Source organism: Malus domestica, chromosome 10 (assembly GCF_042453785.1).
Source record: "Malus domestica chromosome 10, GDT2T_hap1".
NCBI classification, from domain to species: domain Eukaryota; kingdom Viridiplantae; phylum Streptophyta; class Magnoliopsida; order Rosales; family Rosaceae; genus Malus; species Malus domestica.
The window spans coordinates 6163500-6229295 of NC_091670.1; the positions used below are offsets into that span (position 1 = coordinate 6163500).

The window sequence follows — 65796 nt, forward strand, 5'->3', positions numbered from 1 at the left end:
ATACAGGAGGTAGTAAATGCGAAGCTTAACCTTTGGTGGGAAGTGTTGGAATCTAAAGGTCTTCGCCTAAGTAGGTCAACGACAGAGTATATAGAGTGCAAGAATGGGGTTCTAAATGAAATAGGGGTGAGTATTGGAGATCAAGAAGTACCAAAGAGTGAACGCTTTTGTTAGCTTAGATTTATCTTGCAAAAGAACGGAGAATTCAATGGAGATCTCAACCGTAGAATACAAGCTAGATGGATGAAGTGGAAGAGTGCATCGGGTGTGTTGTGCGACCGTCTATGCTACTAAAGCACAAGGAAAATTTTTATAGGACGACAATAAGGCCAACAATGCTTTATGGTACAAAATGTTGGGCGGTCAAGCATCAACACGTGCAAAAAATAAGTGTAGAAGAGATGAGAATGCTTTGTTGGATGTGTAGGCACACAAGAAAGGAAAAAAATCAAGTACGAGGATGTTCGATGTCAAGTAGGAGTGGCCGCAATTGAAGATAAGATGAGAGAAAATCGATTAAGGTGGTTTAGACATGTGAAACGAAGACCTACATATGCTTTGGTTAGAAAATGTGATTACGAGACTGAGGATCAAGGCAAAAGGGGTAGAGGAAGACCTACGAAGACCTAAGAAGAAATGGAAAGAGACTTTAAGAAAAGACATGGAGTACTTGGAGCTAACGGAAGACTTGGTGCAAATCCGAGCGCAGTGGCGTTCTAGGATTCATACAGCCGACCCCATTTCGTGGGATAAGGCTTTGATGTTGTTGTATAGTATGGGGAGTAGATGAAAAGTCACTTCCATATTATACCAGTATACTGAAATTATGCAGTTACTCAGCTGCAAAAAGAATTAACTGTTCTGTCTGCACTCAGTAGCACTTCTATGATTTGAAATAAGAACTAACTGTTTTGTCTGTACTAAGGAGTACTTCTCTGATTTTCATAGAGATTCTAATTTACAATCAATAGCATGCAAAGTGCAAATGAATTTTAGATTCAGAAGAAGAAGCCAAGATGCATTTCACTAGTGCAAGCTGAATCCAATATCAATAAATGAAAGATAAATGTAATTAAACATGGTTCACACACACCAATCTACAAGAACAAACAGATAATTTACCAGAATATTTGCGGCGCTTAGCTTTCTTTTTCGTACCGGACCGCGACTTTCTTGAAGATTGACCAGAAATTACACTCACATGCCTGGATTTTGTGTTAACTTCATCCAGGTTTCCAGAGTGCTGAGCAGAGTCATTTTCAAATGAATTGGCGGAGACTTTATCAACCTTCTCGGGAACATTTTGATCATTAATTCTAACATCAGGAACATCTCTACCATCATCATGTGATTTTTCTTCACCAAAATGGTCATCATTCTGATGTCTTGTATCATTATATTCATCCATGTGAGTTTCATGAAAATCAATCCCGTCATCATATTCGTCATCAACATCAATTACATCCTTTTGCTTAACCAAATCTTCATCCTTTTGCTTATCCAAATCTTCATCCTTTTGCTTATCCAAATCTTCATCCTTATACTGTTGAATGTTCTTCAGAGAGGCCTCATACTCTGCTTCATAAACTTTCAACTCATTGCGCCCAGCTTCGTTGTACAATCCCCCTTTCCTATTGTAACTTTTACTTAAGTAGTCATTTGAGGACTTCTTGTCACTGCTTTTAACACTCACAGGAACATCACCCTTATATGTGGATTTATCCCTAACACCTGCACTACTATGCTCCACCTCATCCTCGTTATAATCTTCATCCCTTCTCCTATCATCTTTATCCCAATACCTAGAATCTCGGCCATGAACTACCGAACCCTTTCCAAACCTAAGGACCTTAGAAGTCTCTGTACGTGTCACGTTTGCGAGAAAGTCAGGATCATTCTTCAAGTCGTCTTCCTCAGCATGACTATTTATTTCTGCACCAACACGAGAAAGCAATCACTTGAGCTAGAATCCATATACTTCCATAACCACATACTGTTGAGTTAATCATAACAAAAATGTAAAGGCGTATTTTGTAACATTTCTTCAACAACCATGGAAAGGAAATTAAACAATTAATTGGGTTGATCCTTTTCCTGTATATTATCGACAATCAAACCAGCACATTAAATACTCAGAATGCAAGTGAAACATAGTGACAAGCTCTTTTTCTCCGAATGTTTCGCTCTTTCTGCTTAACAAAACATGATCATATGCTTAGCTAAAATGAACTGTAACACAGATCTTTCATTGCAGAAACACTTGGTTCTCTCCGAAACCGAAATGCGAAATCAACTAAGAAACTAAACTAGAATGATCACTGTTTCTATATTTTCTCAGCAACCAAACAAAGGCAGTCGCCACCAAACATTCAAAGTGCATAAGATTGACAACTAACTAACTCTCCTTTCCTTTCCTACATTTTCCCTGAAACCAAACAGAAAGTTATTGTAGAAAATTGACAAGCAAAAGCAAAACATACATACCTCCGCTGCTGCGGGAGAGGTAATAGTAGGCGAGAAGAGTGGCAAGGAGGACTAGAGAGAGGACGAGGACGACGGCGCCAACGGAGATTCTAAGTGGGCCCTTGTCGGATCGACCCGATCGGCGGGTCCGAACGGGCTTGTGGGGAGCGGAGCGGATCCCTACGACGAGGTGATCTGGTCGTCCTCCGCCGTTGGAATGGTGGGGATCGTGGCCGCGTAATCCCAACCGCTCCAGCCCTGACTGCCTCTGCTGAGCCATTATTGCATCGTTAATTTCAGTCCCCTCTCTCTACGCTGTGGAGTCCTCCCACAAATTACGTATGATTTGACTACTCTCCGCTTTTTTATTTTTTATTTATTTTTTTTTCCGTTTGCGAAGAGTCTGAAGGAAGAGCGTGAATACTAAAAAAAGACGTAAGATATTGCGTTGTTTGTAACAGCGGTAAACTGTTAAATTGTGAGCGGATGAAATTGAAATAAGCCCACCCTCCACCCTATACAACACGATAAGACGAAGACCTGGTTTGGGAGTTAGGTGCTTAAAAAAAACACCCATAAAAAAAAATTGTGAGGGTTTTAAGTATTTGGTAAACTGAAAAAAAAGGCTGATTTTGGAAGCTGCTGTGAGAATAAGCTGAAATCAAAAGAAAAAGCTGAAGATGCTATTTGCAGCTTTGGAAAACTGGCTTTTTTTTCAAAGCACACGCGGAAGTACAGTGCTCCTTTAATGAAAAGACCCACAATCAGACTGTTTTTTTTTTTCCAAAAGCACTTTTACAAAAAAGTTTACCAAACAGTCTGCTGATTTATTTCACAACCGCTTATTCTCACAGCATAACCGTTTATTCTCGCAGCAATTTTTTTTCAAAGCACAGCAATACCAAACCAGCATGAAAACTAATGATTGTCAAAATAATGTGTGATATAAAAATATATCTAATAATTGTCAAAATCAAAATAAACCTGTGAGGACCCAGCAGGAGCAACAGCAGAGTCCTTCAAATTCCTTATCATCATTCGTCTAATAATCCATTTCAGTTTCTTTTCCCTCCACCTCTCTCCCGCACACCAAAATCCCCAAAACACTGAGATGGCCATGGCCATGGCCTTGTCATCAACACCTCGCATTCTCTCTCCTTATTGCCCAACGCACCACTCATTTCTCTCTCACACTTCTCTCTCTTCCTTACCCAGGACTGCCACCACCCTCTCCGCCTTCCCAACTTCTCCAGCGCTTCCGAAATCTCCATCGAATAGCAGAAGAATCAAGTGCGTCGATAAGGCCTCTTCGGCTTCGAGCGCCGATCCAACGTCTGGAATTGCAGTCTACAAGCCCAAGTCCTATGAAGTTCTTGTTACTGATGCTGCAAGATCGCTTGCTTATGCTCTCGAAGACGGGAAGACCCGCTTGGAGATTGATTTCCCGTAAGTCCTCTTGCTCTTTTGTACGTTTATTTCGATTAGAATTTTTGAGTTTTGAGAGAAATTGCAGTACAAGTTATGGAAGATTTTGAAGTTTCTAACTTTTGTTTGTTTCATGGGAAATTGGTAATTTTCAGAGTGGTTTCTTGGTGCCCATTTGGTTAATCTAGCTTGGAATGGTTTTAGTAAAACCCAGCTTAGAATGTTCATTTGTGAGCATGCTATTTCAGTGCATTTGGACTGATTCGGTTTATCTTTTGTTATAAATTTCTTGTTTTAGATTGTAAAATCTCCATATACGTACATCATTCCTGAAAGTAGCCTTTGGGATTAGATATCGCTGCTGAAATTTACCTTCCATGGTGTTGAATTCATATATGTTCGGTCAGCGTACCAGCTAGTTCTTTGTCTAGTTGTATTTCTCTATTGAATGTTCAAAGAGATCCTAAGTTCGAATCCCACCTCGCCCATTGATCAGAGAAATATATGTTAACTAAGTGAAGCTCAGGCATGATCAATTAGGGATTAATGTTATTTATGACGATGTTGAGCACACTGTAATTTTGGGAATCTTGACATGTTTGGTACTATAAATAACTTTCCATTTAGGAAAAAGATGGAATTTATCTTACAAAGGCTGAGAAGCTTATGGGGCAACAAAGAAGTAGAACAAGGCTTCGGGAAGCTTACTTGACGAAATAAAAACTTGGTTAAGACAGTGCATGATAAAGGGCACATTACCTTGGAAATGCTAATAATAATGTAAAATATTTATGGAAGTTTGTTAAAAGAATGTTATGCAGTTTAGAGACTACTAGATAATGTGAGTTCATTCTTTTCTTTGGGATTCCAAACTATCTTTCCACTTGGATGAGCATTTTGGTATGTTTCTTATTGTTTAGACGCTTGGTTGGATATAATATTTTTGCCCTTCTAATACTTATTCTTTTTCATGTACCTTATATTTTCGAGCTTGTGCCTCCAGTCCCCTGCCTAGCGACATATCTTCTTATAAGGTATCTCTTTTTGCTACCAAGTTATTAGATTACTGGATGACCCATAATGGTCACACGCTATTGTTTATTAAAGGTTCTGTTCACTTTCCACTAGTTCCTTATAAGATGCATCCTGTTTCCACTCTATGTAGTCATCAGTGTTACTTGTTTTTTGTGTTCTGTTTTTCTTGGCGCTACTTAAACTTTAAAGTTATGCTACACTTACGCCCCAACCCCAAAGAAAAAAATGCTATACTTTAGCCCCAAATCATTGTTCTTTGATTTCATCTTATCAATTACAGTGATATAGCTTCTTGATGACACATAGCAATCTGAATACATGAGACATAATTTTCTCAACTTCCTAAACATGTAAAAGGGGTCTTCAGATGAATTCATTGATGCGAATGTACAACTTGTCTTGGCTGTTGTAAGGAAGCTCAAAGAAATACGGGAAACAAGAGCTTGCATTGTAAGAAGAATCTTTGTTTCACATAGACATTTTATTTTGTCAATTTAAAGAGTATGCTAAAAAATTTCTATCTTCAGGTGTTTCCTGATAAGCCAGAAAAGCGCAGGGCCTCTGAGCAGTTCAAAACGGCTATCGACTCAGTAAAAACATAACTCAGAATTTTACTATTCTCTAATTTCTTTGTGTAATTTAAATGCACCAGATCTCCTCACCCCACAAATTCAGAATTGATTTAGTGATTGAGAATAACTTTGCGATCAGAAAAGGTGAAATATTGCCAAAAGGGCTCTTGAGTAAGTAGATTACCGTTCAACATTAAGCTCTCTAAATCGTTTTTTTCATTTTGATTATTTTCTTTCAGCTCGATGATATAACAATAGGTTCCCTGGATGATGTCCCCAGTGGTCCAGTCACCAAGTTCTTCCAATCTATAAGGGACACACTTGATTTTGACTTTGAAGATGAAAATGAAGGTTGATTATGAATTTATAATATAGGACTCAAATGCTTGCTTGTTTATTTCGTCAAATGAATGCTTGTGTTCCTCTTCTTAATTTCATCTCAACTGAAGATTTTCATGCTAATTTGATTGCTTTCTTTTTGTTCAACGTATGATCCATTTTATCCGTGGAGTACTAGTTTTCATCACTATGTTATATCTTACAATTGCAGGTCGCTGGGCATCCAGTCAGCCTCCCTCTCTTTATATTTTCATAAATTGTAGCACTCGTGAGCTTGCTCCAATAGAGAAGTATGTGGTATGGTCTCCTCTTTTTTAGTTCTCTCAACCATTTTGAATGTTTGACTTGCAGTCATGATTTTAATATCATTTGATAGATGAATGCTCGTTCCTACCATTAAATTTTGTTATATATATATATATATATATATGAGTTTTATGTTTGATGATTGTATACTTCTATAAGTATTAACTATGGTTTTGGACTTGAAAACTTTTAAGGGTTTCTTATGGTGTCATAACTTTCGCATGCTAGTTATATTAATTGATATTTCCCAATCAATATATTTCTGTAAGATTAGTTTGATACCAGTAATCTTTCTAGTGCTGCAGATTTATCTTTTGGAATCTAAAAAAAAACAGTCGTTTAATCTAGAAGATCTAGAAACTGACGCACAAAACTCTGCTAAGCCATTTCAAGATTATGAACTTGAAAATTACAGAGGTCAAGAAATTAAATGTGCTAGCATTGGTTATTTAGTGATCTATCAAATGTGTACTCCCTCTATTACTGGATCCGAGGCCTGTGGTTTTAGGAACATGTAGTCTTATGCATATTTTCAGGTTCAACTCACAAGTGCACTTGTTTTACGTATTTACTAAATTCCATGTACAATTGAATTGATAATTTGATTTATTGGGCATCTTAAAATGTTAAGGTGTAGTATATATGCCATTTCCCGGCTACATAATCTTATTCCAATTCTGTAGCTAAGTATAGCATCGAGTCTAAAGGTGTCATCGTCTTGTTATAAGTTTGAAGTGTCTGCGTTCTGAAGTTGACTGTTTCACATTTTAAATCATGAGAATTGTGTGGCTGGTGTTATTGAATCTGTCAATTATTGTGTGAAGTATTATTGCTGCTGCTGCTGCCTCTTTTCCAACTGTAACTCTTTGGGATTTGCAGGAAACATTTGCCATGTCAACCCCAACACTTCTATTTAATCTTGAACTAGACACATTGCGGTAATCCTTATTGACCATCCATTGGAATCTGATTTTGCTATCTCTGAATATACTTTTCATCTTACATTAGAAATATACTTTTCATCTTACATTAGAATCTGTTAATTATGCAGTGCCGACTTGGGCCTTTTTGGCTTTCCAACCAAAGATTTGCACTATCGCTTTCTTTCTCAATTTACACCAGTGTTCTATATCCGAATAAGAGATTACTCAAAGGTATACAATTAATTTGCATTTCATAATTTTTTTTCTTAATATAAATTTTTGGTAACCATGTATTTGTTAACTCTCAAGACAGTAGCAGTAGCGCCTTATATAGTGAATTACAGTGGAGCACTATTTCGCCAATACCCTGGTATGTAATATGTTTTCTTTTTAACAAATTTTACCACCTGATTGTTGTCTATTCCTCGTCCTATCCTTGATAACCTTCATTAAGGTTTATAATCTAACTTCTCACATAAATTGGAGCACATTACTTGGATTTTAGATTAGACAATAAGTTCTCGGAGGAATGATTAAAGAATAGTCAGAAGTTATTTTAAGTTATGCTAAATTATGCAAGGCCTATTATCCATGTGACAAGGGTTTCTCAACATTAATGCCTGTTTGGATTTGACGAAGAATGCATTGTTCATGTTTGCAAATCGTGGTCACAAAAGTAACCCATTATAAGCACGTCAATAAATATTTATTCTTGTTTGTTTCCAACAGTCTAGAATTTGATTATTTTGGGACCATTTGTACTACTTGCAGAATCTGTGTGCATCTTTGTTCTAACACTGACTGTTATTCTTTTTGGTATGGAGTAGCCTTGATTTTATTGTAATTAACGTTTGTACTTGGAGGTGTTATTATTACGGTGGCGAGGGACATATATTCATCTTACTAGGAACATTTTATTTATCAATATAATCGTTGTTCTCTGATATCCTTTTTTGTACGTTTTAGAAGTTAGTATATACGACACTTCCATTTTTCTGTTTTATACTTTATGAAAAACAAGACGAAATCAGCTATGTGCTATGTGATTCTCACTGGAGGTTTATAAAATCTTATTCTGTGACGCCTTAAGGTGTCTGGTTGTCCCTTTGTAATTTCTTTACAACTACAACAACAACAACAACAACAACAAAGCCTTTTCCCACTAAGTGGGGTCGGCTATATGAATCCTAGAACGCCATTGCGCTCGGTTTTGTGTCATGTCCTCCGTTAGATCCAAGTACTCTAAATCTTTTCTTAGAGTCTCTTCCAAAGTTTTCCTAGGTCTTCCTCTACCCCTTCGGCCCTGAACCTCTGTCCCGTAGTCACATCTTCGAACCAGAGCGTCAGTCGGCCTTCTTTGCACATGTCCAAATCACCGGAGCCGATTTTCTCTCATCTTTCCTACAATTTCGGCTACTCCTACTTTACCTCGGATATCCTCATTCCCAATCTTATCCTTTCTCGTGTGCCCACACATCCCACGAAGCATCCTCATCTCCGCTACACCCATTTTGTGTACGTGTTGATGCTTCACCGCCCAACATTCTGTGCCATAAAACATCGCTGGCCTTATTGCCGTCCTATAAAATTTTCTCTTGAGCTTCAGTGGCCTACGACGGTCACACAACACGCCGGATGCACTCTTACACTTCATCCATCCAGCTCGTATTCTATGGTTGAGATCTCCATCTAATTCTCCGTTCTCTTGCAAGATAGATCCTAGGTAGCGAAAACGGTCGCTTTTTGTGATCTTCGCTAGATTGCTCCGGTCATTAGTGTGGATAAGTATATAAATGGATAGAGATAGGAAAGCAAACACAAGATGTACGTGGTTCACCCAGATTGGCTACGTCTACGGAATAGAAGAGTTCTCATTAATTGTGAAGGGTTTACACAAGTACATAGGTTCAAGCTCTCATTTAGTGAGTACAAGTGAATGATTTAGTACAAATGACATTAGGAAATATTGTGGGAGAATGATCTCGTAATCACGAAACTTCTAAGTATCGGAGTGTGGTGTCGTCTTGACTTGCCTTATCTGTCTCATAGGTAGATGTGGCATCTTCTCTGGAAGTACTCTTCCTCCATCCAGGGGTGGTATCTTTAACTGGTGGAGATGCACAAGGTAATGTATCAATTTCACTTGAAGCTTACTTGTAGTTTCAGGCTTGGTCAAGCGCGATACAAACCATGTAGTAGGAGTCCCCCAAGTCGCCGAGCTAGGGGGTCTGCTGAAAGAGGTGACAGACAAGGTAAGCAATCAGAGCTCCGACTGATTGTTCACCTTCTCCCCATCTTGCAGCAGCATGAAGGATAAAGAGAAGAAAAATGAGAAGAGATGATATGAGATACTTTTGCTTTTGAAGAAGTAACTTTCCACAGGCTTATTCTTGAACTGAGCTGGAGGGTTTTCTGGTTTCCTCCAGAGTATAAGGCCGACTGAAGAATTTGAGGGTCAAAACAAGTCCATCAAATCTAGAGTACGTTCCACCCTGCTGATATGGGATACTTTTGCTTTTGACAGAGTAATGGATGTATCGGCACGTGTGCTGTTACGCTTGTCTCCACATGCTTCCTTGTATCCTTCGCACTTGCCCTATCTGTTCCTCAAGCAGATGCGTAATCTTCCCTGGAAACATAACATGTTGAAGATGAGTACTCGAGAGCAATGCCAGGTAAGTAATCAGGTAAGGAGTTCCAGGCAGTCAGTTCCTGGCTGGAAGCTTGATTCCAAGTGCTGACTGATTGCTCTCTTTCTCCTTGTCTTGCAGGTAAAAACAAGGCCAAAGGAAAAGACAGGGAAAAAACATGATATGGGATACTCTTGCTTTTAACCCTGATGATATGAGATATTCTTGCTCTAGTATAGCTTGTTTGCAGAGGTATTATCGGGGGGAAAGAAAGCTGAATATTTCGAAAGGCTTCGTTGGGAGTGCCCTCTTAGATATGATGAAGGGTTGAGCATTTTTGCAGGTCTGCCTGTCCGTTGGGGATGGAGGTCGACATATATAGGAGTCTCCCTAACAACAAGTAGTAATGCTATTCCTTTACCCTGCTTGGTCATAGCACGGTAGTGGGAGCTGCCAGTTTCACATGTTTTAACTCTGTCAGAGCACTTTGAAAAAGTGGTCTGTGGTATCTGGCTCTCGAGATTCGGAAAACGATGCCTCTTCGATTTTTGAGAAAGCAATCATGCTGGGGGTCTGGCTCTCGAAATTCGGAGAGCAGTGTCTCTTCGATTTTTGAGGAAGTAATCATGTTGGGAGTCTGGCTCTTGAGATTCGGAGGGCGGTGCCTCTTCGATTTTGGAGCAAGCAATCCTGTTGGGAGTGTTGTCTCGAATGTGAGTAAAGGTTGGGCATGTTTGCTAGTCTACCTTGCCACGAAGCACAAAGGTTGACACACAGGGACTTTCCAATTATCCAGCAATGGTACTGTTCCTTTACCCTCTCTTCGCTTTTGAGAAAGTAGTCATGTTGGGAGTCTGGCTCTCGAGATTCGGAGGACGGTGCCTCTTCGATTTTGGAGCAAGCAATCTTATTGGGAGTGTTTTCTCGAATGTGAGTAAAGGTTGGGCATGTTTGCTAGTCTACCATGCCACGAAGCACAGAGGTTGACACACAGAGACTTTCCAATTATCCAGCAGTGGTACTGTTCCTTTACCCTTATGGGTAATAATATGGTAGCTAGACCTTCAAAATTTATGTGTCTAAACTTTGTTAGTGCTGTTTCTTTGCTATTCTTTTACCTTTCTTGGTCAGAGCGATGTAGTGGGAGCTGCAAGCTTCACGTGCTCAACTTTGGCAGAGAACTTTGGCAAAGTTATCTGTGGTACCCATGAGCTATTGTTGCGTGTGACAGGTGCTGACAAGGCTAGAAAAGTAGGTGCCTCTTCGATTTCTGAGATCGGCCCTCGTGGTCTCTGAGCAGCCCAGCTTTTGAGAAAGCGAGCGCCTCTTCGATTGATTCGGAGAACGATGCCTCATCGATTTTTGAGAAAGCAATCATGCTGGGGGTCTGGCTCTCGAAGATTCGGGAAGCAGTGTCTCTTCGATTTTTGAGAAAGTAATCATGTTGGGAGTCTGGCTCTCGAGATTCGGAGGGCGGTGCCTCTTCGATTTTGGAGCAAGCAATCTTGTTGGGAGTGTTTTCTCGAATGTGAGTAAAGGTTGGGCATGTTTGCTAGTCTACCTTGCCACGAAGCACAGAGGTTGACACACAGGGACTTTCCAATTATCCAGCAATGGTACTGTTCCTTTACCCTCTCTTCGATTTTTAAGAAAGTAGTCATGTTGGGAGTCTGGCTCTCGAGATTTGGAGGACGGTGCCTCTTCGATTTTGGAGCAAGCAATCTTATTGGGAGTGTTTTCTCGAATGTGAGTAAAGGTTGGGCATGTTTGCTAGTCTACCTTGCCACGAAGCACAGAGGTTGACACACAGGGACTTTCCAATTATCCAGCAGTGGTACTGTTCCTTTACCCTTGTGGGTAATAATATGGTAGCTAGACCTTCAAAATTTATGGGTCTAAACTTTGTTAGTGTTGTTTCTTTGCTATTCTTTTACCCTTCTTGGTCAGAGCGATGTAGTGGGAGCTGCAAGCTTCACGTGCTCAACTTTGGCAGAGAACTTTGGCAAAGTTATCTGTGGTACCCGTGAGCTATTGTTGCGTGTGGGAAGTGGGTGATTGAACAGTAAGATTCATGTGTTTTCTACTTCCCCAGAAGTCTTCGACAGAATGCCCATAATTTCCGCAAAGCTGAGTGTGCGTGTGACAGGTGCTGACAAGGCTGGAAAAGTAGGTGCCTCTTCGATTTCTGAGATCGGCCCTCGTGGTCTCTGGGGAGCCCAGCTTTTGAGAAAGCGAGCGCCTCTTCGATTTCTGAGATCGGCCTTCGTGGTCTTTGAGCAGCCCAACTTTTGAGAAAGCAAACGCCTCTTCGATTTCTGAGATCAACCCTCGTGATCTCTAAGCAGCCCAACTTTTGAGAAAGCAAACGCCTCTTCGATTTCTGAGCAGGCGCCTCTTCGATTTCTGAAGCTCCGTCGAGTGCAGATTTTTATAGGGGCTGGCATTAAGTTCCAAAGCACACTTGAATCTCCACCAGTAGAAGCTTCATTCTTGCACTTCTAAGATCTTGATTTGTCCGACCTCTTCTCTCTTCAACACCTTTGAAAATGTCTGGCCCCTCTGACCGTCGTTTTGACTTGAACCTTGTTGAAGAGGCAGCCCCGCCTTCTCCAGACAACATATGGCGCCCATCCTTCGTCTCCCTTACTGGTCCTCTTACCGTTGGGGATTCCGTGATGAAGAATGATATGACCGCTGCGGTGGTGGCCAGGAACCTTCTCACTCCCAAAGATAACAGACTACTTTCCAAACGGTCTGATGAGTTAGCTGTTAAGGATTCGCTGGCTCTCAGTGTTCAGTGTGCAGGTTCTGTGTCTAATATGGCCCAACGCCTATTTGCTCGAACCCGCCAAGTTGAGTCATTGGCGGCTGAAGTGATGAGTCTCAAACAGGAGATTAGGGGGCTCAAGCATGAGAATAAACAGTTGCACCGGCTCGCACATGACTATGCTACAAACATGAAGAGGAAGCTTGACCAGATGAAGGAAACTGATGGTCAGGTTTTACTTGATCATCAGAGATTTGTGGGTTTGTTCCAAAGGCATTTATTGCCTTCGTCTTCTGGGGCTGTACCGCATAATGAAGCTCCGAATGATCAACCTCTGATGCCTCCTCCTTCTAGGGTTCTGTCCAGTACTGAGGCTCCAAATGATCCCCCTCCGGTGCCTTCTCTTTCTGGGGCTCTACCGACTGCTGAGACTTCTCCTAAGCAACCTTTGTGAAGGCTCCCTCTTGTGTGTTTATTTTGACTCATGCATATGTACATATTTGTAGCTTATCGGGGATATCAATAAATAAGCTTTCCTTCATTTCAACGTATTGTGTTAAATACACCAAAGCCTTCTTCGCTAAGTTCTTTGAATTTTCTTTTGTTGAAGCTTGTATGTTGAAGCTTTCTGAGTGGAGCATGTAGGTTGGGGTAGTGTTCCCTTAATTTCCCGAGTGAGGAAAACTTCTCGGTTGGAGACTTGGAAAATCCAAGTCACTGAGTGGGATCGGCTATATGAATCTTAGAACGCCATTGTGCTCGATCCTGTGTAATTTCTTTACAACTGTTATTAAAATTATCTCCTCATCAGTTGGTATGGGTAAGAACTTAGTTTTATATTGATTTTATGTTTTTCAATATCAATGCGCTTGTAATCCCGACGTTTCTTTATCCAGGAAGGTTCTGCTATACAATCAGCTTGTTTGTGTTGTTAACCATGATTTTGTTGGCACTTTTTCTCTGAAAATCCTCTGGTTTTCTCCATGGGTATTTGTCTCATTTTTTTCTTCATTTTTTGCAGGGCCTTGGCAGGTAATGCTAAAACAAGCCGATGGTTCTTATGCTTGCGTAGCAGAGAGTGCAACACGCTTTACTCTGGGCGAAGTATATTTCTGTCTAAACCTCCAATCATCAGTCACTTTCTGTTAGTTGCTAGACATAATTTGTTATGCTTTAAGGCTGATTATTTGTGTACTGTTTAGACAAAAGAAGAACTTTTGAGGGTCCTGGGACTGCAAGAGGAACAAGGAAGCTCGCTGCAATTTCTTCGTAGAGGCTACAGGGTTAGCTCTCGTTATCATAATCGTTTTCTTTTCTCCCTCAAATTGTTTAGAAACGCGAATCCAAAAACAGATTTTTAAGGAATAATGACTTTGAATTCTAATTGAATGAGATGTGATCTAATATACAGAGTGCTACTTGGTGGGAAGAAGATGTGGAGTTGGAAGAATCTTCTGCTTGGCGTAATTGAGCAGCTCAGGGAAATGAATGCCGGTGTACCAACGGATCGCGGACACGCAGTTGAGCCGGATCATTCTCAGATGTAATCAAGGCATGGGCATGTGTAATCCATTGTAATCTATCATTTTTGGCTGAATTGATTCACCCACATAGGTAATCTAGTTCTGGTCTGTAAAAAATGTAACTAGTAAAATTAATTCTTTATCCCAAATGTTATTTGTAATTTTTGAATTGGATTCATCCTCCAACTGCAAGCTTGAGGCAATAGAGGTTGGTTGTTTTGTTTTTATCCCAGCAGTGATCTACACTAAATTAATCTGAACTAGGAGCGAGTTTCAAACTTGGCGGCGAACTGTACTGGTAGTGACGCAGTGAGTCCGGGACACAGTGAGTTGAACATGAAAGCCCTAACTATCGAAGCAAACCACCACTTATAAGAAAATAGCAAATTGTACTGGTAGTTATCTATTACGAGCTCAATGTATCAGCATGATACCGGCCAAAGAATCTTCAATGGTCAAGTTAATTAACAATATTAAGATTCAAGCAGTGAGCAATGTTCAAAATATAAAGTATAAGTTTATTATCTAATCCAATGTTGAGGTGGTAAATGTAATTTTCCCAACTCGTTGAGTCAAACATAATGGGATTTGTATAATTGTCCCTGGAGAACAAAATGGAACTAAGACCATCTCTAGTCCTTGGGTTAAAACCTAAAACTTTTAATTTCGAAAATTTAGGTTTTAACTCAATTTTTTTTCTCTAATCATTTTGGGTTAAGTTTTTAGCTCGAGAGTATTAAAAAATGAATTTAGGATAATTTTTTTCTTAAAGTAACTTTTTTAGAAAAAAGTTACGTAGACAATCATAATTTAATTTTATTAATATTTTAATCTAAAAATATTTAGATTCCGATAAATGTTGAAAAATCTTTAAACCGACATCATGAAACCCCGTTGAACACTACAAAAGAATATAAAACACATAAAATAATTTTTTTCAATTACCTTAATTGTTGGATTTAAATTTGGACCGTTAAATCTCACATATATAATGAGCCAATTCTACTAATCCAGAAAGAATTATGAGTTAAATTTGTCTCAAAAATAAGTTTTGGTTTAAAACTCATACTCTTTAAAGAGTTGGGGGAAGTTGGAGTAGGAAGCACTGGCATCCGAATTGACCACCTGAACCTCATCGCTCCCCCAAAATTTGTGGCGTGCGTAGTTGCGGTCTGGGGGTCCGCTTTATTATCGTAAGTCGTTTGTGGAGCATGTGATTGTACTTCCCACGGTTCCATGTTACTTAGCGCAGATTAAATTAAAATTGTACTGGGGAATACTTTGGTCTCGATGATTTGGTTTTGCACGCATGGTTTTAAAAGCTTCATCTCTTCATTGTCATCGTAAGCGCTTTTGGTCCGTTCAAAAGTATTCAGTGTCCATTTTCGCTGGGTAGTATAATGTAATTCCATGATGTTTAGTAGTATGACATACAACAACAACAAAACCTTTTCCTATTAAGTTGGGTCGGCTATATGAATCCTAAAACGTCATTGCGTTTGGTTATGTGTCATGTTCTCCGTTAGATTCAAGTACTCTAAGTCTTTTTTTAGAATCTCTTTCAAAGTTTTCCTAGGTCTTTCTCTACCCCTTCGACCCTGGACCTCTGTCCCGTAGTCACTTTCGTAGTATGACATAATGTTGTGATAATCGTTGCTGCAGCGTGATGTTATTAATACCGCACCAAATATCAGACTGCTCAATTTTTTGCCAAATCGAAACAGAGGAGCTTGTTCATCAGGTTTGTCTACCAAGAAATGGGTATTACATTCAACTGCAGAGAGGGACTGAAATTTCGACTTTGAAAGATGAAGGCAGGAAGGCATGGGAAACATGCCGGGAAGCTCTATCTGCATTCGGTATCAGCATTGAAGAGGGAGAGAAGATGCTTGGAAAGGCATTTGGCCTGGTTCATTCACCTTACTGGGGTGAAAACCGGAAGACGGAAGTACCAAAGTTTGAGATTGTATTCTGAGTTTAAACCTTTCCGACGATGACCTATGCAAGTTGCTAAAAAAATGTTTCCAGAGGCTCTTGGATGTGACCTTGAACGGGAGTTGAAAACCAATGTGCAGATCTTGGAAAAGGAATGGGGACTAAAAGGGAAATCTCTTCGAAACCTTCTTCTTCGAAATCCAAGAGTATTGGTTTCAATGTTGATTGCAAGGGAGATTGTATGGCAAAATGTGCTGGGTTCAGTTTTAGAAATACGAATCACAATTTGATATGTATGCATATCGATCTTTGTTTTTATGATGTTAATGGGAAGTTGTTGTTGGAACTTCAAAAAGGTTATCTTGCACTCCTCATGCGGAAATAGGAATGAGAAATCGCATTTGGTGGAGTGCGGGATTGCTATTTTGGATTGCCGATACCTCTTCCTCTTCTGTAAGTTATTTTTATACGTGTGTATGCGTGAAGAACAAGTGCATTTGTGCTGACAAATGAGTGTATTCCTTGGGATGTATCATCTATGAAACTTGAGCAACTCTCTTTCCAGAAATTATCTGAGTGACATAAATGTCTTACTCTTCACTATATTTTAACAATCGGAATAGTCTATATTGTTTTTAATCTATTCCGGCTAAAAGTAGATCAAAATAAGAAAGTGCCTCGTTAAAGAATAACCTTGTGAAAGAATAATGTCGCATAATCTAATTTGAACCATCCGATTCCGATGTATATCTTGCTAGGGTTAAGGGTTAAGATTGAAACTGTTGTAGGGTAAATGTTAAGATTGAAATTGTTGCATGTCCAGCAAAACTAGGAGTACACAGAGCCCTACTTTCGAGCGTTCAATAAGACACCGTCGCTGCTGAAATTCCCCTGCTTTATTGCCTTCAAACATTTACCATGTAACCAAAATAGATTGAAAATTAAATTTCAAAATTAAACGTCATTAAACACCCATTAACTAATTATAAAAGTTTAGAGGGTAAACGCCAAATCGGCAGTGCTTGGATTTCTGAGGCAGTGGCATAATGGTAATTTCAAATGCTTATAAAACCCGTCATATTTTAAACCAGGACCGGCGAACTGGCAGAGGGAAGACGGAAACAAATTGAGGCTGCGCTGGGTTCGGCGGCAGCAGCAGCAGCTCGGTCGACAATATCGACAGATTAACAAAACAGTAGTAATTATGCTTATTTCACTCAGAAATCTAGCCAAATCCAAGGCCAATACCAACTGCTCCCTTTGCTCCTCCTTCGCCGCCATCCTCGATGCCAATTCTCTTCTCTCCACCGCCGCCGCCGCCGCTGCTACCACCAGCAGCAGCGTCAGCGGTGGTTGTTATTGCTTTTGTTGTTCCTTGAGCCCCAACGCTTCCCCTGCCGCCGCTGCTTTCTCAACCATGGCCCGCATGACTGCGGCGAGGGACGTGGTCCTCTCTTTCAAAGAATGGTTCCAGACCCGCAACGACGCCTTATTGGACCGCATCTTCCTCATCCTCAAATCCTCTACCGACGGCGACCCCGCCGCCACCACCGACCGCCGCCTCAACGGCGACAGCGACATCCCCTTGCGCTATAATATCCCTTACTCCTCCGCCGACTTGGCCCTCTCCCGTCTCAGTCTCCGCCTCACGGAGGCCTTCGTCCTCGAGGTCCTCCGCTACGGCAGCAACGACCATGATGTCCTCTCCTGCCTCAAGTTCTTCGATTGGGCAGGCCGCCAGCCCAGCTTCCACCACACCCGCGCCACCTTTAACGCCATCTTCAAGATCCTTTCCAAGGCCAAGCTCATGTCTCTCATGCTCGACTTCCTCTCCACCTACCGCAAGCAGAGGTACGCCCACACCGTCCGATTTCACGACACTCTGGTCATGGGCTACGCCGTCGCCGGCAAGCCCTACATTGCCCTCCAACTGTTTGGTAAAATGCGCTTCCAGGGTCTCGACCTCGATTCCTTTGGCTACCATGTCCTTCTGAATGCTCTAGTGGAGGAGAGTTGCTTTGATGCTGTTCAGGTCATTGCCAAGCAGATTTCTTTGAGGGGTTTCGAGAACGAAATTACCCATTCCATCATGCTCAAGTGGTTCTGTAAGCAGAACTTGCTCGATCAAGCTGAAGCCTATTTGCGTCAATTGGTGTCTGACGGCAAGCCGGTCACTGGCCATGCCGTCAGTGTCCTTGTGGACGCCCTTTGTAAGCAGAAGAAGTTCCAGCATGCTGGCCAATTAGTCGAGGAGTTTCAGGACCTTGGGGTGGCTTTCATGGAGAGTGCTTATAGTGTGTGGATGCGTGATCTTGTTCAGGCTGGGAGGTTGGATGGAGCATTGGAGTTTTTGCAGAACAAGAAGTCGTTGGAAGGGTATGTACCTGATGCTTTTAGGTACAATACTTTGATATGTAGGCTTTTGAAGGAGGATCGCCTCGAGGAGGTTTGTGATTTGTTGATGGAGATGAAGGAGGGTAAGATTTCCCCTGATAAGATCACCATGAATGCTGCCTTGTGCTTCTTCTGCAAAGCTGGGATGGTGGATGTCGCACTTGAGTTGTATAATTCGAGATCTGAGTTTGGGCTCACTCCTAATAGTATGGTTTACAACTATTTGATCAATATTTTCTGTGGGGATGGTAGCATTGACGAAGCCTATCGAGTGTTGAAGCATTCTATGGAACAAGGGTATTTTACAGGTAGGAAAACATTTTCTATTCTGGCTGACTCATTGTGTCGAGAGGGCAAGCTTGAGAAGATGAAAGAGTTGGTTATTTTCGCCTTAGAGCGAAACTTTATGCCAAGTGACTATACATTTGATAAGTTCATTACAACTCTTTGCAGTACTGAGAGGGTAGAAGACGGTTATTTGGTACATGCGGAACTCAACAGAATTAATAAGGTTTCTAAAAAGAAGACATACTTTAGCTTGATAAATGGTTTTAACAGGTCGAGCAAGGGGGATATTGCTGCCAGGCTTCTGATTGAAATGCAAGAAAAGGGTCACTTACCAATTCGTAAACTGTTCAAAGATGTAATTTGCTGTCTCTGTGATATGGAAAATCCAGATAAGCAATTTTTTACTTTGTTGGAGATGCAGTTGTCTTGTAGGGAACCCAGCCGTGATATATACAACTTTTTCATCTACGGAGCTGGGCATGCCAAAAGGCCCGATCTGGCTAGACAAGTATTTGAGATGATGCAGCGGAGTGGGATTGATCCCAATGTGAGATCGGATGTTCTTATGTTGCAGAGTTATTTGAAGAGTGAACGAATTTCGGATGCATTGAACTTCTTCAATGATCTGCACCAGAGAAGAAAGGTGATGGGGAGAAAGCTATACAGTGCCCTGATCATTGGTCTATGCAAAGCCAAAAAGGTGGAAATTGCAGTTAACTTCTTGATGGAAATGAAAGAGAAGGGAGTGGTTCCAAGCGATGACTGTTACGAGTTTCTGATACAGTTGCTGTGCCAGAATAAAGAGTTTGATATGGCAGTAAATCTCATAAATGACTTGGAGAAAGTTGGCCGCCATATTACATCCTTTACCGGTAACATACTTCTGTTGCAATCTCTGAAAACTGCAGAGCTCTACAAGTCTTGGGTACGGCTGAGAGAGGAGCGGAATGAGATGTCTGATCGTTCAATGCTTGGTCTGCTCATTGGTGCGTTTTCTGGTCAGATTAAGGTGAGCCGAGATATTGGGAATCTGGAAGAAGCAATTGAAATGTGCTTTCCGCTAGACGTGTTCACACACAATTTGTTGATTAGAAGACTAAGCCAAAGCAACATGGAGCACGCTTGTGCTTTGTTCGAAAAGATGTGCCAGAAAGGTTATGAGCCTAATCGATGGACTTACGACGCCTTAGTAGAAGGTTTTCTTAGACATGGGAGGACATCTGAGGCAAAGAAATGGGTAGAAGTGATGTACCGGAAAGGGTTTTATCCAACAGGGCGCACAAATCTACTCATTTAATTGGATTTCATTCGATAGACATTACCCTGTTGCGAAGCTTGTACAAGCTTTTGCTGCCGTGGTAAGATTGTCTTGTTGATATTTTCGATTGTGTTTTCGACCATGTTGGAGTGCTAGTCACCAAACAGAGTTATTCAATAGGATGAGTCTTCGACAATATGCTACACTGAATATCGGACTGTGCTCTTTTTCTTTCGACCAGGTTTTTATCATACTGGAGTTTTCATGGCAAGGTTTTAGCGAGGCAGCATTACGAGCATCAAACATATCAAAGTTTCCTAAGTAATGATCAATTTTTCTCTTTTGTTTTGTTTTTATCCCATTGGGTTTTCATGCAAAGTTTTATTGGGCAACTATTATTGACTCGTGAACATTCGAGGAGAAGTATTGTAAATAACATTCATCATATGACAGCTCACTTCAGGGTTAATATGCAATATGTAGTCAGCTAGGACATTTTCTATATAAATTATAAGCCTATAAATAGACACTCTAATTTATCCTCTCAATCTCTCTTGTCACACACATGCCCATTTAGTTTTGTTATTATTTTTGTTTGATTTATTTAAGGACAATTAACTAGTAAAAATATTTTGAAATTTTGCTATAGAAATTATCAATGTTTATTATATGATCAATATATTATCATTGTGTGGTCGATATATACTCAATATCTGTAGTCATAGAAATTGATCAGTTTTACAAACTAAATGCTAAAATATGTTTATTGTAATTATTTTTTTATTTAATTAGATAAAAGAAAATATAAAGTTGATATGCAAAAAGCTAAATAGTGTGCCAAAAGTATAAGACCCATCTACTTTTGGGTCAAATATAACCCGGAACCATAAATGAAGAGCTGTTGCGTCCAGCAGGAGTAGCGGTTGATTTGAGTGAAGTTTCCAGAAGAAAGAAAAGCAAAGCTTATTCACAGAGAGTCCGCCAAATTTTGAGAAGGAAAGCAAATCACAAATTGAAACTGAAACCCTAGCTTAGCAAAGTGAAGAGCAATGGAGAAATCATGGTCATCGTCGGCACCGTTGAGCTCCGATGGCTCCCGAGAGCTTCAGTGCATCGGCAAGTTAGAAATTGAAAGGCCGAACCCCGTCGGCTTCCTCTGCGGCTCCATCCCTGTTCCCACCGACAAAGCCTTCCACTCTTGCGATTCCGCTCTCATTCCCTCCCGCCAAACGTCCGTACGCCTTCCTCTCTCTCTCTCTCTCTCTCTCTCTCTCTCTCTCTAGAGTTGTTTCGGTTTTCATTGATTTTGTTTGTGATTTTTTCAGAGTGAGTGCTCCGCGGTATCGAATGCTTCCGACGGAGACGGACCTGAAGAGCCCGCCGTCGCCGGACAATGTTCTTCCCATTGCTGCTGTGCACCCCAAGGCCGCCGGAGGTATGCTCACTTCTCTTTCAATTTTAGTCTAATAATATTTTCCGTTTTCAGTTTTTGATGCTATAATTTTATAGAGTATGTGGATGGTAGTAATATTGAAATAATTCGAGGGTTTTTTTAGAATTATTTTTGGCTTCTGATTCTGAAGCTGTAACAAGCATGGTATGGATATGGTATTATTTGTGTTGGCAGATATAGCTTGGGATAGTGGTACTGTTTCATCAAATCTCACTAGAAAATGTGAGGCCCTTGCGGTGTCTGGATTGGTTGATTATGGGGATGAGATCGACGTCATTGCTCCAGCTGACATTCTGAAGCAGATCTTCAAAATGCCGTATTCCAAGGCTCGATTATCAATTGCAGTTCAGCGTGTTGGACAGACGCTTGTTCTCAATACTGGGTGTGTATTAGCCTGCTAATGTGCTATTCTATTTTGTCCACTATTTTATAAAATTTAGAAAGAAAATAAAAACTTATCTGATCCTTTTCTCAAGTGTAGGCCTGACATCGAAGAGGGGGAAAAGTTAATAAGGAGACGTAAAAATCAATCAAAATGTGGAGATCAGTCTTTATTTTTGAATTTTGCTATGCATTCTGTTCGGATGGAAGCTTGTGATTGCCCGCCAACTCATCATGTTCCATCACAAGAGCAATCAAAATCCTCTGTTCTTCCTGGGGCAAATACTCAGTTTGTGGGACAGCATGATGATGTTGCTCCAGGTGGAAAATCAAATAGTCCAGAGTACACACAGGTTAAAAGGGATGATTTCTTTTTGGCAAATAAGAAGGATAAGAAAAATAAGGGGCGCAATCCTGTCAAAAAGACTTCACAAGTTGGCGAGAAGTCCAGGAGCTCAATACAAGAGTCTGAAAAACATAGAAGAGTTGGTAACGACGGGTTTCTAAGGGTTTTGTTTTGGCAATTTCACAATTTCCGCATGCTCATAGGGAGTGACTTGCTTCTGTTTAGTAATGAAAAATATGTTGCTGTTAGCTTGCATCTCTGGGATGTGTCACGACAGGTTGAAGTGGTGTACTAAAATTTTTGTCCTCTTCTTTTCCCTCCATTTCTATTTTTACGTATTAACTGTTTTCCTCTTTTTGTTTCTTTGTCTGTTTTTTTCCTTTTTATTAATCTTACTGGCAGGTTACACCATTAACTTGGCTTGAGGCCTGGCTTGACAATGTCATGGCAAGTGTGCCTGAGATGGCCATTTGTTATCATGAAAACGGTGTTGTGCAGGGATACGAGCTTTTGAAAACAGATGATATATTTCTACTAAAAGGGATCTCTGAGGATGGCACTCCTGCTTTTCATCCTCATGTGGTGCAACAAAACGGCCTTTCTGTTTTGAGGTTCCTTCAAGAAAACTGCAAGCAAGATCCTGGAGCTTATTGGGTACTGATGTGATTTGATTTTATTTGAAACTGATTTTTCATTTGCCTTTTCCTTTTGCAGTTTGATTTTTTGCAATTCCCATAATAATATTCATTATATCTTAAAAATTTCAGCTGTATAAAAATGCTGGGGAAGATGTCATTCAACTCTTCGATCTTTCTGTGATTCCCAAGAACTGTTCTTCTGATGATTGTGATGATAGCTCAAGCTCCCTTCCTTCTCTATTGCATCGAGGAAGAAGTGATTCTCTGTATTCATTGGGGACTCTCTTGTATCGAATTGCTCACAGGCTTTCACTTTCAGTGGTATGGAAGAAATTTGACTATTTTACTCGCTAGCTTCCTTTCCTTCTTTTAGTGATTACTAATTTATTTGGAATTCCTGCAGGCTCCAAATAATATGGCAAGGTGTGCTAGGTTTTTCAAAAAATGTTTGGAATTCCTAGATGCGCCAGATCATCTGGTACTATATAATGAACTGACGCTTTTACCTTTTTATATTTGTTTGGTTACTAATTCAGCATTTTTGTCAAATTAGATAAGTCACAGAAATAAAATGATGACTGTAATTGATGTACTGCTTAACAGGTTGTGCGGGCATCTGCACATGAACAATTTGCAAGGCTTATTTTGAACCACGATGAAGAGCTGGAATTAGAGCCTGATGATCTGCCTGTAGAATGTGAACTTACAGTCACTGATGCTGAAGAAGATTCTTTGGACTTTTTAAGTAGCAATTCTGAATCGATGGTACATGAAGAACCTCAACTGGTGGGACAGGAAAAATCATATGACGATGATCAAAATGTTGAAGATTTAGTAACTGAAGCTTCTGTAAAGATGACTTTAGAAGCAAATGCATACTCTCCCAGAAATTTGATAGCAGAAGGTAGCACAGACTACGGAGATTTGACAGAAGCTGCACCAAATTCCTCTGGTATTGAAAGCTCTGCAGTTTGCAAATTGCCTGCAACAACCGGACATGTAGTTCAAACTGTTGCTGAACCAATCTCTTCTAAGCTAGCTGCAATACATCATGTTTCTCAAGCTATTAAATCTCTCAGATGGATGCGCCAACTGCAAACTACTGAATCAAAGTTGATGGACCAGGAGAGTGAAACCCATGATAGGCCACCTTCATCTGTTAATCTTTCTGTTTGTGCATGTGGTGATGCTGACTGTATCGAAGTTTGTGACATTAGAGAATGGCTTCCAACATCAACATTGGATCACAAGTTGTGGAAACTTGTTCTTTTGCTTGGAGAGTCATATTTGGCACTTGGACAAGCTTACAAGGAGGATGGTCAGTTGCATCAAGCTTTGAAGGTTGTAGAATTGGCCTGTTCTGTATATGGATCAATGCCTCAACATCTTGAAGACACAAAATTCATTTCTTCCATGAATAGTTGTTTTCCATCACCAACAAAATTCAGTTATACAAATAAAAAGATTACATCATCTAATAGTGATCGGGAAGATCTGAGCTCCAGCTCCACTCATGGTTGTCTTTCTTTCGAGCAGTTCTCATCCATCTACCTCTTCTGGGCCAAGGCATGGACACTGGTTGGAGATGTTTATGTTGAATTCCATTTGGCTAAGGATAGTATCACCTCTCCACCAGCAGAGGGAAAATATTCTATTAGAGAGTTGAAAGTTTCATCCGAGGTTGTCAAAGAAGTTAAAAGGCTAAAGAAGAAGTTGGGGCACAATACACAAAACTGCAGTTCATGTTCTCTAGTAAATTGCAGCTGCCAGAGTGATAGGGCAAGCAGTGGTAGCAGTGCAAGTAGTAGTAGTGGCAATATGCGCTTGGTAAATTCTGGCAGGAAATACAGTAAAAGACCATATGCTAAGAGCAATGCCTTCTCGCTTGCAAGAGAGACTGAAGATGATAATCCTTGTTTGAAAACTGAGAGTGGCAAGGTGTCTGATTGTGGATATCTACACCAAAAGAGAAACGGTGAAACCATAGAACAATCTTCAAATATGGATAAGCTTACAGTGAAACATGTGTCATCTGATAATTCTGACAATTTAGAGGGCACTTTAGGAGTGCATGACATGGGACCGATACTGGCCTCTCAATCTAATGCTTCTTTGAGAGAAACAACGAAAGTGAAAAATGGTGGGATATTCAAGTTCCTTGGAGGTCCTGCAGTTGGAGATGCTGAAAACAATCTTTCGGAAGCCTGTTGCTGTTACGAAGCTGCTACAAAGGCATTAGGTGGTCTTCCTTCCGGTTCTGCTGAACTACAATCTATAATGAAAAAGAAAGGGTGGGTATGCAATGAACTGGGTCGAAACAGACTTGAAAGGAAAGAACTAAAAAAAGCTGAATTTGCTTTTGTAGATGCTATAAAAGCATTCAGAGAAGTCTCTGATCATACCAACATCATATTGATAAACTGTAACTTGGGGCATGGAAGACGGGCATTGGCAGAAGAGATGGTATCAAAGATTGACGGTCTCAAGGGGCATCCGATCTTTCATAACGCATACAACCATGCATTGGAGACCACAAAGTTAGAATATAGTGAATCCCTTAAGTATTATGGGGCAGCAAAAGCTGAACTCAATGCTTTTGTTGCAGAGGCTGGCTCTGAACTAAACAATTTGAGGACTGAGGTATATACACAGTTTGCTCATACGTATCTGAGGCTCGGAATGTTCTTGGCAAGAGAAGATACAACTGTTGATGTCTATGAAACTGGAGTCGTGCATGTCAGTTCCACTAGTCCTAGTGGCAGAAAATCAAGAAAACAATTTCGTAAGCATGAGATTTCAGCCAACGATGCCATTAGAGAGGCACTGTCTGTTTATGAATCATTAGGTGAATTGCGGAAACAGGAGGCTGCATATTCCTATTTTCAGTTGGCTTGCTACCAAAGGGATTGTTGTATGAAATTCTTAGAGCTAGATCATAAGAAAAACAACTTACCCAAAGGCGAAAACACAATTCTCCAACGAGTCAAGCAGTATGCATCCTTGGCAGAGAGGAACATGCAAAAGGCCATGGATTTCTACAGCCCAAAAACGCATCCTACCATGTACCTAACTATTCTTATAGAGAGATCAGCTCTTTCATTGAGCCTTTCAAGCCCCTTACACTCAAATGCAGTAAGTTCTTGAACTTGCTTCATACATAATGCATTGAATTTCGCTTGCAAATGTCTATCCACCTTTTTTCAAATTCAGAGACTTGAAAGTATATGTTATACACATTTGCATGCACAAATGGCACCACGTTTAGCTGTACGTGAAATCAAATTATAATATGTATTTAAAATGAGAAGATTATTTCTACTATTTATTTGATGAAGTGATAATGCTCCCTTCTTTTTTTTTTTAAATTTGAGTTGTTGTACTATTTTAGGAATTATAAAGGGGAATTGAATCCTAAAGAGAGATTTTATTCATCTTGATGACTCTCTAACTTGTCCCGTTTATCACCATGTAACATAACACTAAGTTGGTTAGGATTGTATTTGATTAGGAAGTTGATCCTATCACCATGTAACATAACACTAAGTTGGTTAGGATTGTATTTGATTAGGAAGTTGATCAAGGGGTTTAATCTTGATTTACAGACTGGCCCTATAAAAAGGGAGTTTTAACGAAAAGCCTGCGGTACTATTCACTTTAACGAAAAATCACATTTTTACACTAAAAAGTCAAACCTGGTACTATTCACTTTACCCTTTATTTTGTCCTTATCATTAAACTCAAAGTTTTCAAGCCCTTTTCATTAGTTTTCCTAAAAAATGGAGTGGGGATATGATATGTATTCATACTATTGGAAGTTGATCAAACTCCTTGTGGTCTCCTCTCTTTCATTTCTTGGCTATCTGTTCTGCTGCATCAGTCTTCCGTAGTGTTTACATCAGGCGGTAACAATGTAGAGGCCATTTATACATTTCGTTAGTTATACTGCAATTAATTAACATAGATAAGTACACTTAGCATGTATTGAACGTTATGCTATTCTTTATTTGAAGAGTTCATCGTAACTAGGATTATGACTTCATATAATTTTGTGATGTAGTTCCAGACACAGTTTATATAATCTTGTCTCACTGTTATTGTTTCTGTTACAAATAAAATACTCAAAGAATCTAAAACATTGCTTGTGTTCCAGATGTTGGAATCAGCTCTGTCTTGCATGCTTGAAGGACGGTATGTGTCAGAAACAGACTCGGACTCTTGGAAAACCGATCACCCCGAGGTACACGCCAAGTTTTGGAATCAGTTGCAGATGATTTTGAAGAAGATGCTGGGTGTGGCACTTTCTTCACGCACAAGCAAATCTTCTGTTTCCCAGCCAGCTTCAGTATCCAGCAGGTGTGGGGATACTGAAAAATTGAGGGGGCTTTACAAACTCTCTCTCAAATCCACAAACTTAAATCAATTGGATGCTATTCACTCCTTGTGGACATCATAATCTTAATCTGGAAGTTGTTTCTGCGCAACAAACCCTATCGTAATTATACGTCGATAACAGATTGGAGAGAGAGAAAGCTTGGGTTCTGCACTGCATATCATAATACCAAAGCATTGCTTCAGGAATTGAAGGGTGAGAGTATGATTTGTTGAATCTCTGATATTCTGTTACTTGTATTGTATGTATGTGTGTATGTATGGATTTATGCAAGTAATATGTATGCAAGTATGCTTTGCTGGTTTTGAGTTAACTTACGCTCCCGTCGCAGAATCCGGAAGAAAACTGAAAAAGTTTGTCATTAGTGCAAATTTCCAATGAAATATTTCTCCATTCAATGATTTCAGAGATTTTTCAAAATACTTGAGAGTTTTAAACTGTCAGGTCTTTAAACGAAAGATACAATGACCAATGACCAAAATTTAACGATTTAACGATTAAAATTTCAGGAACATAGAGAGCAACATAGAATTTTTGATGAATTTGATTCCATGCAATTTTTGTGGATGTTGAGTGGCTTTGGAGATTTACATGCTTTGGGTAACATGAGTTTTGACATGTGAAATGAAGGTCTGTAGACGATCCGGTTAGAAAATATGATTAATGAGACTAGAGGGTAGAAGAAGACCTAGAAAGATTTGAAAATAGACTTTAAGAAGACATGGAGTATCTAGAGCTAACAAAAGACTTGGTGCAAAAAAGGGATTTATGTTTCTAAATTTGTTATAATATAAGAGGACTCTTGGAAAACCGATCACCCCGAGAAACACGCCAAATTTTGGAATCAGTAGCAGATAATTTTGAAGAAGATGCTGGGTGTGGCACTTTCTCCACGCGCAAGCAAATCTTCGGTTTCTCAGCCAGCTTCAGCCTCCAACAGTCGTGGGGATTCCATGCAAACTTTGTGGATGTTCAGTATGAGTAGAATTCAATGTTTAGTGGCCTTGGAAATTTAAATGCTTTGGATAACATGAGTTTTCACATGCTAAACGAGACCTATGGATGTTGAGGTTAGAAAATACGGTTTAAGAAGAGCCTCAGAGCAAAAGAGAATGAAGACCTAGAAATACTTGGAAAGAGACTTTAAAAATATACATATAATACTTGGAGCTAACTGAAAACTTAGCGCAAAATCAAAAGCAATGACGTTATTTAGTGGGATAACTCCTTGTTGTCGTTGGATAACATGAGTTTAAACTTGGCATTAGGTGCTTTCTTCCATGCAAAAAAATGGACTTAGCAAAAGAGAATGAAAACCTAGAAGGACTTGGCTTTCTAAATTTGTTACAATATAAGAGGATTCACTTCGCAGCCTAGATGATAAAACTCATTTTCCATTAGGCCCTTTGCAATAGGACGTAAGGTACAACAATTCCAACTGCGACACTAGTCAATCACTCTTCAACATTGCCAAATATTTTCCTTCAAGGGAGCTCACCCAAGCGAAAATTCGACATGAAAATAGGAAGAAAATAGCTCAAGATCCATTGAAATTCAAATTATAAGTAACACTATTTTTCTCATTGCACGCTGCCCCGATTATTGTGGTAATGGTGGGACAAGAGGCATGTTCTTAAGCCAATGGGCATTTTTTCTCGAATTCCTCTTGCTCTTTGCGACATAACTCGAATTCATTTGTATTGTAATACATGCATCCAACATAAGCATCCATCTCTTTCGTGCACTTCTGATGAAGATCTTTCAGCCTGCAAGGACAAATGTCATATTTAGAAATGGAACGAGGCTTGCCTCTCCTTGCTCCACGAAAAATAAAAGAAGCATGTGCTAACATGTTCATCAGTCTGTTAGATGGGAGAACTAAAACATTTTATGCAAATTTCTTGATGAATTCTGGGAACTCGTTGATAAATTGTTTCCAATACCGTCGTACCTCAAGTTTTCATAGACATCACGCAACTAACTGGATGATCAAATCACCGGAAAAAAAAGTCCAAATCTCAAATAGTAAAAATACAAGAATGTGATGCAGAATTCAAAACATTTCAAGAGGAGAGAGAAAAAGGAATGATGATCCTTGAAAATTCGTCCAATTCAAAAGCTGTTCGCGAGTATCCAGGGACCAGTGGGATTTTTCTTTTTCATGTTTGGGCAAACACTCCTCTGAACTTAAAGTCAATGGAACCTAATTAATTGGTTACTCGCTTTCTCTAGTGGTTTTAGGCCATTGTATAATTTGTGTAAGTTGGTAAACAATGGCAACTTCAGGATGTCGAACAGGATACACCCAAACCCGAGCCCAAGCCCCTATCCAATAGGATACACCCCTTGTGGTGTTCTCTCAAACCCATGAAGATCACTCTCTCACCCTAGAGCAATACCTTCTCTAGTAACCCAAAAGCCAACCCACACTTGTAGCTTTCGCAAAAGAGACATACCATCTCTTGTACCGGATGCACTTAGATAAACTCCATCTAAGCCATGCTTCAAATGACCAAGGCCTCTAGAAATCACTAGCCACTTCCTTGCACCAATGCACCGACTTGCATTAATACATGAAATTTAACCTAGTTGTCCCACTAATGGAATTCTCTAAAGCTACCCATAGTTATCCGCCCATACACCAATTCATCAGCCAAATAACCATTGTATTAATTACAATACAATGCCAAGAACCAGGGAAATACAATGCATGTCTTCCATTATCAATATATGTAAATTATGTAATACAACATGCATTTACCATGTGTAAATTCATGGGAATTCCAAAAGCCATGCAACTCCACTAAGGAGGGACCGTTCCCAATACCATGAGCCGAATTGAGCTCATTTGAGCAATCGAAGTGTCAAACTGTCTATAACCCATAAGCCACATTGATCTCATTTCAGTAATCCTAATGGAGCTCATTTGAACAATTGAAGTGTCAAACTGTCTATAACCCATGAGCCACATTGATCTCATCTCAGTAATCCTAATGGAGCTCATTTGAGCAATCAAGGTGTCAAACTGTTTATAACCCATGAGCCACATTGATCTCACTTTCAGTAATCCTAATGGAGCTCACTTGAGCAATCGAATTGTCTATAACCCATGAGCCACATTGATTTCATTTCAGTAATCCTAATGGAGCTCATTTGAGTAATACAAGTCTCAAATTCTACATAACCCATGAGCCACATTGAGCTCGTGTGAGCAATCCAAGTATCAAATTGTCTATAACGTATGAGCCCAATTGAGCAACCTGAGTGAAGTCTCTAATCAATAAATCACAGACCACTCAAACTTTCCAATTCCAAAGGGAAATGAAAAGGGGGAGAAAATTAGAAATGGCTTACAGGGAAAGAACGCATCGAGTGACTTGGCGACCTTTGTCGAGACACTTCTCCGGGTTTGGGTCCTTCTTCTTGCACTTGAGAAAAGCCACGTTCTCCGCTTGGCAGTTGTACTGAATGTGCTTCGCTGCCGCCGTCAGAACTGCCGATGTTGGGATCGGATCTCCTGCTGGGTCCACTGCGCTCGCCATTTCCCACTTCCTCCGATCGATTCTGGTAAATAAAAAATTAAAATTAATACATAAAAAATGTAAATTTTCAGAAATTGAATTGGAAAAGAGAGCGTGGAATTGGTAAAGTCCGCACCTTTACTTGTCGTTTCTGTTGGGTTCTACGGTGGAATGAGTTTTTCTCAGCTGAAACTGAGTGTTAGGTTATGGTGGAGGAACAAAACATAGACCTCCAAGGCCAAATTTCATTTTTCATTTTTGACCCTTACAGTTTCTATAGTTTCAATTGAGTCCGGATCCTTTTTGTGAGGATCGGGGATCCGTGAATCGTGTATGTTCATTGTACATCGTACGGTCAGAAATCATTTTAAATATTTTTATTTAAAATAAACATAAACAGTACTTAACAAAAACTGACCGCATAATGTACAATGAACGGACACGATTTATGGATCCCTAAAATCCTCACCAAAAGGATCCGAAGAGGATCGTGTTGGGTTTCAATTGTGCCAATTAGTTTTTCTATATTGTTGCAATTCAATCATTTATCACAATTTATAATTGATGAATTTTTTTGGCGGATATAGGTTATTATTTTTTTTGAACAACTATATTTTGAGCTCAAACACCTCCATCTCTTGATTTAGGGATATATTCAATTAGAATTCTGATGAATTTTAATAGTATATTTTAAGAAAAACAGTATAATAAAGATAATAAATAAGATTTCAATTTATGTCTATTTTCAAGGAAGCAACATAGGACTCTCATATAGAGGGATATTTTAGTCATTTAATATTCTCAAAAAAACCAAATCATCTCACAAGTAAAAACTAAAAATTGTAATCTGTGAGTAAGAATTGTTATATGTTTAAATCAATTACAACATAATGGTCTTCCTTACACAAATCTCAAAGTAAATCTCTAATAGAGGTAGAGATATAGATCAAACAGCCATGACGACTCAAGAATATTTATTTCACCCCAAAGGTAAATAATTTTGAATCCTTTTTAACTTTTTGTCATAATTTTTCAATACCATGTAAAAATTGGCACAATCCAAAATGCAAGCACGAAGAACAAACCTCAACCAAACTATGGGGATTAAAAAGTGAAATTTAGGGGTCTTCTTTTATCTACCAAATAAACAAAAAGAAAGAAATTAAGGGCATCTCAGTCCTTTTCAACAAATATGATGTCACTTACAACGCGAGCGTTATGGCATCGTGTTATTAGGGCTCCATCTTCAAGCCTTCAACTGTGTACGGAATCCGTCTCTTCGGCTTCCTCCTCGTCGTCCTCTCTCTTACAAATTAAATTTTACAACATTAAGTGCAAAACTCCTTCAACCAATTTCTACCCCTATCTTTTTCTTTATGCGTTTTTGTTGTTGTAGTAGTGCTGCTGTACTGCTTGTTTGTTTTAAATCTTTTGGATTGGGAATGGTCGCAGATTCACAGGCTTGTTTTTCCAATAGGTAATAGGGTGGTTTTGTATCAGTTTATGTTCTTCCTTGTCACTGACGCTACGATTTAGTAGGATTACTCTCACCCATAAGTAGGTAGTCTTACGTTCGACTAACATAGACAGAGAGTATGGTTATGGTTCTCCCACTGTGTGACTCTACTAACATAGAGAGAGTATGGTTCTCCCATTGTATGACTTAAGGATGTATTCAATTTGGATTTCCGAGGATTTTAATGGATTTTTCTTTAGGTGACAGATTTTAAAGGATTTTAATGGACTCTACAATTCCATATAGATTCTTTTAAAATTTTAATTGAATACACCTAGATTCTAAAATCCATTAAAATCGTACATACGAAAAAACAGAAGCTTTTGTTCTTGAAAGAGCCTTTGCCTTTGGTTCTGTGGTTTTTGTCTCCACGTGGTTCAGAGGTTTCATGTTTGACGCACATTGATTGTCGTAATGGCGAAATATATTTGTGATGAGTTTTATGCCTCGTTTTTGATCAAGTGTCATTGTTGTGGCGTAGCCTTGTTGTGTTGCTATAGGTGCATTGCATAACACTTTATAAATGTAATATCATTTGTTCACAGATTTATTGTTCTAAATGTGTTAAATGTAGAGGGCAAACCATTTGATTTGATCACGTATGTATATGTTTTCTTTGCATGTGGTCTGTTCCTGAGTGTAGAGTTGGTAGTAGTGCATATGACTTGTTTGTTTAGAGGTAGATATCGTCAATTGGAGAAGTACAACCTTAATATTTTGTGGGTTTGAAATTATGGACCACTATCATTTTAAATTTTTGGTGCAAAGAGCTTTCTTGATTTCATTCTTAATTGAGTTTTACCCTAGTTTGGTGTCAAAGATTGAACTGGATTGCGTAACTCATGAGAAACATTGTCCGTTGAAGGAAGAAATGTATTTCATTCACGACTAGTCCATCTTCTACCTTCAAATTAGACCAAATATGAAGGTTGACATCAATTCTTCTTTCAACGTACATTGAATCTAGTGAGTTATGTAATCCAATCCTAATCATAGACACCAACCAGGCCTAAGTGCTTCCTTTTGGGCCACAATGTACAACAACATGTATGCAGTTTTTCCTTTTTGTTTGGGGGGTGGGATATTGATAGCCAATACGTATGCTGTAACATGTGTTTTATGTTTTCTGTGGCTGATGATTTGCTCTCTGTCTGTGTTGTTTGAAGTAGTTAAAGGATGGCTGGTGAGAAGAAAAAGAAGACTACGATGGTCATTCGACTTGTCTCATCTGCTGGCACTGGATTTTTCTACACCAAGAAGAAGCCTTTTAAGGTGAGGGAAAAGCTTGAAATCCGAAAATTCGACCCTGTTGTAAATCGTCATGTTCTGTTTACAGAGACAAAAGTGAAAGTTTGAGTCTTTTTTTTTCTCTTTGTTCCCTGTAGGCCTTTTGTTTTAGTTAGACCTAACTCCTCCTAAAAGCTTGCCCTGATGAAAGTTGTTGCTCTCTCTTGCTTAAGTATATATAATAAGTTCAAATTTTGATTGTTTAATTATTTCGATGAAGGGTTATATTTGTTAAATTCTCAACTACACCAAATAGAACTTTTGGGTATAAAACGAGGACGGGCTGCTCTAACCAACAAAACTAATTGTAATAGGGATGTGAAAGATATGGTTACTTGTGACTATTTTTCATATGATTTGGGGGAAATGGTCTAGTTGGGTTTGAATCTCATCTTTCTCTTGTTGCCTAGGCAACTTAAACCCTCAACATAGTGAGGTATGGAGTGAAAGGCCTAACTCTACGACTATCAAGTACACTCTGCCTTTAAAGATGTCTTGATCATTAGACACTCTTTAAAGACGCCTATTGACTTTAGACACCAAACGGCACACTACTAAAATATTCGACAGAGTTTCATGTAAAATATATAATGGTAACGATATATCAAAGCAGCCAAACTCTTCATCAGCAATTTTTTTTCACAAGGCATTGAACATATACGAATACGAGCTCCTACCCTAGTTATATTTCGAATCGACATGTTAAGCACCTATGCCTAATGCACTTATATTTTGAACAATGCTTTGCTACTGAAGAATGATAAGAAACTCTTATCCAAAATTCTTCATGTTCAAATAACAGAGTTTTGTGCTTATGGTTAGAACCGTTCATATTATGAATTATTACCTAAATATCACCTTTGCCAAAAAATGAATTAAAACAAAGGTTGTTTAGATAATCTAATGTAGCAAATGCATAGACAAGTCGTAATACTTTTATCTATTCCTGTTCATTTGTTTTTACACAGTTCAATAACTAAATGACCTTAATTTTAATTGATTTTTTTGCAGAAACTTATAAAGTGATTTACAATATGAATGATTTTAATTATAAACACGAAATTCTATGAATCAATAACAAACAATTTGGAGTAAGAATTTTCTACTAATCTTTTTTGAGTAGCCAAAGATTATTCTTACATTTTGCGGACAGTTAAACATTGGTACTATCAAAGAAAAAAATAGAATAAAATAAAATAGAAAACTTAAGCAAAGGAAAATAATTATTTAATACTACGATCTGGTGATATTTTTCTTTGCTTAGAAGTGTGAGTTTTTAGTTCGAATCTCATGAATGACGAATTCGATACCAAATTAACCTGCCCATTGTGTAGTTTAGCCAAACACCTGTTTTTCTAGTGTAAAAATATCGAATCTCATGAATGACGAAGTCGATATCAAATTAACCTGCCCATTATGTAGTTTAACCAAACACCTGTTTTTCTAATGTAAAAATATCGATTTAGTAAAAAAGCAAAGGAAAATAAAATAAAGGAAAGAAAGGACAAGGAAGAAGGTTCCATTTCCAAGGTGCAGGCCAAAGAGAAAAAAGTAAAGGCAAAGGCGTAAGAGTGAAGAGAGAGAAGGAGTTACCAAACAAACACAAATTGAAATTGTGATTGAATTGTATAAAAAGGAATGGTAAGCATCACCAAGACTTTACTGTCTTCAATTTTGCTTTTGAATCTCATCATCTTCTCTGTGTTCGCCATGGCCGACCAATCTGCTCCGGAATCCGCCGCCGCTTCCTCCGAAACGGCGGTCCACATCGTTTACACCGAGCGCCCTCTCGAAAATGAAGAGCCCGAGTCCTATCACATCCGAACCCTAGCCTCCGTCCTCGGCAGGTCTCTCTCTTTTGTTTGTTTCCTGGGAAAACGAAAGAAAAATGAATTTGTGAATTTGTGAATTTTGAGAATTTGTGATATGCATACATACATATATACGTACAGTGAGGAGGCTGCGAAGGAGGCGCTGGTGTACAGTTACAAGACGGCTGCCAGTGGATTCTCTGCTAAGCTCACTCCTCAGCAGGTCGAACAAATTTCAAGTTAGTCCTCTCTCTCTCTCGTTTTTTTTTAGTGTTGATGATGATTATTCTTCTGGTTCTTAGCAAATGTTATTTATTTATCCGATCCCTTGTACTCCTCTTTGACATGGTTAATATCACTGTTTCAAGCTTCATGAGGCGATTGTAATGTTGATGTATGTCAATGTTTCAAGCTTCATGAGGCGATTGTAATTGTAAAGTTGATCTTTAAATTTCCGGTAGCGTATTGATTCTTTCTATTGGGGAATTAGGTGTGTACTGATTGATATAGATTGGCCTCTGTGGGCTTGTCTTATCTTTGTTTTGGACCCCAGATCCCATCTGTTTCAACAATTGTGGCTATTCTTTGCTTGTTCATTGTTATCACTTTCTGGCATGTTCAGAATGCGTCGGACTAATTTGGTATAGGGGATTGGAACGGAAACCCTCTAAATTCAAGGCATAATGAAGGTAGAGGAGAATGATTTTCATTTTGAGGGGATTAGATATCAAGGAAACTTCTCCCTTCTAGGTTCTAATCCTACCATTTGAGGAGGATTGTAATGGATAAGTTTTCTTCTTGAGAATAGTATCTTATCCACTCGAATTTCAATTGTCTACACCAAACGAGGCCTTAGAGTTTCAGTTTTGCCCCCACTACCAGGTCCTATTCGATGTGAACTTTATCCCTATGTTGGATCAAGGTCCCAAGGAGCATTGACTCATTTGTTAAAAATGAACTACGAGAATATTACTTGTGAATAACTCAAACACTACAAAGCAACTACTCGAACACTACAAACGTGCTAAAGGGACATTTAACACGGGGCTTTGAAAACGACACCTTTCAAGGAGTCATTTGAGCAATCTCTCAAATGTATTGTCCTTTAGTCATCTTTAAGGCCCTCCTCTTATTTTTGTTGTGCATTTCCTAACAAATTTAGCCTGAGCTCCATGAAACTTCAAAGTCCCTATGCACTCTCAAGTTTCATGCCCTTGAAATTCATAATATGCTACTTTTGGCATACCCAAATGTGGGAAAAACAAAAATAAATAAAATAGCAAATGATGTTTTTACTATTTATCATTGGTTGCATAATCTCTGTAATTCTCTTATCCTGTTGTTGATTCAGAGTCTTTGCAGTTCTAACTTCTAAACAAATCAAAGTTACCTGATGTAATTATTTTAAAAAGAAAACTTTTATGCTACTATTGTTGCTCCAATGAGTATCCCAGTGGTAGAACATCTACTGTTTCCTTGTTGATTCACATTATAATAGATTACTTTTGTTTAACTTAGGCTATACAATTGCTCATGCTTAATACCGATGGCTGACAGCCTGACACTGTATTCCTTCTTTTTTTGTCGTTGTTTTTCTTGTTGTTGTGTATGACTACTATTAAGCACATGGCAAATGTTGCTTAATCTTTCATATAGTAAAGTAATTACCAGTATCATGGCATTTGTTTGTGTCTCTAGGCTGGCATTGATATGAAGTACTGGTGCTATATGATAATTACGTCCATGATTGATTGCTCAAGTCTTTCGCTTTTCTCATTTTGGGTCAATTTCAGCATTTCATCTATTTGCTATGACAGATGAAGAACGTATATGAGTAATTCATTTTTTTATGCTAGGAAAACTTTAAGGCATGGGCATTGTGAAAGTGAGTTTAATCGTTTCTCCTTCCAAATATAAACGCCAAACAAAAGAGAAAAATCCATTTTATACGAAGTTTCTCAATGATGCACACTTTTACGGATTGTTGAATTACAGCTATACTTCTTTTATGCAAGTTATGAACCCGGTAAACTAGCCAGTTTGAGATTGTAGAAATAATTACTCATTGTTTTGTTGTGTACTCAATATTGGCAGAGCTACCTGGGGTTCTTCAGGTTGTACCAAGCAGGACACTCCAGCTGCATTCAGGACCTGGAAAGCTGCAGTAGAGGAACTGAATTCCATAGTAAGAAACATGTTTACTTAAGTATCCACCGTGGTGCATAAAACAATAAACTTGTTTACTCTTGGCATGCTGTCTACTTTTTCCATAATAAGGTTGATAATATATGTTTTACGAGTGCCGCTCGTACTTATGTAACTTTGATATGTTGTATATATAGTTTTCGTAGATTACTTAATTCCTAGTTAAGTTGCAGAGGTAGTAATTTGAGCATACGTCTGGTTCCTTAGGAAATATAAGATGGATGACAATGCTTATGTTCCAAAGATGACTTGTAAGGGTGCATTGCGGATGACAAACATCGGGCCCAGGCTATAGGTTTTTAGTTTAATTTGGGAAGGCTTTGGGTCAATCAACGTGGTGGGAAGGGTAGGATTCAGATGAGGTGATGGAAAAATTAAGAGTAAACGAAAAGCACCTCATGGTGAGAGGATGGACCATTGGATTCGGGAGATGGAGTTAGATGGACCGGGTACACCGCCACGCTGGGGTCTTGGTCTTTAATAACACAATGTCATGTGGAGTGAGAGTAACACATAATATTGTTTGGACTGCGACGCCATGGGTAGCCAGTCCATCTAAGTTGCTCTACGTATTAGGAGGAGGTTTAGCCTAGGTGATGGCGTCATCATTCAACACGAAGACTTGCTAATGTGTCATTATTCAACGGAAACAAGCTCATAGAGAGAGAATCATGTCGGGGGTTAGAGGGGTTTGAGCTACACAATAAGCTATTTGTAGTTTGGTGTTGAAATCATTGAGAGCTCAACTAAAGATATTTCACTTATAAGCGGAGAAGAATATCACTTGCGTAAATTGTAATATCAATGACCAAAAGAGAATTCTAGACAGTAGAAAATGTATTGGGAGTGGTAGGTTGGCTTGAACCACATAATAGACAAGTAAGAAATTGATTTTGAACTTGCGATGCATGAGAGTCAAAATTGAAAAGCTCGTTAAAAAGTGAACATGTGATTGGCATGCAAAATTGTTTAATAAGAAATAGAATGAATGTAAAAATTGGTAGATTGGCAAATTAGTTGAGAAGTAAATTCATAATTTTGTGATAGTTGAGAGGCTAAACTGCATTTACTCCTTTTTTTTAAGGGAACTTTAACGAAAAGCACCCGGTACTGTTCACTTTAACGAAAAACCACATTTTTACACTAAAAAGTCAATCCTGGTACTATTCACTTTACCCTTTATTTTGTCCTTAGCATTAAAACTCAAAGTTTTCAAGCCCTTTTCATTAGTTTTCCTTTTTTTTAATCTACTAAAAAACGAAGAGAGTAATTTTTACTACTATCACAGGCTAAACTGTATGTACTTCTTTCTTTTAATCTACTTAAAAAGAAGAGAGTAATTTTTACTAGTATTACGATCTATTGACGTTTCTCCTTAATATATAAATGAGAGATTCAACTTAAAACATGTGTACTTAATATAAATGGGTTAAAGAATGAATCAGATGGGTTAAAGAATGAGTCAGAGAACTTAAAATAGGGGAAGTAATGTCTACTTGTGATCTGCTACTACAGAGTTTGGCAAATGATTTGGGCCTTGGTGCTTGATAATTATTTGGGCCTTGCTGCTTGATAAGTGAGCTTTCGCCATTCTTAAGTCGGCTAGATTGGTTGACCCATTAAGCTAAAATTGTGGTTTGCTCGCACCTCACTACTATTTTATTTTAATATAATACATCCGTTACATTTTCTATCCATTTGTCCGTTAAGAGCTGACGTGGCTGCCACATTTGTGCTGACGTGATTGTCAAATTTGTGCCACGTGGCAAAAAAAATAATTTCTTGTACATTTAAAATATTATAATAATTTACCCTCTTAAAAAAAAAAAACCATCTTCTTCCCCGAGCCCTTCCCCTTCCCTGCAACCCAAACACCCCATCCTACCCCACCCCCACCTCCCCCGCTGGCGTTTCCTCTCTCCCGTCCAAGGCCCCCGCCGCTCTTCCTCCTTCGTCCCATCGTCATCACCTTCATCTCGGAACCCATCACATCATCTACATTCTCGAAACCCATTTCAAAAATCCGTCTCGAAACCCATCTTGAACCTTCACAAACCCATCTCGTAAGTCTCTTCCCTTACAATTTAGATTCGACGAGATGCCATTAATGCCCAACTCCTGCAACCTCAGATTCAATCCAAAACCCAAAATCCTTCGTCTCTCGGCATCTCCGCCATGGTGACCAACTGAGCTGTACATCCTTCAAACCGCACCACCGTTGTTCTTTCAAACCACATTGCTAACGAGTTTTCAGGGGGGGGGGGTGAGAGTGAGAAATTGGGTGTGTGGAATTTGTTAAGAAATGGAAATTTCATGGTGCTAAATGCTAGAGAAATTGGGTGTGTCGACTATCATGCATAAATTTCCGGAGGTCTCTTTACTGAGCTTTAAGCATCTTCCCAAGTTTAGTCCTCGTTTTTCTCCAAGAAATCAAAACCTCCACATCCTTTTCGGTTCTTTGATTAAGTGTAATATTGGGCTTCTCAAGTATCTTACAACTAAGCAACAAAAATGTGCTTCCTAGTTTCACATTGCCATTGTTTAACAAAGAACCCTAAAATATTTTCAAAGAAATGCTTGAACCGAACAATGTAACATACGGTAACTGGTCTGATAGAACCCTTACAATTATAACCCAGTACTTCTCACACCAAACATAAAAATAGCAACATCAAAGAATTCTAAAAGTAAATATATACGGAATACATGGGTTATATAGAAAACCAAGAAAGATACAATCTTGATGCAAAGAAAGCAAAGTTAAAATACCAAGAGCAAGATTATGCTATTAAATAAAAGAAAAGTGAGAGCCATTGGAATATCTACAAATCTAATCCAATAATGGAAACCAAAACCCTAACTTTCTTAGAGAAATTTGGACAGAAAAATCGTGGAAAGAAAGCAAGAGGAGAGATATACCCTAAACCCTATATCTAGCTCTGGCTGTAATTGCTGGTGATGAATGCTTGGGAGAGAAAAGCTTTTACCTTTCACTCGCTTTTGATTCCTGTAGCCACAACAAACATTCAGACTCCCTACAAAAACCATTCTATTTCAAATAATCACATAATATCTTTGGCCTTGTCTTCTTAACTCGAAATCATAATCTTACAGGAAAAAAGAAACCCATGTTTGTTCCGGTCAGAATTTGCATTATTACTTGAGATAATCAAAGGAAAATCAAAATCTGTCTCCAACAAATTTTTCAATAAGCAATGAAATCAACTGGGTAATCTATGAGAACGCAATTAAATTGACAAAAAGAAATCAAGCATTAAACTGGTAAAATTAGTAGATGTGAAATGATAAACTAAAGAATAATAATTAAATTCTGTTTACCAATTAGAGGCTAATCTGCGTAGATATTAAGGGTACATGTAGATAAATAAGGAGGGATGAAAAAAGTGAGAGAGGGAGATATCAAACCTTGTTAAAAAAAGGGGCTCTGTCCCCTCCTACGATTTGCTCTCTGGGATTTGATGTGGGTTAACAAACTATCAAATAAATACTCAACTACACACCGTATGAAAAACATTATTTACAACAAAATAATATTATTCAAGTTAGAGAATTATAATGACCATAAATCAAATGCAACAGACAAAATTACGATGAATAATCTAGAAAGTGTTATACCTGTTGAAAAGACACCTTGCACGCAAAGCACAAAACCCAGAACACCAACAACCAAAAAGGGAAAATTTGTGATATTATTCAAGGTATTTGGCACTCATGTTAAAAACTCATGTATTAAAAAGCACAATTGAATATGTACTCAAATTGAAAATATGAATACTAACCTGATGGATTATTTGATTTTCGGAGAAGAATTTTCTCCGAAATATCAGATCTTCACCGATCTTTATCGTTGATTTTGTCAACTCTTATAAATTGAAACCACACACTAAACTCAAAGAAGACGAAAAGTGATTCCCTTCCGATCATCCAACTGTATACTGATGATATGTGGGTAGTTACTGTTGAACTTCCCACTAAAATCACACATCAGATCGTGGGAATTATTTAGAGAAAACTGCTAACAGGTTGGAGCCGTTTTCTCCATCTTGTTTGAGGGTTCATCATCTACACGTTCTCTTTTTTTTCCTTTTAACTTTTAAAACATTTTTTTTAATTTTAATTTTCTTTTCCAACTATTCCGTTTGCACTACTTTTTTTTTTCTTGTTGTTTTTTGTTATTTGTTTCTCTCACTATGTAAATGTTTTTATTTTTTTATTTTTCAATACATTTTTTTTATTCATTTATTTTTTTTTACTAGTTTGTCCTTATTATTATTTTTTTTTTTGGATTTCAATTGTGAACAAAATAAAGGAACTTTCTTGACATTTCCGAATACTTCACCAAACTGGTATTTTCCCTTATTTATAGATGTCTCCACATTACTACACACGTGAGAAAGTAAAGAGGAATAATTTAGGTTGCTTGTCGTCTTTGTCGTAGTTATGAATTTGCTAACGTGGAGGGAATGTTTGTGGGTAGAGATGAGAAGAGAGAGACGGAGAGCGCGCGCGAGCTCAACAAAGCACAAGCTGGAGAGATTTTTTAGTGTCCGACACACAAGATTTATGTGTTAAAAAATTAATGATTTAAAAAAATAAAATTTTTCACCATTTACATAAAAACAAGCCGGGTACCATTTGTGTTTCTGTCACAATGAAAAGTTTATCCAAAGCTGAATACAGTTACAGAACCCCATCTCCACGTGTCACACCATAAACAGACAAACCCACATCCTCTCTCCCTCCCTCCAATCTCACTTTCGCCCAAAATAAAAAAAATAATAATAAAAAAATACTAGATAATAATTGAGGCAGAGTCAGGGGGTATGATAGTGACCAACCAAAATCCACAAAGGTAGAGAGAAAGAGGATAGAAACAGAAATAACAGTTCTTCCAGAGAGCGAAGGAGGAGGATGGAAAGGATCGAATCACAAATCACGCGTAAAAAGTAAAAAAATCAGAAGAAATTCATCGTCATCGAAGAATCGAATCGAATCGAACCGAAAGAATGAAGAAAGGATTGCATTCCCAAGCGGGGAAGCTCCACACAGTACTGCCGTACGAAACGCCACGACTCAGAGACCATTACCTCATGGGCAAGAAATTGGGCCAAGGCCAATTCGGCACCACCTACCTCTGCACCCACAAGCCCACCGGCGCCCAGTTCGCCTGCAAGTCCATCCCCAAGCGCAAGCTCCTCTGCCAGGAGGACTACGACGACGTCTGGAGGGAGATTCAGATCATGCACCACCTCTCCGAGCACCCCACCGTCGTCCAGATCAAGGGAACCTACGAGGACTCCGTCTTCGTGCACCTCGTCATGGAGCTCTGCGCCGGCGGGGAGCTCTTTGATAGGATCGTCCGCAAGGGGCATTACAGCGAGAGGGAGGCGGCCAAGCTCATCAAGACCATCGTCGGGGTGGTGGAGGGCTGCCACTCCCTCGGCGTCATGCACCGCGATCTCAAGCCCGAGAATTTCTTGTTCGACACGCCTTCCGATGACGCCACGCTCAAAGCCACCGATTTCGGCTTGTCCGTCTTCTACAAGCCAGGTTCAGCTTCCTTTCCTATCCGATCCACTTTTACTTGGTTCTTTCTTTCTCTTTATTGAACTAGGAAAGGGAAATGTTGGTCTGCTATAGCTTTTGAAAATATTTCTGATTATTTCTTCAACTATTTAATTTTGCTCAATTGAATTTCTTGTGCCTTGTTGTGTACTCAATCTTTAGGGTTTGCTTGATTTATACGTACATAGGTTTCTCTACTTAGTCTTGGATATGATGAACAAACATAAACTCCGCGGTTCCACCTACGAGGGAGGACAGAGGAGCTATTTCCCGGATATTGTTTTTTTTTCCTCTATGCCATGTTTGGAAGTTGCCAGATTTATTTAGAAATTCTTCTATATTGCATCACTAGATTCGACAATATTAACGTCCTTTTGGTTGGGGATGGATGGCTCATCTGTCATGGTATTGATATCATAACAAGGAATCTACGTTTTATTCAGTATGCCAATACATTCGGTCATTCCCGTGAGCGAAATTACTCATCAATCTCTATGTCCAAGACAGTCCGTCTGCATAAACATAATTCCAAATGTATTGCTTTGCCAGAACAATGCTTTTTCTCTTTTTGGTTTCCAAGCCAGTGTACAATTGACGCCATCACTATCCTGTATCAAATGCGGCTCTCCCTTGTGTTTTTCTCTTCCTCCCCATTGAAGCGTGAATGGTGTTTTTGTCATGCATAAAGATGGTTGGTTATGTGCTCAGCTATACCTTTTCTTGTTCCAGGACAAGTTTTCCAGGACGTCGTTGGGAGTCCCTATTATGTTGCACCTGAGGTGTTGAACAAGATTTATGGACCTGAAGCGGATGTATGGAGTGCTGGTGTGATACTTTACATCCTCTTAAGCGGGGTTCCTCCTTTTTGGGCAGGTAGCGATCCTCAACAGTTACTAACCCTTATCAGTGAGGCTTGACCTTTATTAACATGTTTGGTTCTTTTGTTGTATCGTGAGTTGTTTAATGTTTCAATATGTATCTACAGAAACTGAAGCAGGGATATTCAGACAGATTTTACATGGCAAAATCGATTTTGAATCTGAGCCTTGGCCTAATATTTCCAAAAGTGCGAAGGATCTCATGTGTAAGATGCTTGAGAGGAACCCAAAGAAAAGAATATCTGCCCATGAAGTCCTATGTGAGTGGTTTAATACCTAGTACTATGCTGATAAATTTTTATGAGATTGTTGCATAGATAAGGTTCTATCCAAATGGTAGCTGTGTTGAAATCTAAAATGGATCTTTTCAGGTCACCCCTGGATTGTGGACGACAGAGTTGCCCCTGATAAACCACTAGATTCTGCGGTTTTGTCCCGCCTCAAGCAGTTCTCAGCAATGAATAAGCTTAAGAAGATGGCTCTTCGAGTATGTCTTATTAATGTCTTACCAATTATCATCTTTTTATATATCTATCATTCTAATACATTTTCCACAGTAACCTTGCAGTCAATTGTTAAATTCATTTATCATCCAATGTGAGAGTTACAATTCAATCTCTGTCAAGGCATCATAAGTTTAAGATAACAACTAATATCATAACTTCTGTAACAAGTATTTTTAAAATGGTAGTAACATGATATGGGATGGACTTGGGATTTCATTTCACCTGCAAAACATCGGGTTACTGTAACGTAGACACTGTTTTTATAGTTTCTAGATCAAACCTCCATTTATACACTGCATTCAACTTCAACTGGAGTTGTAGAAACATCTGTAGGATACCCAATTTTTCCACTGAAGAAATCTTATGCAACCAATACAGTTTTTGTTTGACAATGATAAAGAAAGTGTTCTTTGTAGTGCACATTGTATTATATAAAGGTCGGTCTGAGCAGAAATATCATTTTTGACTAATTAAAAAACTTATCACTTTCCTTATAATACACGTGTTATCATATATTGTTCGTATCAACTTCACAAGATGGGTGTATGTTTTGATAGTGTTTGTGGTTGTAATAATGGTTAAAGCGATGTGAGACTGGGGGAAGACCTCTCTTTTTCTGTTTAATTCTCTCACTGATAAATATGTAAGGCCATAGTGAAGTAGGCAGACAACACTGATTGTTATATATATGATTAGTTATGGTTAAGTAAAGTTCTAATCGGAATATCTGAGTTTTCACTCAATCAGCAGTGAGAAGCCATATGTATGTTATTGTTTAGTATTGGACCAACTACCTCTGTTATTCTTTATGTCAGCAATTTGTTTCTACTTCTACTGTGACCAATTTTTTGTTTTGGTGAGGTGTAATGTAGATCACTGCGGTGTTCTTGTTTTCTTTGCCCAGGTTATAGCAGAAAGACTGTCAGAAGAAGAGATTGGTGGATTAAAAGAGTTGTTCAAAATGATCGACACAGATAATAGCGGGACAATAACATTTGAGGAACTTAAAGAGGGATTGAAAAAAGTGGGCTCGGAGCTAATGGAGTCTGAAATCAAGTCCCTTATGGAAGCAGTTAATAGATTGATCCCCATAAACTGGCTGCCTGTTACAAAGTTTTCAATATTCTTCCGTTTATGATCTTAATAGATCTCCAACGTTATTAACATGAATGACCCTCACAAAATCTTTTTGCTTCGGCAATATTGACAGGCTGATATCGACAACAGCGGAACAATAGACTACGGTGAATTTCTTGCTGCTACCTTGCACTTAAACAAGATGGAAAGGGAGGAGAATTTGATTGCAGCCTTTTCCTTTTTTGACAAAGATGGTAGTGGATATATTACCGTCGATGAGCTTCAACAGGCTTGCAAGGAGTTTGGTCTAGGTGACGTTCATCTGGATGAAATTGTCAAAGAGATTGATGAAGACAATGTAAGCGTTTCTTTTCATTATTATTTCGATTAGAAATAATATTAATGAAGTTTCGGAAGCCTAATTACATAAGTTTTGCAGGATGGGCGTATCGATTATGGGGAGTTTGCTGCAATGATGAGGAAGGGGGGTGATGGAGGAATTGGGAGGAGCAGAACCATGAGAAACAATTTGAACTTTAACTTGGCTGACGCTTTCGGAATAAAAGATCAGTCTACTTCTACCGGACAATGAGATAGTAACAAAGAAACTGCAATTTCTTGTAAACATGTAATTTGTAAAAGGAAGGAACTGAAGACAGAAAACTTGGCATGAAGAGTAGCCATTTGATTTTCACCATGATCATCTTAATCTCGGTTTGTAACAAACGACATATTTTCGTTATCTAATGGTAGTCATACCGTATTTCCATATAACATTTGAATACCACATGATTTAAGTGAATGTTTGTCCTAAAGTTATAAAAACGAAAATGTTATTTAATCTTAAAGTGCTGTTATTTGAACCACATTCATTGACGACCATTCCAACATAGGTGACTTGGGGTAGGAGGATAACAATGTCCGACAGTAAATGTGGTACATATAGCATTGTTGTTTTACCCTATTCTTTGATCCGACATAATTAAACAACGGTCCAAAGAAATCCTGGCAAATACGTTTGCCGTATACAAAAATTTCTCCAATCCCATTTCAAACCTCATTGCAATCAGTTACAACTTAAAACTCAAAACACTTTATCAAACTTCCGCTGGCCCTGAACCGGTTAACCATGTAGCCAAGTAACAAAAACGAAAGGGCAACCGCCATCGGAAAAACAATATAGCTCCACAACTTTCTGAATACTTTGTTATTTTACAAGGACTATCAATGTTACATGAGCCCAAAGCAATGATAAATTCATAAATAATATTGCACAGCAGCTTCCGGAACTTCATTTGAACTCCGTAATAATGCATTACCTAGTAAAGAATGCTTTGAGGAGCCTATATTGATAAACAGACACTCCCCTTTGGTACTGGAAAACTTTGTAACATTTGCACTACTTAGCGTTGAGACTACATACGCCCCCCTTTTTGACAGAAGCATGGAATGGGGGTTCCTCACCACCAGAACTTTCATTCGTAGATTCGCTTCCTCTTCAAAACGGTTGGAAATATAATCAAAGAGCCAATGAGGAATAGCACAAACAAAGTTTTAAAGTCATAGAGATCCTTGACTGAATTGAGATCTCCCAGAGCAAGGCCAGCCTAGCAAAACAAAATCAGCAGGTATTAACGACTACGATGAAAATATTTCAAGAAAAGAAACTGTCATATGTAAACTTGAAAAACAGACTTCGGACGGTCTAAGATATTCGGATGTAAGCAAACAGTTAAAGAATGGCCCCTGCAATAAAGTGAGATGAATTCTGGGAATAAAAGGTCTTCAGAGAAAACTAATTAAAGATGTCAACTATACTTTAAACCAATGGGATCAGATGTTCCGTTTATGTGTATCTTGATTATTTTGGTCGCAATTGTGATGCCTTCTCTATGTGCAATGGAGCTCTATTTTATATTATTATTATTATTATTAAGTGCAGCAAATAAAGTGGCCATACAACACGGTACGCAAGTTAACATGATGAAAATCAATTTAATCTGTCGTATTTTTATTTGGACAGGGACAACGTGTAAAATGCATGTAAGAAAGCAATTCTTAGTAGATATATACTTGATGTTTATCCAAAAGCTATCTTCATACATATTGACAATATTGTCAGTACGGTTATTAAATTCTATACCTGCAATCTAACTAAGAAAGCTTTAATTATCATGTCCCATCTCACATGGACAAATCAATCATCAAACATACACCTAATTACACAGCACGGGAAGCTTGACAATGACAGCCTTACTGAGACCCCTTAATTCATCCTCAAAATATATATTTTTTCTATTAACTTTATATTTGCTGTAATAATAATCAATTTGATTTCTTTATGATTTATTGCATTGTAAAAAGACAAATTTGACACTACGAGGTATAGAACTATTTCAACCAAAAACTAACATTAACAAATTTGCAAATTTCATGAGACTTTGTTCTAGATTTAGGTATTCATAGAAGAGCTTGAAGGCCTCAACCGAATTTGATTATAATATTGAATTATGCCAAGAACATGCTAATACTAGAGTTTACCAAAGTCTAAGTACTCTGACCAAAATTAGTTCACTCTTGGACCCTAGGAGTATGGGACTCCAAGTAAATGGGATCTTGACTAGACACACTGTCAAAAGAGAAGAACAAAACCAGAAGGTTTTCTGGATGGAAGGCCAACCAACATAGTTGGTCGACTTCTTTGGCTCAATCGCCTGACCTCCCAGCAGGCTACCTTTGCCAGCAGTTGGCTGAAGACCCTTACAATTTAAATATCTCATGTGACCGCCAATCACACTTCAGATTGAAGATAAGACAACAAAACACATATCCACTATGTTTCTGCAATCCACCGGTGTTACCTTGTGTTTTCCAACTCTACATATCTGAGAAATGGAATTTTATTAAAGAGCTAAAATTGAGATGAAAAACTTAGTGAACCAGATGTCCACCCACTATACGATACAACCCTAGAACAAAATCCAAAAATACACCTCTAACATCGCAATACAACTCTAATAACTATCCTACAGCAGCTCCCCAATCTAATAAAATTACAGAAAATGCAAAATCTCTAAAGGTTGGAGAAAACAAGAAACCATAGTACACACACTACAAGGAAGTTAAGCTCATGTCATTACCCAAGAAAGCAACAATACCTAGCACATACCTGCCACAGCCAAACTCCACTCAAGTTCTTCTATTTCTGACCAACCAAATTACCCAAGACATGCTTTTGACAAAAAAAAAAAAAGTTTGAAAACGTGACTAACAAATAATAACCAATTGAACCATGCTTCTCTGACCAACCCCCACCACAGCATCAATGCTTATGGATTACTACCTCTAAATACGGCGTACTTCAAGGCCTTAAAGTCCAAAACCTTCAAAAGCATAACAAAACAATGAAGTAAAATGCTGCCCAGAGCTAATCTAAGCAGTGTGAACTGTTTAACAAATTTGTTATTAAAAAGTATAGCGAGCACCATATACAAACACCAAAACAGGAATATATAGAAGACAATAACTAACCAGAAAATAGTAGGATGAGAAAGTTCCATCTATTTTACAGAAAATAAAGTTGGCATTTAATTAGTAGAAAGAACTTACTCTGACTGTGATATAAGATGCTGGAATAAGTCCAATAAAAGTCGCCAGAAAGAAAATATGAAACGGTATATCAACAATTGGAGATGCCAAGTTGATGAATAGGTTCGGCAAGGTTGGAGTTATCCTAAGAAAAAGCATGTAATTTAGCAGCTTTTCCCTACGCTTTGCAATCTGGATGCACAAAAGTTAAGGTTAAAGTAGCAGAAGATGGTAGCAGAATGATCAATTTTAACGGAGTAATAAGAAGTACCTCTGCCTGAAAAAATCTCAACTTTTCTGGCCAAAACCAACTAACAAAAGGCCTTCCAATTAACTTAGACAAAAAGAAGCAGGATGACGCTCCAGCTGTTGCGTTGCAGACAACCAAGATAAGGCCCCTGATTACACCAAAAAGAGCTCCAGCTAGCAATGACATAAAAATTGTCCCAGGAATCATAAAAGTCTGCATGAAGATGTAAGTAGAGCAGTAACCCAGAATAAATTGTGCTGGATAATCATTGGCATATGTTGCCAGATTGTCTCTGCAGAAGATTATAAAAAATATTAAAAACCAGAACAAGCATTCAGGGGAAATGACTAATGTTAAATGGGACCATAAAGGCCACAGTACTGGATAAAATAGACAGCCAAAAGTGAAAACATGACATGACTCCAAGGCATAGACCAAAACTGCAACTGTCGCTCTCAGTGGTGTGTAACGTGCAAAAGGGACGTGAAATGTAGGTATCCTTTTACAGGTGCATCCCCTAGTGACTTCTCGGATTTGAAAGTGACTGTTTGAAATGAATGAGTTACCTTCAGTTTTCCTCCAATTGTTGGAAACTTAAGTCATGAGGTATTGTCTTGGTAACTGGGACGAACATTTTGGAGATGTGTTCTCATGGTCATAAATAGGTTCTCTATGAATGGAAAGAAAGGCGATTTTGTTCTAGTATTTACTTTGCGATTCTTCTCAGGCTTCCATATCGCAAAAGATTGAAGACCAGATTTTCCCTTTTTTCACATGCCGAGAGAGGGGAGAGAGTGGTGGGGGTGGATGCCTATTTGTTACCATCTGAAAGCTGGCTACAGATATATTCTTTCTACCAGGTCTCATATGCAAATGCAGTCTAAACACAAGTTCCTTCTACATTCTCATTCTACCGAAGTCTTCAAACATGCCTACGAAACAATATGCAATACCTTGCAGAGGTGAATTCGATGGTGTGTAGTGACTAAAAAGAAGCCCTATCGACGTAGGATTTCTACTTGTTTCATAATTTTTATTCGAATTTCAAATCAACCCAACATTTGTGACAATATCTTTGGAGAAACCGCAAATTAAACGCCATTTTTGATCAAATATCGGACTTCTTATGCAAATCAGAGAAAGAGAAAGAAAAAAAAGCAACTCAGATAATAAAATTTTCCGCCATCATCAAATTAGTGTAAACAAAATCTCAATAACCCTTCAAAAACACAACTACAATATCACATATTCGAAAAATTTGAACAACAAATCCAAATTAGAAATTGATTGAATCGCGAAAGGGACGTACTTGAGAAGGCGAAGATCGACAATGGTGCGGGGCAGCTTGAGTTTACCGTACTCGGCGGCGGGCATGGTCAAGTAGACACAGGAGAGGCCGGTAGAGAAGACCAAGACAACGGCGAGAGCCGCCGCGAGCTCCCACCGCGAAAGCGGAAACCTTTCGGACTTGAGCTTCTTGCCGGTTGACCAATCGTCCTCCTTGGCATTCTCCTCGTCCCTCGGCAGCCTCCCCGCGTCCCCCGCCAGATTTCTCGGAGCCGCCATGTACGGATTGCACCAGCACCGATACGAAGATGATGAGGGCCCACGTCAATAGTAACACTCATTCATCGACAAATTTGCGTCCTTGGTTTGCTGTCAAGGTCGAAGTTTCAAAGTGTGGTTTTTAGAATGCGACCCACATCGATCAAAGATTCAAAATCTGAGACAGACACATGTTGTGGATCAAATTCTTGGATACAAATTTGGGAATTGAATTTGGTTTCGGTTTTGGGTGTTAAAATTGAGATTCAATTCCTCTTTGTCGGTGGGTAACAATCAGACTCAATTTATGTGGTTAGGAACAAGAAAGATGGAAAGCGAATGCAAAAAGAGATATGAAACGACTATGGACCGAAAATATATACAAAAACGAGGTTGTGTAATATAAGGGATGATATCCACACATCCTATTTTACTTTTTACACATTTTTTTAATTTTCGACTGTCGGATCAGATGAATTGAAGAAAATCAACGGATATAAATTATTATGGGGTGTGTGAGAAGTAAAATAAGATGTGTGGATAGCACACCCCTATATTAAAGACTGTTTTTCCTAATTATTACCGTTCATAAATTTAAATTTGGGTAAATATCAGTTTACTATTATCAAATTTTGTGAATTTTAATATTTAGTACATGAAATTTTTTTCGTCCCAGAGTCATAGCTAAAGTGTTAATTTTGGGTGCGTTTGGTACGCAGACGGGACGGGACGGGACAGAACGGGACTGGACGGGACGGGACGGGACGGGACGGGACGGAACGAAGGTGTAATTTTTGAAAAAGACATGGGGTATATTTGTCTTAAAATGGTAAAACATTGTGTTCCACATACGTGGAACAAACCCGTTCCAGGGGTAGGAGGTGGAACGCAAAAACACCCAAAATCTGTCCCGTGGAACAGCCCGTTCCACCCATTTTTGGCGCACCAAACGCGGGACGGAACGCCTCGTCCCGTTCCGTCCCGTCCCGTCCCGCGTACCAAACGCACCTTAGGACAGTGTCATATATTAACTGATGACGTTATACCCAAAGTTTCGTGATTTTTAAATCTGACTAGTTAAGTAGATTTTCGTGAATAACAAGTTAAATGATGATAGAGACCGTAGTGATTTATTTATTTATTTTAAAAAATAGAGGAGTACAAGAAGAAAAAAACAACCTTTGTTGCTTTCAATAAGAAGTCATGGTCGTTTAACGAAAATCATATGTTGTCGACCCCTACCTTAAGACCTTTGGACCAGCGTCAATCTTTCTTGGTAGTCTTTCTAAACATCCATATTTAAAATAAACGTGATAGGATTGAAACACAATTTCAATCCTTGTATTTTTCTCCTTGTATTCTTCTTGTATTTTTCTCCTCGTATTCTTCTTGTATTTTTCTCCTTGTAGCACGCCATTCTTCCTTTGCTCTTTTTTAGATGATCACAACACACACAACAGATCCTCCTCACGAGCAAAGAAATTGCACACAGCTTCTTGACAGATGATTTGTTTATGAAAGAATATGATTGGTGCTTGTAGTGACAAAGTCACATAAGATCAAGGAGGGCGCCCCTCCGGTCGTTGGAAAACCCTATGAAGAGTACGAAATCGCCCCTATGAACCTGCACGAAAGGTGTTCAACAAAATGCCTGCACGAAAGGTGTTCAACAAAATGCTTGAATGAAACTCAAGTATGCTGTCATTGTTGTCACTACTGCGCCGCACCTTGCACGCGGGGCCAATTTTTTTTTGTTTTTTATAAACCCAGGCCATAACGAGTTATTGGCATTACAAAAGAAACACCAACATATTGTGGATGCAATAGCGTTAGTGGAAGTATCCAAGCAAACATTACAATTCTTGGTAGATGGTAACTTTGAGGATTTGTTTTATGATGTACAAAAGTTGTGTCAACAAAATGATATTGATGTTCCTAACATGAAAGATTTGCATTTTGTATCTGGAATATCAAAGTGTACAACTTAAAGACTCGTAAACTTTCATTATTATCGTGTGGACCTCTATTTTCAAATCCTTGATATGCAAATAAATAATTGAATGCTCGCTTCAATGAATATTGTGAAAACATCATTGTCAAAATTAAAGGCCAATAGTTTAGCGATATCATGGTTATTTACAATAAAAAAAAATAATTTTACTTTTAATGATAATGGACATATAATGCGATGTTGTTATGACATAAAACTTCACTGGCAACAAGTATTTAAACTAAAAAAACTCCTTTTTATTGGATGATATTATATTGATATCGAAAATATTCATAAAATAAGTTGTCATTTAAAAAGTTAGTTTCTTGGCATCAGAGCCTCTCAGCCCAACATCCGTAACCAGGCTACTGAGCATGGGCGTAACCAAATTATATGGACTGGACTATTATTTCTTTTTCTTTTCTTTTTTAAGAGCCATAAGCATAACAAGAATAAATCATTGAAACCATATATATGGATCTTCTGCTGTCACAAGTCTCGGAAGCATCCAAGAAGATGATTGTTCTGAGTTTCTTGCTCATAATTTTGAGGTGCCGACGACAAACTTGGATGAGAAAAGGATGCCCGATCAGTCAATTGCACTTCGAGTAAGTTGTCCAAATTTCTCCAATCTATGTGTTGATTGCTGCTATTATTGTTGCTCCTTTCCGCCTCATAGTCGTCAGTGCTTATATTGTTGCTACGCAATACATGTTCTTTGGTGACAAAGCTTGTTGAAATGGTTGGGCTTTCTAGTTGAGGAAGTTCCATGAGTTGGTTACCCAAGAAAATGTTGTTCGAAACGAAATGATCTTCCTCTGAACCAAAAGATTGATGAAAACCTTGATTGGGGTTGATCAGCATAGGAATTTCGCTCGAGAAGTTTGAAGATGAAGGATGATCTCTGACATAGGCATGCTTCCATGCTTCAAAACCTTGCCTGTGACTGGGACTTGGCTTCTTGAATGCCCGGCATACAACCCATCCTTCTTCCTGCATGATCACCCCCAGGCCGAATTAATGGCTTGTTTACAGAATTATCAATTCTATGTGTGCGTAGAAAATATATGTTCACTTAATATTAAATTCCAACTACGTACAAATGCATGTTATTTACTGGTTTAGGGTTTAATGACGGCATTTCTCTTTAACAATAAAGTTTTCAGAGAATTATTAATGAGTATTAATATTGTCAAATGCTGGGATCAATTGAAGAAAATTAAATAACAAGTTAATGGATAGACGATGTTGAAGAACTTGCCTGAGGGGGTGCATGTTCAGAAGTTTGGAGTCGATATTCATGCATGATCCAGTCGGTTTTGTTGCCGTTAGGTGCCCGTCCCTTGTAGAACACCAGGGTCTTCCTCATTCCTATAATGTTGTCCTTTGAAAGCACTGCCTTGTCTCTTCCTGTTGCCTTCCAGAATCCAGCAACTGTGGCTCTATTTGTTCGCGTTCCGGTCGGGTACTTCTTGTCTTTGTGACTGAAGAAGTACCACTCGTTCTGTTCACTGTAACCTAACCTGCATCTCGCTGTACCACACAATACATAGACATAGTTATCAGAATGCTTGAATATGCTCATAATCTTATGAGATGTCAATAACAACTCTTTTGTTTAGCCATTGATGAGTGATGACAGAGAGTAGCATTTGTGTTTATGTTGTTTCTATCTGTTTTGTTTTGTTTTTGCAACCAACAAGCATCGGCGCATTTTTCCAATGTTGTTTTCTTTCTACACGTTGCCATATGCAAAAATTTTAAATATATATATAGTATGAACACAAAAACGCCCTTAGGACCATATCTATTTATGCCATTTCGAAGTCAAGCTGCAAATGTTAAAATTAAGTTGGTTCTAAGTACCTTGTATGTCCCATGGTTCGATTTTGTATAGGTCAATGTCAACGATGACATCTAGATCAATATGTAGTGAGTTGATCTTTCTTTTCAGGTAGTAACCCACAAGTTCTTCTTCTGTCGGGTGAAATCTGAAGCCTGGTGGAACACAAGATTCCATCTCCATTACTAATGATCTTCTAGACGCAGCTGCACATCAGGCAAGGAAGTATGAGGAAGAGTAATTATTATACTTTTGACTAGCTATATATGTGCATGAGTGTTTATAGAGAGAGTACTACCAATCTTGCTATAGTAATAACAACGTAATTCTGTGTTATTAACTAAAGCCTTATCATAATTATTATACAATATATATGAGATATTATATTTGAACGTGATTGCATTACACTACTAACATTCAAAATGGTACAACCCTCTTTTTATTAAAGGGTGCCATAGAATTTTCCTATGTACATCCATCACGTGAAATAAAAAGAGTCATGTGATCCATTTTTTTCTCACATACGTATTGCCTATGTAACAGTCATGGTTGTCATTCCTAATCTTCTATATCTAACATTTTTTTAGTCCATTTCTTTATACCTTAGTCTCAATTTCTTAGGACTTAAAAATTCCTTACTCAAACATATAGCCGCAAGGTTCTTGTAATTGGCGTAGGTCTAACATCAAAGAGAAGACAACCAAACAATTGACTTTTAATTTGGAGAGATACTGAAGAAGGAATTCTGAAAGTTTTATAGAACCTATACTATAGTAGCTAATTTGCTAGCTAGAAATGATGGCGATTTCACTTTGTGGGAGCTGTGAGTAGTCCTGCATGTGTTTTTAGCTAAATGACACTGCGGAAAAAGAAATCATGACAGACTAGTAGTGGATTGGAACCCACCACACAGTAACATTAAAACATAGGATCTTATAATTAAGCTCAAGTAATTTGTTTTCATTAGTTGCATGGAGTAATTAGGCAAAAGTATATCGAACACAAAAGTTGGCCGAAAAGCTTGACTTTGCTGGCACAAGCATGTTATATTTCTTTGAGTGCAGTACACTCCCTGCTTCCTACCTCCTGCTCGATCGATCTCTACTAATAGTAACAGTGGTGCGAATTAAATTCCTTTAAACATTTCACTTCATACCCACGACATAGCTACACAATCAAAACTAATCAATTAAGACCAATCTAAGATTTTCATTAATTACCGTGAGATTGTCAATTTGATCTATATAGTACAAACAAATCATCGATCGATTGATCATCCATAAAATGTTAATTTTAATTAACTGTAAATGTAGATGGATGACACAAATGCTAGTAAGTTCATCAGTAAAATGCACTAAGAAATTTAAAATAAAATTGCAATATATATGTTGTATAATGTATAGTTCTGCATGCTGCATTGTGATTGAGTACATATACATGATCGGAATAATATATAATGCACACAGGAAAATACTCACAGGAAATCTATAAAATGTGTTGCTTCAGCTGCCTTCTTTGCTCTAGGAAGAGAACTTGTAAGAGATCAGGAAAGGAAATACTCAAGGATGATAAATGCAGACGTACGTAAAAAAAGGAGGAAATATTGAAGATGTATGTATTAGTTGGATCCGGGGAACCCTAGCTTCTGTGTGTGTAAGAGAGAGAGAGAGAGAGAGAGAGAGAGAGAGAGAGAGAGAGAGAGAGAGAGCTTCTGCAGTTCTGTGAAGTGAATATTAATTTGTTGATGAAGAGAAAGAGAGGCTAATAAATGTATTTATATACATGGGCCAGCTGCTCGATGGTGATCATGATGAACATTTAGATGAAGAAAATAGCTAGTTATAATTAGTTTAAAAACAAGAGATATGGTATGGAATTAAGAGAGAGGAGAGGAGAGGAGAGGAGAGGGTAGATAAGAATGGTAATGGTATTGATTGCGCATTGGCATCGCGCGTGGGGTGGCAGCTGAGACAATGAGATGCAAAAGCTTTGTGTTTGGACGGCGTGAGTGTGACACCATGTTTACACGCCACCCCCGCCCACCGCTATTTTGTGTTCTAAGATTATATATGTATGTATGTATGTATGTATAACTAAACTAGGTTTTAAGCTTTAAGTTTTAACAACATTCACTCCCACACTATCTCTTGAATTTATCATCTCATTTTTTGTTGTTTATATAAATAGTTTTTCAAATCCCCCTTGAGAAAAAGAGTTATCAGTTTTCAAAATACATCACTATGTAATCTCTCCAACATACCAACATATATATATATATATATATATCACATCATCACATTCTCTCCTTTCACTATCCATCTACTCCTCCCTGTCGATTCTGTTTGGTGTGCCGGCCTCTGCCATTTGGTACCATTCATCTGCTGCCACATATACAGCCGTGGCAGACTCCCAACCTGCCCGTATCAAATAGCTCATTTTCTACTGAGTTTTATCGTATTCATTTTTATTTAATTTGTATCTGCCAGATGAGTCTCGCCAAAGTCATCCATCACTTTTCGATCACTAAATTAAGGTTGGGATAATATAATGGGCTAAGCTTTCTTATTTGTTAATTAATACACTCGGGAACAAGAACAACCTTTCTTATTCATTCCATTCAGTCCTTATCAGCGGGTTAAATATATATAGATACAACTAGAAAAATATTTTTCTCTGATTTAGATAAAACCCTGTCGTCCCCTTTACAGCTATTTTTTATCTTGTTAATGTGTGGTTATAAACTAACATTGTTTTAGTTCTGTTGGAAAAGGTTTCCTTGGATTTTACTACTAAATTTCCCGGATTTATATAAGGGCCAGTAACCCTATATACCTGCAACATGGAAAGGTTGTCAGGCAGTATGTGGGGAGCTACACTTTCTTGTGCTCTTGGTGCAGATCACGATCACATTGCGGAAAGATCATAGTTAAAAACAGGAGAGCTTCAGTTGAGTTAAATGTTTTTCATTCTATACTTTAAAAGATTATTACTACAAAAAAAAAAAAAAACCTATATCCATCTCATTTCGAGCTTTTCTCAAAATACTGTGTATATCGTATTTATTTACTTTTTTTGCTTAAGCTCGATATCTTAGCCATCTCAGATTCATCTTTTTTTTTTTCAAGGATGATCTATAAATAAAGACTTGAAAACATACAGTTTTTGAAACAAAAACACTCTTGTGCTAACATGATCGTTAGTTAATACGGTGTTAACTATTTATTTGAGACCACTCAACATATATCTCCCATAATCCAAAATGTTTATTTTGTTAAGTGGTCATTCAGAGATCATCATTGCATAAAATTAGCCATTTCAAAAATTGTTTTATACCATTCAATTGTTATCATAAAAAATTTGTTTATTTATATGAAATGTTGTGTTTCTCTTTGTTCGATTATAGTTGGGTGACTATGTCGGAGAAATTTTATAATACATGTGGGTTATGAAGGGAAAACTTTGTTCAATTAAGATTATTTGAGCAACACATACAATAAAATTAACATTAAAGGCGGAACTAAGGAAAACATGACCTCAAAATTCAATCTTTAACCCATGAAAAATTCAAAAGCCTAGTGAAAGGTGAACTAAGACTCACCACAAATTGAAAAGAGAAAGGATTGAACTTCATACCCTTAAAGCACATCCTTGTTTACACAAGGTTATTACCCAAGTGAAAGGCCTTCAATCTCTACCCTTGATTTTATGTTTGCTCCTTGTAGATGTGTTGAATGGAAACTCCGAGTTTTAAAAGGATGGAACCTCTAAGTCTCCACACCAAAGATCTTTGCTCCTTGTAGACAAGAAGTTATCCATGTCTATTATCCAATGTGATTATTATCCATGAGTCCATATGATTCCTGTGAATTGATTTGGAACATTCTTCTTAAATCGTATTCACGTGCTTTGCCAAAGAATCCTGAATCATACCACAAAGTGTTCTCCTTCCAAGATTGAAGGTTAGAGATCCCTTGTTGTACACTCGCATGTCTCTATAAATAAATCAATGATCCCAACAATGCTAGGAACATACCCAAGACTGAGCATGGTCTTTGTTACATTGTTATATGATCAAAGACGTATTCATAAGGCAACCGTGGTGTCTTAGAAAAAGGACTACTTTACATTATTGCCACATGAGGAATCTTTGTTGATCATAGTTCAGTGAACTCCATAACCTTTTGAGCACCTATATGTTTGTCATAGCTAGTGTCTCACACTAATAACTTGACACAAGTCATACTCCTAATTCACATATCACATACTAACCTTTGTAGATTATTAATGCCCAATTGACAATCTTATGGCTAGAAATGTTTTAGGAATGAATATAAGAGAAAGGTCTCATTGATTTAACTATCTTAGATCACTTGTCCCTTAGGTTAATTACATTCCTTGGATTCTATTATTGATTATATACATAATATGTAAGAACACTATAACAAACATTGCCCTTCCATTAAACTAAACTAGCATTGCCTACACACTTTGTATGTGTGAATATTTTTTATTTTCATTTTTAAAATAGGAAGGAGAGAGGGAGAGTGAGAATGTGGGAGTGGGAGTGAGAAGAGAGACTTCTGTTTTTTGTTTTTTATTTTTTAATATTAGATATATGCTAAATTCACCTGCAAGTGAAACTTCAATAAAAAACGACAAAATTATTTGGTTTTATGAAATTACATTATTTCATATCATTTTTTTTCTGTGATAAAAGACTAAATAGTCTTTTCACTCTCTTTTCGTTGACAAAGAGGTTTTTATTAATAAGTAGTTTAGATAAGAGTTTAACAACATAAGTATTCCTAAAACTGTTACATTAAATGAGTGGCTTTCAGGGTATACTTCAAACATATTATGGTTATTGTAAGGGATGAAAGACTATTTTAAGGCATGTAGTAACAAAATTATGTGTTTGTCAAAGTTTTGCACACTCCTAATACCCTTAACCCTAATATTCAAAGAATGTTTACAAGGTGACTCAAGATTCCTAAGAGATAACATGCGCACTTTGTTAGATCCTAGAAGCATGTATATGTGTGTTTTCATACATCTTACTCATGTTAAAATCTGCAGAGATTTGCCCCTATATATAAGTAATGTGTATCTTCAAATAATGTGTAACTCTCCAGTTACACCCATTGAATTAGACACATTGCTTCACCAAAAGTTCCCTATAGGAAGCTATTCTGCGCCTTGCAATGTGACAAAAAGTCACTAATCCCTTGGCTTTACAATTCTGCAGAAATTATTTTTCCGAAGAGGGGGAAAAAAAAACTACTTCATTTAAAGATTATCCTTGTAAATTTTCACAAATCCAAATCATTTTGCCATTTGATCATTGCTTTGAACATTTCGACGTCTATATATATAAAGTGTCCAATTCCGTTGAGTAATCCCTTAAATAAGCTTCTTTGTAGAGCTCACTCCACATCATATTTCAACATACTAACCCATTCATCTTTTAGGTTCACCCCTCAAGGACCATCTTTAAAAAAAATCACCCAAATTCAAACCATTTTACTATTAGATTAAATGGTAGTCATATTATGTTTCTTTGAAAAACTGTATTTATATATTTTCTTTACTATAGTTGATTGTCTTAATGGGTTTGAATCTGTCTAATTTTTTTGCAAAGATAATTTATGAATGATATACTAAAAAGTAGAAAGTTTGGATTGTTGAAGAAAATTACGAAAATGAGCAACATAGTAAAAAAAAGTTCTTTCCTTTTCGTGAATGAATGGAAAATTATAGACAAGTTTAGGCTTGTTTGCTTATAAGTGCTTATGCACGAAATGTTTTGATTATAAACAAGTTATTTTTGAGTGAAATGTATAATATTCATTAAACATAAGAAAAAAAAAAGTTGTACAAGAGTATAGGTTACAAATTATAGAAGTTAATAACTTGTGAAAAATCTTGTCAGGACTTTTAACCTGGAATCAAGAAAAAATGAGATAAACATTACATACTTTCTTGAAAAAGTATTTGGAAATTGTTATTCTAATCTATTTGCAAAAGCAGTCAGAAACGGTTTTAGCCCTTCATGCAAGCAATGCCATGTTGGAAAATATTAGTATTTAGGTTTATTTTAGTATTTGGGTTTTGCTTGTTAGTTTAGGATTTGGGCCTAACCCATCCGAGTTAAGGTTTTTTAGGTTTAGTTTTCTATAAATATAGTTTGTAATTTAGTTTAAGAAACAAGTTAGTCACGATGTAGTCTTTTGAGATTCTATAGCCGTTTCGACATTCTTATTTGTTTAATAATATTTTTGTTAGTCTTGTTCATTGCGCACTATGATATTCAACTTGGTATCAGAGCATGTTTGATTCTTCGGGATTTAATCTGTTCTTGAACGTCGCGTGTCAATTTGTTGTCGTCTTCCGCTATTTTATTGTTCTAGTTTAGATAAATTAGTTGAAGTAAAAAAAAAAAAAATTGCCTTTGTTCATTGTTCGTCATTCGTTATTGTCCCGTACTCCAGCGTTTGATCTGCATCTCACCAGGCGCATCACCACATTGTTTCCTGCACTGCATCTGCACCCTTTGCAACCCGCGCGTTTTGCACTAGAGTTCCTGTTGCAATTGTTTGCACAGAAAAGAAAATGCGACGAAGGAGAAAAGAAGAAGGAAAAAAAAAGGAACCACAGAAAGGAAAAAGAGGAAGAATGGGAAAATAAGAAAAAAAATAAAGCCCCACACAAGCAAGGGAAAAAAATTGGTTAGAAGGCTTTGGGGTCCACTTTTGTTTGAAGTTGTAGGCCCATAATGAGTTTGTTGATGCTGTTTGGCTTGTATGTTGTTGCACACCGCAACGATTGCTCGAGTGCTTGAACTGATGACCACTCGAGTGACGTTGCGAAAGTTGGGAAAACTGGATTCATTTTCATAAGGATTGCTCGAGTGCTTGAACTGATGACCACTCGATTGGTATTGGAATCTTGCACTTGCATTGGCATTGGCACTAGCATTTGAAACTTGCACTTGCACTTATGGAATTTCATATTGGAATTGGCATTGGAAATTAGCATAATGGAGCTTGCATCCACATTTGCTTGTTGGCAAACTCATGTCGTCTACCGCCATGAGTTTGACCCGGGGGGGGGGGGGGGGTTGGAAAATATTAGTATTTAGGTTTATTTTAGTATTTGGGTTTTGCTTGTTAGTTTAGAATTTGGGCCTAACCCATCCGAGTTAGGATTTCTTAGGTTTAGTTCTTTATAAATTTAGTTTGTAATTTAGTTTAAGAAACAAGTTAGTCACGATGTAGTCTCTTGAGATTCTGTAACCGTTTCGACATTCTTATTTGTTTAATAATATTTTTGTTAGTCTTGTTCATCGCGCACTTTGATATTCAACATGTCAAACATCCCTAATAACACAGAGGTAAAGGAAAGAAGTACTTTGGTTCTATTGTTGAGTGCAGTCCTATATATGACTTTTCCAATTTATAGATTTTATTCAGCTTCCTTCAAGTTTGAAAATATGTAATGATTCGTAACATTATGTTTTCTTTCTGTTAAGTCTTAAAAGTTAAAGGATCAAAATTAGTGTTACAGACCCATACCACAAGAGTAAAGAGACTTTTAACCAAGGACTACTCTATCTTGCAAAACCTTGAACCATCAAAATGTCAGCAAGTAAAGCTTGATAAACTTTTAGCTTCTCAATTGCCCCAACCCAACGCTAATACCCTTTTATTACCTACTAGCTGTTGTTTTCAATCCATATTCTTGAAATTTAATTATCCCACAACCTTTCCATTCAAGGTTGAATCATCTAGATATATGATATATATCATCATGAACCTAATCTATTAAAATCATCACATTCTGATGCGATCTACCGACTTTCCTTTATTAATCTATATGTGTTTATTTTTGTATTTTACATAACATTACTCAACGACCATGGTATTAGAAATCGCTTTCATCTTGATTAGTACAAGCTAGCAGGATTAATTGGTTAAATTAATACCTTAATCATTTGGTTTAAAGACTAAGACTAGTATATGCTACAGCATTAGCTGCAGGTACCCTTTTTTTTAATTAATTACTAAAAGTTAACATACAAATGTTGCTAGGGTTTATGATGGATGGCGTGGAATCAAGAAAAGCTTTGTGCATAGGATCTTATACTAGATTCTGCTGTTTAACTGAATATTTAAAGGTGACCCTTCTAATGACTACTGTATAAAAAGTTGAAATGAATTAGGCCGAGATAAACAAAAACGAGATTGTTGGCGCAATGAGCTTATATGGGTGCATGGGTTCTCCATGAACTTAAGGTTAGTTGATTTTCACTAATTAAGCAGGCAACCACATGCACTTAGCCTTCTCATTTTTAATTAGGGTATTACGTACGTACTTGACCACTAGTTGTTTTCTTCTCTCTTTTGGTATATAATTAAATTCTCCTTGGCAGACATGACCTCAAGCTGACTAGAGTATTGTGCTCCATCATCTTCATCAAAACTTAAATTCCTATCTAGATAGTTTAAATGAATTTAATGTTAAAACTCTTGCTATTTTTTAGCATTCTGATCAAGTTTTAAAAAAACTTGAAAGACGTCCAAGTTAATTAATTATATATATATTTTTTATTTTAAAAAATAGAAGTTTAACTACACAATATTTGTCATAATGTAAGGAGTAGGGACTACTATGCAGTACTTCTTTGGTTGTGAATCATTAGTGCCAGCATGCATAAGAGGAAAAAAATAATAAACATAATATTTTTCTTTAAAATATGTAATGTCACAGATACATTATTATAACATGTGAAATAATAATGCCATCCATTGTTACGGTGCACACAATAATCTTTCGTTTTATACATGCTGGCGTATAAACGCATGCATGAAAAATGTAATCAAGAGAGAAGCATGTGGATAGCTCATGTATCCTCCATGACCTCAGTTTTGTGTGAACAAGGGTTGACGGAGGAACCATTCATTATTCCTTAGGATTTCAAAACAAGAATGACAATCATGGTGGCAGATCTCATTTGATGGATTTCAGCACAGAATTGAACTTTTGAATATTATAAGTACCCCTAGTTAGTTTTGTGAATTCTTAAGCCTATACGAGGGCTAAGAGCGAGTTATATATATGTTTTATCTGTGTATTAAGCCACAAATACTTTTGTGCACACAAATGTGAAAATGTGTTAAAAGTCTACCCAATGGCCTGCATGGTATAACAATCCGTAATAAAATAAGAGACATAATAGGGATCGGTGAATGCAAGACTTGTAATTTCATAGATTGAATATACTCTTAATACGCTTCCTCACGTGTGGCTTCTCAAATTTCAATATATAGTCTGATACTTTGGACATGGAAACATATGGCAAACAAGTGGAACTAGCTAGCTAGCTAGTGGGAGATCATAATTAGCCAACACCTTAATACAATATGTATAAACACTGCGCGCACTAAGTCGAAAGTTGATCAATTTGCAGAGGTCTGTTTCATGGCCGGTTTCGGACAGGCTTCTAACAGGATAAGTCGGTGCCATTAACCTCATCTTATAAAATTGACAACTAACTCGTTCTTTGCTGATTTTATGGTAAAACTATAAAATTACAGTTATACTATGGGAAGAATCAGATTGTAACTTGTCCTTCTGTTGGTCTACATAATTTGATGTCTATTTTTTTTTTGTCACAATCCGATCGGAGACTGGAAAACAAGCTGTAAAACGAACTAATAAAATGGTTCTCGAACTTGCAACATAGTGGCATTGTTGGAACGATTGATACACAGCAAGAATACGGTAGCTGATGGATGATGATCATCGTCATGTTTGTAATTTGTAAATGGTTAGACTCAAGAGTGGTTGGTGGGGTTGCTTTCCCAAACAAGAAATAGTGCAAAGGAAGCAATTAAGTTGGATGCTTGGGCGGTTTGTGGGACTGGGTGCCCGCGTCCCACGTACATTAATGTATTTAATTACCATAGACTATAGATTTTAGCCACATTTTCAATCCTCCTCGTAATATCCCCTATCTGTATATCATACTTGCAACAAACATTCTAGAATATATATATATATATATATATATATATATATATATATATATATATATATATTATATGATAAAATGTTGAACAAGCTTGAAGAAAATGACTTAAACATGTTCCAGGAGAGAGAGAGAGAGAGAGAGAGAGAGAGAGAGAGAGAGAAGGGTGATCATGACATGTCTCCTCACACACCCAAGTTGTCCCTTTTATATTTGCCCTAAATGTATCTCAAACGTAGAGGTCTTGATGATTACTTGTGGGGTTTGAACCCTTTGTCTGTTCTTGTTCCTGTACGCGAGATCCCTTTTACACTTACAAGCGACAAGTACAATATATTCATCTTCACGGGTGTGATATAGCAACCAACCATAATATAAATAGAAGTGTGATACTACTTTTTTTGTATATTTGCAAGACAACTCAGTTACACCCCTACTTCGGGTATAACGGTAAAATCTTAAACTACCATAGGAGTGTGTTTCATGTTGCAGATGATTTCTACGTAGTATTTTTTTTTTTCATGCGGGTCTCTGTACTTTTTTGGTATTTAGATCGAATAAAGTAAAAGATAATTAATAGATCCGCAACTTTACAACGTTTGGTTGGCTATATTGAGTTTTTATAGTTAATGACCATCTCAAAGATATATGAAAAGGTGAGTTCGAAAACCTCATTTATTTCAAGGCTTTGTTGTTTTTATTTCACTTTGATTAGACACGTTGGAGCTTCCTCTCCTGGATGTGCCTCCTAAGGGAAACTCAGCTCTTGCAACTTGTGGTGAGATTTTTTAACTCTATATATGGGTTATTTTCTTGATGCTTTCTTCTAGAGGCTAAACCTTCGTACTTTTTTATGTGGAGCTTCATGTAGTCAACAATTACGGAGATGTGAATTCCATCTAAGGCTCCAAGATAATTCTAAAATATAGGTAAATTAGTTAGTTGACAATAACACACCCACCCACAAATATAAACCAGAAAAAAAAAATGAAGAAGATGAATTTTGATCTTTAGTACCTCAAACGTCCCCATCTGTTTAAGTTTGCACCTTGAAGATCACATTTAAAATATCCAAAATATTCTGAATTACGGTGCGCAAC

At 37.9% G+C, this 65796-nt stretch overlaps 10 protein-coding genes and 1 long non-coding RNA gene across 12 annotated transcripts in view; 7 read left to right on the top strand and 4 right to left on the bottom strand.

The window, feature by feature from the left end:
• Window positions 1-2928, bottom strand: part of LOC103444846 (uncharacterized) — a 7743-nt gene extending 4815 nt beyond the window's left edge. Inside the window, exons 1-2 of the mRNA XM_008383791.4 lie at window positions 2485-2928; window positions 1123-1932 (exon numbers count right to left, since the gene is read on the bottom strand). Coding sequence (XP_008382013.2) covers window positions 1123-1932; window positions 2485-2743 — 1069 coding nt within the window. The 5' untranslated portion in view covers window positions 2744-2928. The remainder of the gene's footprint in view (window positions 1-1122; window positions 1933-2484) is intronic.
• A 495-nt stretch (window positions 2929-3423) lies between these two features.
• Window positions 3424-14210, top strand: LOC103422084 (protein LPA3). The gene is made up of 12 exons (XM_029109464.2): window positions 3424-3909; window positions 4892-4922; window positions 5281-5373; window positions 5451-5513; window positions 5735-5846; window positions 6046-6131; window positions 7020-7078; window positions 7192-7294; window positions 7373-7433; window positions 13482-13564; window positions 13663-13743; window positions 13872-14210. Exons 1-12 carry the CDS (start codon window positions 3575-3577, stop codon window positions 13929-13931), a joined length of 1167 nt encoding a protein of 388 aa, XP_028965297.2. The 5' UTR covers window positions 3424-3574; the 3' UTR covers window positions 13932-14210.
• Window positions 14211-16993: 2783 nt separating this feature from the next.
• LOC103422088 (pentatricopeptide repeat-containing protein At1g71210, mitochondrial-like) lies at window positions 16994-20406 on the top strand. The gene is made up of 2 exons (XM_017328624.3): window positions 16994-19958; window positions 20039-20406. The coding sequence occupies exon 1, from the start codon at window positions 17123-17125 to the stop codon at window positions 19895-19897; it is 2775 nt and encodes a 924-aa protein (XP_017184113.2). The 5' UTR covers window positions 16994-17122; the 3' UTR covers window positions 19898-19958; window positions 20039-20406.
• LOC103422087 (uncharacterized) lies at window positions 20099-27379 on the top strand. Its single transcript, XM_029109466.2, has 10 exons — window positions 20099-20179; window positions 20770-21089; window positions 21184-21293; window positions 21486-21693; window positions 21793-22315; window positions 22441-22692; window positions 22806-22997; window positions 23080-23154; window positions 23280-25808; window positions 26827-27379. Exons 2-10 carry the CDS (start codon window positions 20908-20910, stop codon window positions 27127-27129), a joined length of 4374 nt encoding a protein of 1457 aa, XP_028965299.1. The 5' UTR covers window positions 20099-20179; window positions 20770-20907; the 3' UTR covers window positions 27130-27379.
• Window positions 27380-28444: 1065 nt separating this feature from the next.
• LOC103444289 (NADH dehydrogenase [ubiquinone] 1 alpha subcomplex subunit 8-B-like) lies at window positions 28445-30861 on the bottom strand. Its single transcript, XM_008383222.4, has 3 exons — window positions 30724-30861; window positions 30421-30630; window positions 28445-28832 (listed from the first exon to the last, which is right to left on the bottom strand). The coding sequence occupies exons 2-3, from the start codon at window positions 30606-30608 to the stop codon at window positions 28700-28702; spliced, it is 321 nt and encodes a 106-aa protein (XP_008381444.1). The 5' UTR covers window positions 30609-30630; window positions 30724-30861; the 3' UTR covers window positions 28445-28699.
• A 2376-nt stretch (window positions 30862-33237) lies between these two features.
• Window positions 33238-33596, top strand: LOC103444854 (uncharacterized). Its single transcript, XM_017335344.3, has one exon. The coding sequence runs from the start codon at window positions 33280-33282 to the stop codon at window positions 33457-33459; it is 180 nt and encodes a 59-aa protein (XP_017190833.2). The 5' UTR covers window positions 33238-33279; the 3' UTR covers window positions 33460-33596.
• Window positions 33597-34836: 1240 nt separating this feature from the next.
• Window positions 34837-37561, top strand: LOC103444855 (subtilisin-like protease SBT3.11). 2 transcript variants are annotated; one of them, XM_008383801.4, is made up of 3 exons: window positions 34837-35237; window positions 35343-35440; window positions 37296-37561. In XM_008383801.4, the coding sequence occupies exons 1-3, from the start codon at window positions 35029-35031 to the stop codon at window positions 37367-37369; spliced, it is 381 nt and encodes a 126-aa protein (XP_008382023.2). In that variant the 5' UTR covers window positions 34837-35028; the 3' UTR covers window positions 37370-37561. The 2 variants fall into 2 exon arrangements, with proteins under 2 accessions (XP_008382023.2, XP_070663212.1); XM_070807111.1 differs by lacking the exon at window positions 37296-37561 and adding an exon at window positions 37058-37086 and having other exon boundaries at window positions 34853-35237.
• A 4662-nt stretch (window positions 37562-42223) lies between these two features.
• On the top strand, window positions 42224-46227 carry LOC103444856 (calcium-dependent protein kinase 11). Its single transcript, XM_008383802.4, has 7 exons — window positions 42224-42977; window positions 43722-43865; window positions 43978-44130; window positions 44242-44357; window positions 45281-45448; window positions 45587-45811; window positions 45893-46227. Exons 1-7 carry the CDS (start codon window positions 42434-42436, stop codon window positions 46043-46045), a joined length of 1503 nt encoding a protein of 500 aa, XP_008382024.1. The 5' UTR covers window positions 42224-42433; the 3' UTR covers window positions 46046-46227.
• Window positions 46228-46622: 395 nt separating this feature from the next.
• LOC103444857 (uncharacterized membrane protein At4g09580) lies at window positions 46623-51217 on the bottom strand. The gene is made up of 4 exons (XM_008383803.4): window positions 50601-51217; window positions 49313-49583; window positions 49063-49233; window positions 46623-47060 (listed from the first exon to the last, which is right to left on the bottom strand). The coding sequence occupies exons 1-4, from the start codon at window positions 50855-50857 to the stop codon at window positions 46929-46931; spliced, it is 831 nt and encodes a 276-aa protein (XP_008382025.1). The 5' UTR covers window positions 50858-51217; the 3' UTR covers window positions 46623-46928.
• Window positions 51218-53116: 1899 nt separating this feature from the next.
• On the bottom strand, window positions 53117-56638 carry LOC103422089 (NAC domain-containing protein 30-like). Its single transcript, XM_017328635.3, has 4 exons — window positions 56148-56638; window positions 54693-54875; window positions 54088-54359; window positions 53117-53819 (listed from the first exon to the last, which is right to left on the bottom strand). The coding sequence occupies exons 2-4, from the start codon at window positions 54850-54852 to the stop codon at window positions 53316-53318; spliced, it is 936 nt and encodes a 311-aa protein (XP_017184124.1). The 5' UTR covers window positions 54853-54875; window positions 56148-56638; the 3' UTR covers window positions 53117-53315.
• LOC139188958 (uncharacterized) lies at window positions 53278-55061 on the top strand. The gene is made up of 2 exons (XR_011572393.1): window positions 53278-53434; window positions 54781-55061. It is a non-coding gene; the product is annotated as an uncharacterized lncRNA (long non-coding RNA).
• Window positions 56639-65796: the final 9158 nt, after the last annotated feature.

Excerpts from the sequence above, each read along its gene's own strand:
- LOC103422084 (XM_029109464.2), top strand. The coding sequence starts at position 3,575 with ATGGCCATGGCCATGGCCTTGTCATCAACACCTCGCATTCTCTCTCCT. Across the intron at positions 7,434-13,481 it reads ACTATTTCGCCAATACCCTG|GGCCTTGGCAGGTAATGCTA; the intron begins GTATGTAATATG and ends CATTTTTTGCAG. Across the intron at positions 13,565-13,662 it reads CACGCTTTACTCTGGGCGAA|ACAAAAGAAGAACTTTTGAG; the intron begins GTATATTTCTGT and ends TGTACTGTTTAG.
- LOC103422088 (XM_017328624.3), top strand. The coding sequence starts at position 17,123 with ATGCTTATTTCACTCAGAAATCTAGCCAAATCCAAGGCCAATACCAAC.
- LOC103422087 (XM_029109466.2), top strand. The coding sequence starts at position 20,908 with ATGGAGAAATCATGGTCATCGTCGGCACCGTTGAGCTCCGATGGCTCC. Across the intron at positions 22,316-22,440 it reads TCTGGGATGTGTCACGACAG|GTTACACCATTAACTTGGCT; the intron begins GTTGAAGTGGTG and ends TCTTACTGGCAG. Across the intron at positions 22,998-23,079 it reads ACAGGCTTTCACTTTCAGTG|GCTCCAAATAATATGGCAAG; the intron begins GTATGGAAGAAA and ends GAATTCCTGCAG.
- LOC103444289 (XM_008383222.4), bottom strand. The coding sequence starts at position 30,608 with ATGGCGAGCGCAGTGGACCCAGCAGGAGATCCGATCCCAACATCGGCA. Across the intron at positions 28,833-30,420 it reads ACTCGATGCGTTCTTTCCCT|GCTGAAAGATCTTCATCAGA; the intron begins GTAAGCCATTTC and ends TTGTCCTTGCAG.
- LOC103444854 (XM_017335344.3), top strand. The coding sequence starts at position 33,280 with ATGGCTGGTGAGAAGAAAAAGAAGACTACGATGGTCATTCGACTTGTC.
- LOC103444855 (XM_008383801.4), top strand. The coding sequence starts at position 35,029 with ATGGTAAGCATCACCAAGACTTTACTGTCTTCAATTTTGCTTTTGAAT. Across the intron at positions 35,238-35,342 it reads CTAGCCTCCGTCCTCGGCAG|TGAGGAGGCTGCGAAGGAGG; the intron begins GTCTCTCTCTTT and ends ATATACGTACAG. Across the intron at positions 35,441-37,295 it reads GCAGGTCGAACAAATTTCAA|AGCTACCTGGGGTTCTTCAG; the intron begins GTTAGTCCTCTC and ends CAATATTGGCAG.
- LOC103444856 (XM_008383802.4), top strand. The coding sequence starts at position 42,434 with ATGAAGAAAGGATTGCATTCCCAAGCGGGGAAGCTCCACACAGTACTG. Across the intron at positions 44,358-45,280 it reads TTAAGAAGATGGCTCTTCGA|GTTATAGCAGAAAGACTGTC; the intron begins GTATGTCTTATT and ends TTCTTTGCCCAG. Across the intron at positions 45,449-45,586 it reads TCAAGTCCCTTATGGAAGCA|GCTGATATCGACAACAGCGG; the intron begins GTTAATAGATTG and ends CAATATTGACAG.
- LOC103444857 (XM_008383803.4), bottom strand. The coding sequence starts at position 50,857 with ATGGCGGCTCCGAGAAATCTGGCGGGGGACGCGGGGAGGCTGCCGAGG. Across the intron at positions 49,584-50,600 it reads GTCGATCTTCGCCTTCTCAA|AGACAATCTGGCAACATATG; the intron begins GTACGTCCCTTT and ends AATCTTCTGCAG. Across the intron at positions 49,234-49,312 it reads TGAGATTTTTTCAGGCAGAG|ATTGCAAAGCGTAGGGAAAA; the intron begins GTACTTCTTATT and ends TTGTGCATCCAG.
- LOC103422089 (XM_017328635.3), bottom strand. The coding sequence starts at position 54,852 with ATGGAGATGGAATCTTGTGTTCCACCAGGCTTCAGATTTCACCCGACA. Across the intron at positions 54,360-54,692 it reads CGAACCATGGGACATACAAG|CGAGATGCAGGTTAGGTTAC; the intron begins GTACTTAGAACC and ends TGTGTGGTACAG. Across the intron at positions 53,820-54,087 it reads CTGAACATGCACCCCCTCAG|GAAGAAGGATGGGTTGTATG; the intron begins GCAAGTTCTTCA and ends GTGATCATGCAG.